Source organism: Mustela erminea, chromosome 5 (assembly GCF_009829155.1).
Source record: "Mustela erminea isolate mMusErm1 chromosome 5, mMusErm1.Pri, whole genome shotgun sequence".
NCBI lineage: Eukaryota > Metazoa > Chordata > Mammalia > Carnivora > Mustelidae > Mustela > Mustela erminea.
The window spans coordinates 137,454,694-137,517,828 of record NC_045618.1 but is presented as its reverse complement, the minus strand read 5'-3'; the positions used below and the strand labels follow the sequence as shown (position 1 = coordinate 137,517,828).

At 50.3% G+C, this 63,135-nt stretch overlaps 2 protein-coding genes across 6 annotated transcripts; both read left to right on the top strand.

The window, feature by feature from the left end:
• Window positions 1-26,064: 26,064 nt before the first annotated feature.
• On the top strand, window positions 26,065-39,300 carry SERPINA12 (serpin family A member 12). The gene is made up of 5 exons (XM_032345158.1): window positions 26,065-26,272; window positions 31,699-32,349; window positions 33,986-34,256; window positions 37,167-37,314; window positions 38,780-39,300. Exons 2-5 carry the CDS (start codon window positions 31,716-31,718, stop codon window positions 38,969-38,971), a joined length of 1,245 nt encoding a protein of 414 aa, XP_032201049.1. The 5' UTR covers window positions 26,065-26,272; window positions 31,699-31,715; the 3' UTR covers window positions 38,972-39,300.
• An 8,063-nt stretch (window positions 39,301-47,363) lies between these two features.
• Window positions 47,364-61,975, top strand: SERPINA9 (serpin family A member 9). 5 transcript variants are annotated; one of them, XM_032341722.1, is made up of 5 exons: window positions 47,364-47,443; window positions 52,152-52,799; window positions 57,992-58,265; window positions 60,191-60,338; window positions 61,708-61,975. In XM_032341722.1, exons 1-5 carry the CDS (start codon window positions 47,392-47,394, stop codon window positions 61,909-61,911), a joined length of 1,326 nt encoding a protein of 441 aa, XP_032197613.1. In that variant the 5' UTR covers window positions 47,364-47,391; the 3' UTR covers window positions 61,912-61,975. The 5 variants fall into 5 exon arrangements, with proteins under 5 accessions (XP_032197613.1, XP_032197612.1, XP_032197616.1 ...); XM_032341721.1 differs by lacking the exon at window positions 47,364-47,443 and adding an exon at window positions 47,507-47,849; XM_032341724.1 differs by lacking the exon at window positions 47,364-47,443 and adding an exon at window positions 48,694-48,837.
• Window positions 61,976-63,135: the final 1,160 nt, after the last annotated feature.

Sequence of the window (63,135 nt, the reverse complement as noted above, 5' to 3'; positions counted from 1 at the left end):
CTCTCCAGGGGGCACAGAGCACATCAGTGGAGGATGATGAGGTCGGGGATCCACGAGGCTGAGGAGGAACTGGGGAGGTAGAGGCAACAGCAGAAGCAGCAGAAGTGGGAGAAGCTGAGTCAGCTCCAAGGTGGGGACATGTCTCCCTCCTCGGAGCGTGGCAGCTGGCCAGTTCCTCCCAAGGCTGTCCCAGTTCTGTGTGGGAGCTGGTGGTGTGGCTGCCAGGCTCCTCCCTCCCTCCCCGATTTCCTTGGGGGCCCTGACAATAAACCTCCTTGTCGGAGGTGTCCGTGTGTCTTTCTTTGCCAGTCACCTACCGTTAAAGTTTTAGAAAGCCATTCCCAGAGCTCCTGCCTTCCAGTGATAGAGCAAGGGTGAAATGATGTGACCGCTGAGAAAGGGGCTTCACTCGAGGCAACCCCCACGTACAGGCCCCAACACCAGCCGATATGGAAAACACAAAATTGTTCTGTGGAATCAGCCCTGCTACCCTCAGAGCTTCATACTGCTGGCACGAGTCCATTTCCCATAAGAGGAGACTGAGGTTTCCAGAAGTCAACTGACTTTCCCCGGTCACCCTGTGAGAAAAGGCCAGAGCCAGCATTCAAGCTCAGTCTAATTCCAGATTCACAGCTTTGCCCCCCTCAACAGTCCCCAGGGAGCCACTGGCTTGTCCACTCAGCACAGGACTGGGGCATCAGGATTCACCATGTAATGCCCGCTGCTGGTGGGTGGCTCGCTTCACCATGAGGGAAACCGACCCTTCTGGCCAGATATAAGCAAGCCTGCTCTTGCTCTATTCCCTTCTGATCCCGCTACTATGAACTATTCCGGACTCATTTTCTGTAAGTTCTGGGCCATTCCCGAAGGTTCTGTGGGTGTGTGTTAGAATGTCTATCTGGGCACCAAGACCCAGGGCCTGTCCCATGAGGCAAGGAGCTCTTCGCTTAGAGCGGAATTGCTCAGCTCGACACTACTGATGCTTGGAACTAGATCATTCTCTGTCGGCAAGCTGGCGGGGGGAGGGGGGCTGTCCCATGCGCTGTAGGACTTTTTAGCAACATCCTGGGTCTCTACTCCCTAGGGGCCAGTAGTGCTCCCTCAGTTGTAACGACTCCCAAATCCCTCCAGATGTTGCCAAATGTTCTCAAGGAGGCAAAACTGTCCCCATTTGGAACAAGCGGATATAGAGAAGCCTGTAGTTTTCCCAGCCAGGACCCCACTAGCTTTGGTTTCTGTCCAAACTTGTGAACCTTCTACAAAGCACATGCCTGAGCCTTTCTCTCTTTGCCCTTCCAGCCATTTCCCCGGGCTGAGCCGAGCTGAGCCTCTGAACTCCACTTTCCGGGGGTGTTTGCCTCCCACATGGAGGGCAGACACCAGGCTTGGAGAAGACAAGGCATGGGGGGCTGTCAGCAGATGGCCCAGAAATGCATCCAGGGCCTTTGACGACTCAGACTTTTTGTGTGTCCTGATGAAACACCAAGAACCAGATCATGTTGGGGCTGAGGGGAGCTTTAGTGCCCTGGTTCTCAATCTGGGGTGAGTTTGCCACCCCCCACCAACATGGGGACCATTTGGCAATGCCTTTGAGGCATTTTGGGTTGTCACAATTGGGGGGTTGCGTACTACTGGCATCTGGTGGGTAGAGACCAGGAAGGCTGCTGAACACCCTGCAGATGCACAGGACAGCACCAGCCACGAGGAATGTCAGCTGTGCCCTCGGGAAGGGGGGGTATCCCTGCTTTCTGATATTATGATGGGTGAACAGAGAGACCGCTTGACTGCAGGGTGGTGTCCTACCATGGTTAGGAGATAGAATGAAAACTCTCTCTGATTCACAAGTCCAGGGGGAGTGCTCTGGGAAAGCTGGCTGAACTGGACTGTGTCAGCCCCTCGGTGCCTGAAGAAAGGCTACAGGAGCATTTTTGGCCCTGCTTGTGGCTGCTTGGAGCTCTGGACTGAGCAGCATGGGACTCAGTAGGCAAGAGCCCTAGGATCGATTAGTCATGTCTGCCATGGGTACAGAACTAAATGATCAGAAAATCAGTCTTTTTGCTGATCCTAGGAGAGATACCAGAATACAGATTGGGAAGGAAAAGATTTTGTTAGAGAGGATTTTTCTTAGAAACCGTAAGTCCTCTGAATTGATTCATGGAAAACAGATAAACATCAAGATGCATGTAGAGGGTCACAGACAACAGTGGAAATGGCACACAGGAAGGCTCCGGGGTTCGTTTCCCTCTCTCTAGCCCTGTTTTTGCAAACCAGTTTGGTATGTTACATTGTTGCAGGATGGAGAACACATCCCCCACCAGAATTACTCTTCTAGGGATTTCTGTCCTTGAGGAAGCGCTGAGCAAACTCTCTGGGCTCTTGCTCAGGTTGGTCTGTCTGGTTTCTCAGGAGCCACCTCCCTTGCTCCCCCCTCCACCTGTGGCATATTGGAAGCCACCCCTTCAATATATTCTGACTTCAGTCTTCACTTCCATTGGGGTTGGCCAAGTGCTGTCACCCATGCTAGCTTCAGGTTGCTTGTCTGCAAAATGGGAGTGATAATACGCCCCTTTGCAGCTCCGTTGGATGTATTTCTTGAGATAAGGGGTCGGGAGGTGTTTCCTACATTTTGAAGAGCAGAACGGCTGCTTGGAGTCCTCCATGAACCAGGCAGCAAACTCTCTGCTGTTTCTTGTTCTTGTAACTAGCACCGAGGTGAGGCTTTTTTTTTGTCTTTGTTCCCTCATCCCCTAGGGCCTTGAGGCTGATAACCCTCTGGAACTTTCAGCCTCAGCCCCTGCTGCTGTCATTTTATCGGCTCTGTTATGTTTTTACCAGATCAAGATGGCCTTGGCTGGATTAACGTTTCCAGGCAATGCAATTTCAACAGTTGACCTGGGTTTTCAAAGCTTTCCGTCTTCCCACCTCAGTCTGATCTGCACCCTCACCACCCCCCACCACTCCTGGAGCATCTGTGGGTCCGATTCCCTGAGCCGGCAGACCCTCCCATGGCAGCTCCCATGGCCCATGGGGGTACTTTCCATTGTGCCTTGATTCAAAGTGGGACCTTTAACCTGAACCACATTCCCGAGGGCATGCGAAGCCCTACATGGGGATGGGCTGACTGATTTCAATGCTTTGGGGAAACTGAGGCACAGAGGAGTTTGTGAGGATTCACAAGTGAAACGGGGTTAGAGTCCATTCCCTCTGCTCTCTCTCTGCCATGGGGTTCCAGGGCAACGCATCGCTGTCCTTTGATGGGATGGGGCTGCAGTGAGGGAGTTGGGGAAGCAGGGGCGGGAGGTGACGGATGAGCGATGGAGCTCATCCGGGAACCAGAGAACAGACGACTGGCCAGCAGGAACAGCGCTGACGAGACTGTCAGGGGCTCAGTGTGGGTCCCTTCGGGGAGCAGGCATCTGAACGGAGGCCTCGGAGGCCAGCCAGTGTCTGGGTCCAGCCTGGGCTTCGGAAAGTGGTGCAGTGTGCAAAGCTTACAGAGCTCAGCTCTGTTTCCAAACAACAGGGGACAGTTTAAATCTCTGGCTGCCTGAGTCTCAGGGTCCTCCTTACATAAGTAGGGGCACTGCTCCCATGGGGTTATGGGAGTAGATTCAATCATGTGCGTATCTTCTTGGCACGTCACGGGCACTCGGTGGAAGTCGCTCTCCTTGTGTCACGCCCATAAGTGGCATTAAAAGAAGAACAGCGTGTAGGATAAGGGAGATGAAGCCCCCATCTTCTGCCTGTTTCCAACCTTGCCTGGAGCCAACGTTCCCATGGAGGGAAGCCCCCTCCTGCATGCACAGACAGGGGACCATGGCTGGAGGATAAGACAGGGGTTATGAGGGCTCTCAAGTGGGAGTCTTGAAGCCTGGATAAAGAGAAGGCAGCACTGACCCTGGACAAGAGAGGATGTAGGCGCTGTGCTGAGGGGCACCATGAAATGTTTGAAGGCCAAACAGCCCTGTAGTCACCCAATACTTAGCAAGCATGTCTCCCTGCCAGCAGCATGTACGCTCTGGGGACACAATGCCAGTCCTATCTCCCAAGGAACTTGCAGACTCTGCAGACTTCTCAGTTTAGGAAGGAGTAGGCTCTGCCATTCCAATGTCCAATGGCCTCTTGTTTCACTTAAGATGCTACCCAGAGTCCTTACAATGCCCCGGAAGGCATAGAATGACCAGGCTTCTACCTACTTTCCTGCTTCGCCTCCTACTGCCCTTTGCTCTACTTCATCCCTCCAGCCTCACTACTCTTCTCTCTGTTCCTCCGAAAATGCTAAGCTTAGTCACACCTCAGGACCTTTGCACAACCATCTTATTCCTCCTGACAGAAGAACCCTTCCAAAGTGGATTTTTCTTGGCATGCAGGTCTCTGCTCAAATGCAATGTCCTTTCTTTTCCTCTCCTTTCTTTTCCTTTACCAGCGGTATCTGGGAAGGTCTCTGGGTCTCAGAGTGAAGACAGTGTGCAGCCAAACCAGCAGCCAGCCAGAGGCTCACATGGGTGGTGGTGGAGCCTGGCCAGTGCGGGAGGGAAGGGCTAGTGATCTGGTTTGACAGAGCCACCGGGGAGAAATGGCAGAAAATTGAGAGATGAGACTAGAACAACAGGTTGGGAAGGCGTGGAAAGGGATGGTCATGGTGCGGGGGAGAAGGGTGCACTAGTTGTGGAGTCCCTGAGGATCCCAGCGGGGCTGTCAGCGTGGGAGGCCAGCCCAGAGCTCCACCCAGAGAGTGGTTAGCACATCACCCCCATCGACACAGTGGAGAACCGAGGCACGTTGGATGGGATTGTGACAGCGTGTGGAGGGGTGCTTACATCTGGGAGCCGGGCAGAAGGGGAAATCTGGGATCTCTGACGTCCTGCAGTAGTCGGTCTGTCTGTGGCAGTAAACACAGTAGCTTCAACCCCCTTTACCACGTCTCGGGCTCTGTAAACTACTTCCTATGGATGGCAAGGATCATGATGCCAGGTAACATAAGCCCCTCCTCCAGGATCGGTGCCATTAGTCCTCCATTCACAGAGGTTCACGGCTCAGTGAAGCATCTGCGCGATAGACTGCGAACATAGCCCCTGTTCCACACCACCCCCACCCCAGGGTGTGCATACCCTCAGCACATAGATTTGCCGTGTCCCCACACCCGATCCTGATTCCAGGATTAACCAACAGATTGAGGCAGAAGAGATGGTGTGCGAGTTCTCAGCCCAGACCTTCCATGTTCCCACTTGGGGTCCCGAGGGAGGACTGCAAGAGGCCCGCTCTGGGCGGCTCGCAGAACACGTGGCGAGTAGCAGCCCCAGGCTGAGCTGCCCGCACCCGTGCCCTCCTCCCATGGTGCCCTCCCCCCTTCTTCCTTCCCCTCCTCCTTCTCCCCACCTCCTTTCCTCCTTCCACTGCTTCCTTGTTCTCTCTTACCAACGACAGGTTTATCCCCCTCTCTGTCCACAGGGCGGAGCAAAGCCACCAAGAGCTCCAGGCTCTTTGTTCCAGAGTGCATCGGACTGAGCAGGAATCAGTTTGGACTCCACATCCCAGGGGAGGGAGGCTGAGGGGACCAGCTTGCCTCTGGGGCTCCCCTGGGACCAGCCAAGTATAAACTGAATTGGGGGACATGCTGTATCATGTAGCAGCTGCCAGGATAATGATAGAGACCCAGAGATGGGGATTGGGAAGTTTCTGGAACAGGGGGTTCTCAGCAGACAGAAACCATAGATGTCAACGGTGGCTATCTAATTATTTTAAAGTTAATGAGGCTGCAGTATTTAATTAAATAACAACATTTCATATCTATGCATAAGTTTTCCACTTATATATATTCTTCCGTTTCTCTGTATAACACCTAGATTTTCTCACAAAAGAAAAGAAAATTATGACCTACACAAGCCTCCCTGTTCGTGTTTGTCTCACAGCCTAAACCCCCAATTTTCTCTTTTCTACGCACTAATATGTGTAATTGATTGTTATGCCAGTAATAAGAAGGTTCTTTTTCTTTCTCGTGTCATTCAGAGGAAGACACCCCATGATAATGACCTGTGGACTTTCCCCAGCCTCCATGAATATGCTGGAAGCCACAGGATGGGGCACACTGAGTGTCGAAGTTGCATAGAATGTCAATGATTTCTCTGTAAAGCCGTTAAAAGAAAAAGTCACGCATCCGCCCACCCAATAAATATCTGTCGGGCATCTACAACCCACCACCAGCATCATTCCAGCCCTGGAGGAATGGCACGGAGATGCCTGTCCTTGCAGACAGTGAGGGGAGGGGACACAGACAGCAAAAGAAGAAATAGGGTAGCAGGTGCCAGGGAGGAAAGTAAAGCAGGAACAGAGGGTGGAAGTAGGGCATTAAGATTTGTTACTGGGTCACCAGGGGACACAGCGCTAAAGCTGGTATTTGGGCAGAAGCTCAAGGAAGGAGGACACGGACCTGGGGTCCTAGGGCTCCACTCGGCCAAGGTCCAGGCTCATCACCAAAGATCTCGCTGTCCAGCTAGTGTTTCTCCAGCATGTTCCATGGCTCCCCAAACTTCCTCAGGGACCAGACAATGAAGGTGCCCTAGCAGGGGCTGTCACCTCCAATTTTCACCCCCGTCCCTTTGAATCAGAGAACACCTCTGCTCTGTGTTTGTGATGTCAGAGGAGTGTATAAATTACGTTGTTAAAAAATAAATGTGCTACAAAATCCAAGAAAGTTGAGGACTATTGACCTGGGTGTCAGAATGGGGACAGGGAGGGGAGTGGCCCCAGGGGAAGGATATTATGCCAGGGTGTGAGTCACACTAAGGTAGAGGCGTGACAGGTGTCCTGGGTTGAAAAAGACACATCAAAGGCTTAACCCCTGGCATCTCAGGATGTGATCTTAATTGGAGATGGGATCTTCACGGAGGTAATCATGTTGAAAAGACATGATTAGAGTGGGTCATAGTGTAACTGGTGTCCTTCCAGTACAGGGGAAATTGGAACACAGAGGCAGACAGGCACAGAGGGGAGCGGACGTGAGCAGACATGGGGGACTCAGCACTGGATGACAGAGGCAGTGGCTGGCATGTCGAAGCCACAAGCCAAGGGACTGCCCCCCCCCCCAAGGACTTCCTGGGGCTGGGAAGCTGGGAAGAGGAACAAAAGAGATCTCTCCAGAGTCTCAGAGGGAGCCTGGCCCCACTGACATCTTGATTTCCGACCTCCAGCTTCCAGAACTGTGGGGGAACCCGTTTCTGTTGTGTGACGGCTCAGTCTGTGGTTCTGTTACAGTGGCCCCAGCACACGGACATACCGGGTGCTGTGTGCTCCAGGAGTCGGGGGGACTTCACTCACGGGGCTGGACAGACAGGCACACTGGATCTGGATCCCGAGAGCGAGGACAGTGCTTCCCGATGGAGAAGGGCGATCTGCCAGGTGAGAGTCTACAGCTGACAGCCTTGCCAAGGGCCTGCCAGAATGTGCCAGAATGTGGCACAGAAGCCCTTTGGCTTCGGGGTGTGGTCAGCCCAGGAGATGGGTGGCATTGGGACCTGGTGATGTGGGAGCAGGAGGGGGCGGTGTGACTGTAGGCTTCTGGGCTGGGTGGCTGGTGGACAGGGCTGGGGATCCCTGGGATCAGGCACAGAAGAGGGACTGGGGATGGGGGAGGCCCCCTGGGCCACCCGGGGCCTGGGAATGTTTGGTGAGCTATCCAGAGGTGTCGGACAAAAAGAACCCGCTTCCCCATGGCTGGCTTCCTCCCCTCCTTCAGCGCTCCACGCCAACATCTTCTTCTAGAGAAGCTTTCCCCCTCTTTGTCTGGGACGGTTACCCCCAGGTTACTCTCTGACTCCCCCCTCGTGCATTCACACGGCATTTGCACGTGCTCATTTCTGGTCTGGGTCCCTGTGCTGTTTGCCGCCAGATTTCAAGTGCCCAGGACAGTGTCTGCGCACAGCCAGGGCTCCATCCAGATCTGCGGACTGGAAGGCCGAACGAGGGAGACCGGGAGAAGGCCTGGTGTGCCGGCTGGTCTCTCTGAAGCAGACACTGAGGGCGAGTTTGGGGTACAAGAGGCTTGGTGGGGATCAGCACCTGGGAATGGAAGTGGGAGGAGACAGGACGGGCAGAGGGGAATGTGGAACAGCAGTGCTGGCCGACGCGGCTTTGGCCAGTTCGCAAACTGGAGAAGGAACACTGACCAATGGGCTTGGCCCCTCTTGGGTTGAAACAGCCGGGCTTTTCAATCTCACCTCACTCAGGCACAGGATACTGCCCGCCTGGGGAGCAGTGGTCCCTGAAGGAGTCAACAGCTGGACGCCGCCTGCTGTCACCTTCCCCCGGGGCTGAAGGCAGTGCATCTCCATGACCCGGACTGGACACGCACATTCATAGGGTGAAGATGGTGCTGAAACCTGGAGGAAATGCTGAGCCCCAGACAGCCTGTGATCTGTGCCCAGAGACCTGCAGGCCAAACACTACAGGGAAAAGGAGGGTGCAGCCTCTTCCAATCAAGGAATCAGGGAGCCTTCCAGGAGGCAGCAAAATTTGACTTGAAGGGCTTATTTGTGGGGAGGCTGGAGTGGAGGAGCTTCCAAGAGAAAGGGCAGGCCTAGAGTGGGGGGTGTGGATGTTCGAGGGGCCGGAATGCTTGTAGAGATGTGGGTGGAGCCACACACCGAGTGGGGGTGTGCTGGATGGTGGGCTGCGGGCTGGGAGATAAGCACTTACCCCGTGGTGGAAGCTGCCTTTGCTTCTCTTTTGGGAAGGGAACCAGTGTGCTGAGGGGCCGCTTGGGGAACGGGACCAGGTCGGTGGGGCAGATGTGTGGGTGGCGGGACAGGTGTGCAGGTGGTGGGCTCAGCCCAGCAGAATGGGACATTATGCAACACTCCAGCACCCAGACCCCTTTGGAAGAAAAGAGACGTTCAAGTACATGTAGGCACAGGGCATTGTTCTAAAAACTGCCAGGAAGGACAGAATAGAAACAGGATCACAAGTGGCCCAAAAAGTGACAGAAAAAAACTGCTTTCGATCACAATCCCCCAGAGGCCGATTGTTTTCATCTTCTGAAAAAGTGCTGATGGCTGTCGCTGTCACCCTCCAGGGTAGCAGATGAGAGCTGCTGACACATTTTATCCCTTCCAACAGAGAGAGAGAGACTGAGAGAGAGAGAGAGTAAGTCGGGAAGGCTGGAGACCCAGCGGCCATGCGTCACACCTCCAAACACTGCCAAACACTGCAGGGAAGAGGAAGGTGCCTGTGCCGAGCCCTGGGGCCCCGCCAGCAGGGGGCACTCCAGCCCCCCAGGGCCGCTGCCCTCTTGGACCCCTGGCTATACCTGCCTGATCTCTCCTCCCTCACTCCTTGTCCCAGGCCCAAGTCTGAAGCCTGAAAGTGTCTCAAGACTTTGGGCACCCTGGACTGACATCTCTGTTCCTTCGCCAGGCTCCAGCAGCATGCAATGGAGGAATTACGCGCCTGTTTTCCTTTTGTTAAATTTCCGGAATGGGGACTTAATTATCTAGATCAGCAGACTGGCAGAGCAGAACTACAGATGACTTCCAGGCATTTCTCTGAAGTCCAGATGTAAGCAGGTGGTGCCACTGTCCCTCCCCTAGGGGGAACCGGATTGCTGGCAACCTGTGGGAATTCTCTGAGCCTAACACAGGGCCAGGCACACAGACACAGTCAGTAAAAACTTGCAAGTGGATGAATGAATGAATGAATGAATGAATGAATGAATGAATGTAGTGGAGGGCAGACCAAGGGAGGGAATTTCATCTTCGCACCCAGAGCCCCGTTTTCTGCCCTTGTCCCATTCCAGGAACCCTCTGCTATTTACCCCGCCTATCCTCAAAGGCCACCCAGCTACCTCTAGGGCCTTATTCCTCCTCAGGAATGGGTGACCAGAACAGGTTGAGCAGAAGACCCTGAAGATTTAAGTGTGTTTTAATGTTAAGATGAAGAAAGGGAAGGGGCACCTGTGTGGCACAGTCAGCTGAGCGTCTGACTCTTGGTTTCAGTTCAGGTTGTTATCTCAGGGTCGTGAGAAAGAGTCCCCCATTGGGCTCTGCACTCAGTGTGGAGTCTGCTGGAGATTCTCTCTCTCTCCCTCTCCACATCTGCCCCACACCTCTCAAATAAATAAATGTTTTTTTTTTTTTTTTTAAAGATGAGGAAAGGAAAAATAACAAGTTTTTCTTTTTAGTCACATGACAATTGTCCTTAAATAATTATTATCATCACCACTGCCTCCTCTACCATCACTGCCATCATCATCATCACCACCACCATCACCATCTCCACTGTCATCAACACCACCATCAACACCGCCATCACCATCTCCACCATCATCACTGCTGCCATCATCATCACCATCACCACCTTTAACATTATCACCACCACCATCACCATCTCTACCATCATCACCATCTCCACCAATCATCAACACCACCATCACCATCTCTACCATCATCACTGCTGCCATCATCATCACCATCACCACCTTTAACATTATCACCACCACCATCACCATCTCTACCATCATCACCATCTCCACCAATCATCAACACCACCATCACCATCTCTACCATCATCACTGCCACCATCATCATCACCATCACCACCTTTAACATTATCACCACCACCATCACCATCTCTACCATCATCACCATCTCCACCAATCATCAACACCACCATCACCATCTCCACCATCATCACTGCTGCCATCATCATCACCATCACCACCTTTAACATTATCACCACCACCATCACCATCTCTACCATCATCACCATCTCCACCAATCATCAACACCACCATCACCATCTCTACCATCATCACCATCTCCACCAATCAACACCACCATCACCACCACCATCACCATCTCCACCATCATCACTTCTGCCATCATCATCACCATCACCACCTCCACCACCTCCACCACCATCGTCGTCACTACCACCATCATCACCACGATCACTATCTCCACCACTACTAAGTCACAACCTGTGTGAAGGTCAGGACTCTGGTGTTCTTATGAACTATTGTATTCTTAATGCCAAGTAGGGATTAAAATCTTGGATCATAGTCACTGAGTGGAAATGAGAGAATGAGGAGGGGAAGGATGAAGGAAGAAAGGGAAGGAGGGAGGATGAAAAAAAGAAAAGAGGAGGGAGAAAGGGAGGCAGAAACAGAGAACAGGTGATGTTTCACAGCCTCAATGTGGATACAGACCTGGATATCAGTAACTTTTCAATGCAGAGAGAAGCGCAGTGTTAAGAGCAAGCCCCAGGGCCACAGACCAGCTCAGGGAAGCTCAGTGCCAGGAATGATGAGCTCTGTTTGAGGAAGGAAGTTCAGAAAATCCTGGAGAAGGTCATATCTAAACTGAATGGTGAAGATGAATCAGCATTTCCAGATGGACAAGAAGCAAGTATGGCAAGCCCAGGGTCCAGAGTATAAAGACAGGAAGGGCTTGTGAGAAGGGAGGAGCCTTATACTCTGGGCCCTGGCAGAGTATAAAGACAGTCCCAGAGTATAAAGACAGAAGAGGCTGAGCTAGTGGGTGGTTGGAGGGCATGGAGAGTGGTAGGTGCTGACATTACAGCAACACTTCATAACTATTGCTATTTTTAAAAACTTGGATTTTCTTTCATAGGCAAATGGGTTTTGATGAAAAAAAGGACATTTGCTCATTCACTGTTTTATTCATTAATTTATCCAGTGGTTATTTATTGGGTGCCTTTTATGTACAAGGTCCAAGGGCTTATAACAAGGAATAAAGCCACAGAACCTATTTAAATGATCTCATTGAGTCTCACCATAAGCCCAGCAGGTCCTGACTGTTTATGCCCTTGGTTATTGTGGATAAAAATAGCTTCCAAGCCCTAGAGTCAGTATTTCCATCATTTTTCTTCATGAGACACTTTATGTGGGGAGCATATAGTCCATTTTCAGCTAATAAAGACTGTAGCCAGAATTTGAAGTTGAGCTGATCTGCCATCAAAACACGATCTTTCCCTTTCAAAGTGTCTCTGCGACAGACAGATGAGCTATAATGCTGATGCTTTTGACATCTCAGCCATTAGATGGGTTAAGAGCATCAAAAATTTTTGAGTGTGATTTTTAAAGTTTCTTAAAGTTTTTATTTAAATTCCAGTTAGTTAACATCCAGTGTAATATTAGCTTCAGGGGTACAAATCGTGATTCAACAGTTCCATACAATATCCCGGGCTCCTTACCACAAACATCCTCCTTAGTCTCCATCCCTTCACTCGCCATCCTCCTCTCCCCCTCTCTCCTAATCATCAGTTTGGTCTCCAGAGTTGAGTCTGTTTCTTGCTTTGCCTCTCTCTCTTTTTCTCCTTTTTAGCTCTTTTGTTTTATTTCTTAAATTTCTTTATTTCTTAAATTTCACATATGAGAGAAAACCTATGGTATTTCTACATAACACAATACTCTCTAGCTCCATCCATAGCATTGCAGATGTTAAAATTTCATTCTTTTCTACAGTTGGGTATATATCCATTGTCTATATACCATTATTCCATTGTATATATACACCCCATCTTCTTTAGCCAGTCATCAGTCGATGGACACTTGGGTTGTGTCCATTATTTGACTATTGTAGATGGATGCACGTATCCCTTTAAATTAATATTTGTGTATTCTTTGGGTAAATACTTAACAGTGTGATTGCTGGATCACAGGGTAGTTCTTTTTTTTTTTTTTAACTTACATTCAATTAGCCAACATATAGTACATCATTAGTTTCAGATGTAACGTTCATTGATTCATCAGTTGCATATAACTCCCAGTGCTCATCACAGCACATCCCCTCCTTAATGCCCATCACCCAGTTACCCCATCCTCACACCCACCTCCCCCTCTGTGACCCTCAGTTTATTTCCCAGAGTCCAGAGTCTCTCATGGTTTGTCTCCCTCTCTGATATTTTTAACTTTTTGAGGAACCTCCATACTGTTCTCCTGAGTAGGTGCACGGGTTTGCACTCCCACCAAAAGTGCAAGAGGGTTCTCCTTTCTCCACATCCTCACCGACACCTGTTGTTTTATGATTTTAGCCATTCTGTCAGGTGTGAGATGATATCTCATTGTAGTATTGATTTGCATTTCCCTGATGACCAGTATTGTTGAACATCTTTTTATGTGTCTGTTAGCCATCTGGATGTCTTCTTTGGAAAAATGTCTATTCGTGCTTCTGCCTACTTTTAATTGGATTATTCATTTTGTGGGTGGTGAGTTTTAGAAGTTCTTTATATATGTTGAATACTAACCCTTTACCAAATATGTCATTTGCAAATATCTTCTCCTGTTCAGTAGGTTACCTTTTGGATTTGTTAATGATTTCCTTCACTATGTAGAAGTTTTCATTTTGATGTAGTCCCACTAGTTTATTTTGCTTTTATTCCCCTTGCTTCAGGAGTTGTATCTAGAAAAAAGTTCTAGGGCTGATGTCAGAGAAACTACTGACTTTGTTTTCTTCAAGGACTTTTATGGTTTTAGGTCTCACATTTTGGTTTTTAATCCATTTTGAGTCTATTTTTGTGTATGGTAAAAGAGAATGGTCCAGTTTCATTCTTTTGCATGGAGCTGTCTAGTTTTCCCAACACCACTTGTTGAAAAGACTGTCTTTTTCACATTGCATATTCTTTCCTGCTTTGTGGAAGATTAATTGGCTATATAACTGTAGGTTCATTTCTGGGTTTTCTTATGTTTTCTGTTGATCTATGTGTCTATTTTTGTGCCAGTACCAGACTGTTTTGATGATTAAAGCTTTGTAGTATAACTTGAAGTCTGGAATTGTGATGCCTCTATCATTGCTTTTCTTTTTCAAGATTGCTTTGGCTATGCAGGGTCTTTTCTGGTTCCACACAAATTTTAGGACTGCTTGTTCTAGTTCTGTGAAGAAATACTGATAGTATTTTGATAAGGATTGCATTAAATGTCTAGATTGGTTTGGGTAGAATAGACATTTTAGCAATATTCGATATTCCAATCTATGAACATGGAATGTCTTTCCATTTCTTTGTGTCATCTTTGTTGTTGTTGTTGTTGTTGCCTTTTAACTTGTTTTTTTTTTTATTTCTTTTCAGCAGAACAATATTCATTGTTTTTGCACCACACCCAGTGGTGCATGCCATCTGTGCCCTCTCTAATACCCACCACCTGGTACCCCAACCTCCCACCCCCTGCCCCTTCAAACCCCTCAGATTGTTTTTCAGAGTCCATAGTCTCTCATGGTTCACCTCCCCTTCCAATTTCCCCCAACTCCCTTCTCCTCTCCATCTCCCCTTTTTCTCCATGCTATTTGTTATGCTCCACAAACAAGTGAAACCATATGATAATTGACTCTCTGCTTGACTTATTTCACTCAGCATAATCTCTCCCAGTCCCGTCCATGTTGCTACAAAAGTTGGGTATTTGTCCTTTCTGATGGAGGCATAATACTCCATAGTGTATATGGACCACATCTTCCTTATCCATTCGTCCGTTGAAGGGCATCTTGGTTCTTTCCACAGTTTGGTGACCATGGCCATTGCTGTTATAAACATTGGGTTACAGATGGCCCTTCTTTTCACAGCATCTGTATCTTTGGGGTAAATACCCAGGAGTGCAATGGCAGGGTCATAGGGAAGTTCTATTTTTAATTTCTTGAGGAATCTCCACACTGTTCTCCAAAGTGGCTGCACCAACTTGCATTCCCACCAACAGTGTAAGAGGGTTCCCCTTTCTCCACATCCTCTCCAACACATGTTGTTTCCTGTCTTGCTAATTTTGGCCATTCTAACTGGTGTAAGGTGGTATCTCAATGTGGTTTTAATTTGAATCTCCTTGATGGCTAGTGATGATGAACATTTTTTCATGTGTCTGATAGCCATTTGTATGTCTTCATTGGAGAAGTGTCTATTCATATCTTCTGCCCATTTTTTAATATGATTGTCTGTTTTGTGTCTGTTGAGTTTGTGACATCTTCAATATCTTATTTGTTTTATGTTTTATAGTTTTAGGTTTCAGAGTACAGGTCATTTGCTTCCTTGGTTGGGTGTATTCCAAGGTATGTTATGGTAGAATTGTAAATAGGATTAATTTTTTAATTTCTCTTTCTGATTCTTTGTTATCAGTGTATAGAAATGCAACAGGTTTCTGTACATGGATTTTGTAATCCTGCAACTTTACTGAATTCATTTATTCATTCTAATAGTTTTTGGTGGAGTCCTTTGGGTTTTCTACATAGAGTATCATGTCATCGGTAAATAGTGAAATTTTTACTTCTTCCTTGCTGATTTGGATCCCTTTTATTTCTACTTGTTGTCTGATTGCTGTGGCTAGGACTTCCAGTACTACATTCAATAAAAGTAGTAAGAGTGGACATCCCTGTCGTGTTCCTTAGTTTTCCCCATTTAGGTTGAGACCATTAGGATATTTTTAACATTAACTTGGATGTACTTGCTGTGTGGACAATTCTTTTAGGCTCCCTTCTTTTTCCCCTGCTTAATGCAATGGCAGTGTTAGTTCTTGCCAGTATGTTTCTATTTCCCTGGAGAGCACCAGAGGCTCTGGGCCAGAGCCACTGAGGCTCAGAACCTACTCATGGGATTTTATTCCCTCCCAGTCCAGTGCTGGAACTGTCTTGGGAGATGTGGGGCATCACAAGCTGGGAGGGGCCCTTGAAAATTAGGGAGGCCGCAGGCACCTGGGAAGACAGTCCTTACCTCCTCCCGGCTGGTGGCATGCTGACGTCTGAGAGCACTGTATCCCATGGGCCCAGTCTGTCAGGCATTTTTCTTAAGTCTGGGAAATCACTCATCCCCAGGAGAAAACAAACAATGCTTCCAGTACTGGGATGGGGAAGGGCCTGAGGAAAAACATGTCAATCTGACTTGTCGAAAAAGAAGACAATCAACTCACACACACATGCTGGGAATCCAAACACACAGAGGCACTGGGGCAGCGGTCATCACATCTCTCCCTGACCCCACAAGGATGGGACTCATGGTGGCCTTGCTTGCTGCCCCAGGGTCTGGTATACAGTCAGTGTTAAATACACGTTTGTGAATGGATGGACTATTAAGTGAAGAAGGATTAACCCAGAGAGCAGGAAATGCCCTCCTGGAGGAAAGGGACCCAGGAAAGCTGTCTTGTTGGCTTTGAGGAGGCAGATGCTGATTTTTGAGACACAAGCCTCCCAAAGATGCACTGAAATCCTCTGCTGTGCTTCCTTCTATGACAGGTGCTGCCTGTGGCACCGGCTGTGTTCCAGACTGCCCCTGGCACTGATGCCCCAGCCCAGTGAGGGGCTGAGCCTCACCAGGACATTTGCATGGAGACTTGTGGAGCTACAGCTGGCCACAGGTCTTTCCTCGCTGGGTCCTTGGCCCCGGGACCCAGATAGCCTGTTAGACCCCAAAGGGCAAGTTCACTGACATGTGGCCAGCACACTGGCTGCCCACCTCTTAATGCTGTTTCTTCCTCAACATTGCTCTATTGTGTTACTTTAACTTGTATGTGTGTGTGTGCAGGTATGTATGTGCACATGCATGCTTGTGTGTGTGCATGCACGGGGGCGTGTGTGTGTGCACGTGTGTGTGTGTGCATGTTTGGGGGCACGCGTGTGTGCGTGTGTGTGCGTATGTGTGTGCGTGCATGCTTGCTTATGTGTGGGTGTGTGTATGTGTATGAACGGGGTACATGTGTGCATGTGTGTATTCTTATGTGTATGTGAACATGCTGGTGGGTGTACATGCATGTGGGTGTATGTGTGTGCATATGTGCATATGCAGGTGGGTGTGCATGCATGCTTATGTGTTGCATGTGTGTGTGCGTGTAGGTGGGCATGTGTGTGTGCATGCTTGTGTGTGTGTGCACATGCAAGTGGGTTTGCATGCATGTGGGCCTATGTGTGTGCGTATGTAAATGTGTGTAAGTGTGCATGCATGCTTGTGAGTATGGGCAATAACAGAGGTGCCACCTATAGCTCCACCTTCCCTGTCCTTTTTATGGACACTACCCCTCTCTGGCTGACAGCAGGAGCGGTCATTTTGTCCTCTGGCCTGCCTCGACGGGGCCCATCATCCAGGCAGGGAGGGACTGGGCCCTGGGATCAGTGAGAGGGACCCAGGAACATTAAGGCAGTGAGTCTTTTTTTTTTTTTTTAAGATTATTTATTTATTTATTTGACAGACAGAGATCACAAGTAGGCAGAGAGGCAGGCAGAGAGAGAGAGGGGAAGCAGGCTCCCTGCTGAGCAGAGAGCCTGATGCAGTTCTCGTAAGACAGTGAGTCTTGGCGGCAGAAGATAAGATGCAAAGCTTGGAAGATATTCGGCATGGTGGGTCCAACAAGTGTGTCCATTTAGCTGAGAAGGGAACCCCAGGTGACGAAGGAGCAGAGAACCCCAGGACAGAGAGAATGACAAGAACAGAAGCCCCTGGGCCAGAGTGAGAATGGAAGAGCTTGGAATGGAAGTCTTTGTGGCAGGAGATGGGCTACGGGGTGGCACGTTGGCAGCCAGAGCGGTCCTCGAGGTCTTGATGCATTGATTCTTCCTCTGTCCTGACACCCAGCCTCACTCTTGTCCACCTGCTCAGCCCCTATGCCCAGGAGCCCCTGAGGCCTTGACTTAAATGACTCAAAGCTCCACCACCTGTCTGTCTCCAGCCACCAGCAGCCACCACCTCAGAAGCCCGCAAGCTCTGCACTTCCCAAAGGCCCCCTTGATGCCTACAGTGGCCCAGAGAACACCCGGGCCCACTAGCAGCCCCCTGCCTGGTCACTCACATGGACCCCAGCCCCATGGTTAGCCACCACGCCCACACTGAATCTTTAGAGCCAGCTTCAGGCTCGCACCCAATCCCCTCCTCCCCCAGTCCTGCCCGGCTTTCGCCTCGCCCCACCCTGCCTGGAGTGCTGAACATTGTCTTCCCACCTCCGCCGACTGTAAACTGACAGGTGACTCACAGCAGCCACGGGCTGGCTCTGTGTGCCTGCCCAGTGGCTCTGGCATCCGGCTCTCCCCACATGCCTTATGCCTCCCGCCCAGCCCAGCATGCCCAAGGCTGCCAGAGTGTGCCAGATAGGACGCAGCTGTGACTGGGGGGTGGGGTGGGTGCGGCGCGGTGGTGTGGACATGTCTGTGGCAATGCTGCACCCTCTGTGGCTCATCTCCATTACTGGTGTCATCATGAAGCAGTCACAATTGCATATCATAATGATAATGCTAATAACAAAATAATAAGACCAGCTCCCATGGAGCGCCTCTGGGCACCTGGCACCATGCGGGGGCTTTGCATGTGGACGTGGAGGGCACGAGCGTGCCCATCTTCCAGGCGAACAAGCTGAGGCACAGAGACATGACGAGATTTGAGGTGGCACTGGGAGCCTGGCCCTGCTCAGGCGCATTTCCTTGCTCGGGCTCTGAGTCCTCTGAGAAGCCACGGCGTGGCTGCTCATCTGGGGGAGGAGACATCCTTTCTGACCCGGGGAAGAGACACAGAGGTGCTGGCGAGCCTGCGCCGGTTGGGAGCCACTGGCCTTGGGAAGCTTGACTGCAGGATGTTGGTGGTTGGGTGGTGTGGGGTGTGAATCCTGGCACCACATGGATCTCAAGCACAGCACTCCGAATTTGCTTTAAGTTTACACCAGAAGGGAATTCTATGAAAGCCCTCAGGCACCTCTTCCTGTCCAGGGTCATGGGTCCTCCCCATGGGTTCCTCTAGCATTCCCTGCTGTTAGGGTGAGGAAACGAATATCCTTCAGGTGAAGTATAACTTGAACAGGGTAGTCCAGCCAGAGGGGGTCGCTGGGGAGCCTGGACCCAGACTTGCTGACTTTGGACCGAATGCTCTGGTCCCCACCGTGCCGGGTCCCTGTTCTGTAAACTGTCTGCCACTCTGAGGACTTTCCTCCCTGCTTCAGATCCCTGGGAGGGGAGACTACTGATTCTTTCATTGCCCCAGTTAAAAGCATCGGGTATCAGTCATTCACACCTTAGTACGAGTAACTTTCAGTCAATATATTCTCTCTCCAAGAGTAATTGTCCTTCATTTTGTCTCGGATGGTAGAGACAGCCCTCTGTAAAAGGTTTGTCTGGTATTCAACAACTCAGATTATACCCTTGGGGTTAAAGGGATCTGCTTACCAGCCCACACGTGATTTTGTTGTTGTTGTTGAAGATTATTCACTTATTTATTTAAAAGAGGGAGAAAGTGCAAGCAGGGGGAGCAGCAGAGGGAGAGAGGGACAAGCAGACTCCTCACTGACTGGGGACCCTGACGTGGGGCTCGATCCCAGGACCCAGAGATCATGACCTAAGCTGAAGGCAGACACTTCACCGACTGAGCCATTCAGGCGCCCCGACACGTGCTTCTCCCCAGCTTGCTTTCTCTCGTTCAGGGAGGAGTGCTAGAAACGTGGATGAACAAGGGAGCCCCCTTCCCCATTTCGGAGCTGCCTCGCGCCTCTGGCCACCTGCAGGGTGAGCCCTGTGCGGCCGGGATCCGGAGCTGTATCTGTCCTCATTCCTGCGCCGGTGCCTTGCAGCCAGTCCTCGGTGGAGATCTGGGGGATGGCATGGACCATTCCTGGAGAACGGATGCACAGTCTTCACTGTTTTCTCACCACTTCCACACCCACAGGGCTCAGGTCCCCCAGTCCCATGGCTCGGGATCTTAGGTGGACAGCCTTTCTGTTTCCCCAAACGTCTAAATGCCCAGAAATGGGTGTTTCTCATCCCTAACTGCACCGTAGCACATAAATCATCTAGTATTTTCCCAAAAAGAGACATCTTTCCCTGTCTTTACACTGGTAAATAGCTCAACTATTTACAGGGCTCCGCCTTCCTTCAGATTCTGTCGTTGCTGTCTGCTCTGTTATTTACGGCTCGTTTTCCCCGGAGTGGGAAGAATTACCGGCCACTGGGCCTCCTGTGGTATTGAACACCCAACGCTCCCTCTCCAGATGCCAGAGGATGGACGCGATGAGCCCTGTGTGACATGGGTAAGCGGAATTAGGTGCTCCTCGTGCTCACTATTACTATTATTATTATTAATTATGCTGTTACTATTAATTATTATTCATGAACCACCCTCACATTGATTACTGCATTTCAGAGGATGGCCACCCACTCGCAGTGGGCAAAGCAGGGGGTTCTATGACCCCATCGAACAGATAGAAACAGGGGCCCAGAGAGGTGAAGTGGGCTGAGTGGGTGGCCCAGCTCCCACGTGACTGACCAGGACTAGAACCCAGGCCTCTCTGACTCCAGGACCTGTGCTCTACATCGACATCATGCCTCCTTGACAGTAGAGTGTTGCTTTTTCTTCGGAGGCTTTGCCTTGACTCGATGTGCATCTCTGATGGTGACAGGGAATGGTGAGCCTGTCCCTCACCAGCATTCTGGGCTGTTCCGTCTACCCTCCTTCCCTTGTCCTAGGCTGGGGCAAGTCCCTGCCCTCTCTCCTCCTGCTGTCCCCAAGCCCGGTGTGATAAGAGTGTGGCAAGAAGGCAGGAGAGGGGGGTGGTCAGGTCAAGTGAGATCACTCTGCTTTTCCCTCTTGCTCACTGCCCCACCACCAAGAAAGCATCTGGAACTTGGAAAGGCTCCGCCTTCCTCCTGGGCCCGGTTTCTAGGCAGGTGCAAAATGAATGAAGCATTTTGCAGAAAAGCCCGCAGAAGCTCTGTGGGAAGAAGTAGATAGGATTCAGCTACGTGCCTGGTACGCATATGCTGAAATTTTCCTTCAGCTTGCTCTGGGGGACCTGGGAGAGGGAGCACTCCCTGAGGCCAGCTGTCACCTGGGCACCTTCCATACGTTCCTGTGGCTTTGTTATGGCCACACTTTCTCCAGCTGCCACCGTGCCGGGGTTGCTGGAGCAAAGGCTCTGACCTCCTTTTAGAAAGACAGGCATCACCGACTCCAGCAAGACTTCCTTCCTCTCCCTGCTGGCTAAGAAGTTTCTCTCCACTGGATATTAGCAACGGTCTGCTCAGGCCTCGGTCACAGAGCTCCCTTGGGGGGCCATCCCCCTCATGGCCTGTGAGCTCCCAAGGGAGGATGTGGGTTCTTTGACCCTGCACGGCACCTGACACCTTGTAGACACTTGATCGGTGTTTCAACCCAAACTCGGGCAGTCAGCCTCAGACAGGAGACTGCTTTGGAAGACGGCAGGAAAGGGGTGAGAGGTGGAGCCAAATGACTGGCTCAGAATTGGAGAACGGGGTGGGGGGGGCAGTGAGGTGTCCTGTGGCTGCCGGGTCACGTGGAAGCAGAAGGGCTACTAGGGCAAATTCTGCAAACGTTTAAGCGAAGGCTTTACACGCGGCTACAGACTGCCCCTGCTTTTTCTCAATCTCTCTCAGACTCGCTCCACGAACGGTATCCACAGTTATCTTTTTCTTTTATATTAAGATACTCTGATGAGGTCGTCCATCTACTTAATAACAATGTGATACTCAACACATGCATGATCTCTAACCTCAGTTTTTAAATCTGCATTATGGGCATTCCGACAGTCATAAACTAGTAAGAATTAAATGTGTGTGTGTGCATATGTGTGTGCCGTGGAACATTGAACTAGGGACCTCTTTTTCTTTTTTCTCTTTTTTTCCTTGCAATTTGCAGCTATCCTTCCAAAAGATTTTTCTGAAACATTCTGTTTCTATACCTTCTGTTGTTCTGCTGTTACACCAGACTCTAGTCCTGGCTAGAATATCATTTCTTTTTAAAGATTTTATTTATTTACTTATTTATTTAGAGTACACGTCAGTGGGGGGGAGGGGCAGAAGGAGAGGGAGAGAGAGAATCTCAAACGGACTCCCCAGCTGAGCATGGAGCCCGAGGTAGGGCTCAAACCCATGGCCTTGACATCATGACCTGAGTTCAAACCAAGAGTGGGATGGCTAACCCACTGAGCCACCCCGGCGCCCCTAGGACATCATTAAGCACAGACTTAAGGTTTGTGTAAGGACCTATTTAGCCAGAGCGACTCCATCTTAGTTAAAAGCCATTTTGTTGTTTGTGCAAGTAAAACTTAAACTGACTCTGCCCCCCTCCCCCCAAGAGGAACTTACTTAAAAGCAAGTCTGGGGAACCAGTAAAATATGGTCAGCCAGTTCCTAATAACAGAGCCCAGAAAACAAGGCCAGGTCAGCCAGTTCTTGATAACAGAGCCCAGGATACAAGGACGAGTCTGGCCAGGTGGAGACATCCAATCAGTAAGAAACACACATACTTTTTCCCTAACCACCAAAGAATGTAAACCCCGCCTTTTGGGCACCAACCTTGAGCACCAATTCTGACCAGAGTAATAGGTTAGGTCAAACAGCTACTATAGGATAAATTGTAATTCAATTGGCCACCTGCGTGTGACCTAACACGACTACAATCTCATTGGCCACCCATGTGTGGCCAGACTTTTGCTCTTAAAGTTAGTCTGTGAGACTGGGAGGGGTCGCTCTCCTCAGAGACGGCCCTGGCCGGTCAGTCTGACTTCTAATGCTTGGCATAGAATAGAGCTTTGCAGAACTTTCACCTTGTTTCAGTCTCATTCCCCTGATCAATCAGTCTAACTTCTAATACTTGGCTTTAAATAAAGCTTTAAATAACTTTCATTTTGTCTCAGTCTCGTTTCGTTTAATAATGGACCTAACAGTTTGTTTAAATGCAACTGACTCAAGGGTAACTGCTAAGAGATTGGCCTCAGGCAACCAGAGATGCAGCGTTCCCCCTGCTCCCCCACTGGACAGGTAGGTAAACTGAGATCCAGAGCCAGGTATGGCTTCCCCAGTCACCTGTGCATGACAGGTCAGCAACGTCTGGACCCTGGAGCACAGACTCAGGCCTGTGGGTTCCAGACCTCCTAGAGCTTGAGGGAGGCCAGGGTGCGGGAACTGAACCCAGCCTCCATCTGGGAAGTGAGGCAGCGGCCAAGTAAGTGTGTGCGCGGGGCAGCTGGTGATCCACAGCTGTGCCAGGCCCCTCCTGTCCCAGGGAAGGAATCTGGGCAGGATGGTTCTGTTCAGAGACCTTACAGAGATCAGGGCCGTGGAACCAGGGCGTGGAATGGAGTGTATCATCCTGATTTCTGAGCGGCGTGCCCTCGCCGTGCTCTGTGAGTTCACCCGGGTGCCAAACACTCAGGTCCTAGCTAGCTGGGCCTCTCTTGGTGGACCTACAGAGCTCCCACAATAGACCTCGCAAAGTGCTAGGTGCTGTGTGGGATGGTGGCAGAAAAGCAGGCCTGGGCTCTTCTAGGCAGGGAGGAAGGGAACTCCCAGGCAGTTTGCTCTCGGGATGAGGACCCAAGAGAGGCCTCCTGGCCAGGCTGGGCCAGTGGGTGGGGGAGGGAGGAGGGGACAGACGCAGGTGTGGCAGGTCCTGAGCCGAAGCCCACCCAGGTTGCAGATGAGGCTGTGGGAACAGGGGGTCTAGAAGAGCCTGCCTGAAAACCTGGGACTGTAGGACCAGGACACGAAGAGGGCTTGCAGCCTGGGAGGAGCAAGAAATGTGTGTGTGCACGTGTGTGTGCATGTAGGTGCACGTGCGTGTGCGTGCACCTGTGTGTCTTAGGGGAAAGAACCAAGGGCCGAGGTTACCATTCAAATAGAAAGATGTTCTGTTCCCTCCTCTGTGCCTGGCCTCACGGCCTGGAACACTGTCTGGGCTAGGTGTGCAGATACTGTGGCCACTGATCTCATTTATGTTCTTCCAGACCTGTGGCTAGAACAAGGGATTAGGAACCAGAAGGTCTGAGTGTTTAGTCTTGGGTCTGCTACTAATCTGGCTAAGTGAACCTCAGTTTTCTCACATGGGGAATGGGTCTAACAGCACCCAACTTACAAAGTCGACGTGAAAAATACGTATCAGCAAATGTATTTTGTAATAATGCATTCTGGAAGCCTTCACTGAGCTTGGCTCTATCTCTGTGCTCGCCCATGTTCCAGCAGACCTGTGATGCGGGAGTCACTGCCTGTCATGGTCACTGCTTGTTCCTAGGTCCCTCACAGGCCTGGCGTCTGGGACAGCCGGAGAGCAAGGGGGCATCTGGAAGCTCCCTGCTCCCCCATCCTCCAGACACACGGCTGTTGCACAAAAACACTCTCGGGCCATGTTCCAGCCACACGCCACTGTCTCTCATCTGTCTGCTCGCTGCAGTGTCCCCAGACCCGACAATCACCTTTACCCTCCTAGCCCTCGATGGACGCCAGGCCCAAATCCATGAGTGTTCCCAGCTAAGGGTGGTCAGGACAGCCCCGAGTCTAGGCTGTGGCCCCTTGATGGGTGCTGAGAAGGGGCTGTGCTCTCCACCAGCACCCACCTCCGTACGGCTCTCCGGCAGCTGATTAGGACCCCTGGCTGGCATGGGCAGCTGGTCACTAAGATTCAGGGCCTGGCCTCCCTTGGGGGTTCCCCTCCACTGTGGCCTCCTGGTCTGAGCTGAGGCCTTCCCAGCATAGTCCCATATTGTTCAGCAACCAACCTGCCTGGCCCCACCCATGGTCCCTCCCTGGCCTCACCCGTGCGTCTCCCATGGGAGTCTGGCCCGGAGCAGAGTGGGTCTGTGGCAGGCCGGTGGGTGTGAGCCACAGACTCACACGGGTGTCGCCCTGTCATTACCAAGAAGGGTTCTTCCCTCCCAAACCAGGGCACAGCCCCAGATTCTAGGTCAGCGTCTGCCGGGCTGCATCTCAGCCTCCATCGCGATGAGACCACAGCCCTCGCCTCCGCCCCTTCTGCCACCACGGCCACATTCCCCACCCCGTACCCCTCAGTGAACAGAGCCCAACAGTGAGCCCTCCCACCTTGGCCAGTCACTCAGGGGATCTGGCCCAGATGCAGGCCTCCCTGGCAGAGGGAAGGTGGCCTCCTGCAGGGGCTCTTGGGCCTGCTACTAGGGGGCGAGGAGCCTAGTAGGGGCTCCTGGCCTCCCGCAGGGGCTCTTCCTAATCTTGGCAACTCAGGACCCCCATGTCTCCACGGCCTGGGGGGCTCTGCTCTGTGAGTGGATCAGGATGTGGTTGACCCAGGCCTAGGGCAGAGCCAGGGTCCCCTCTTTTCCAGAAGGCTTCGCTGGGCCAACTTCACTGTATGGCTTTGGGGATGCGAGTCATGTCTCTTCTAAAAGTCGCATCCCGAAGAAGGAGAAACACTGTCCACCCCTCCTGGTACTGTGGTCACATGGGACCTGTTAGGGAATGTCACCAAGCGGGGAAGGAATATTTGCATGATTTTTCTGCTCATTAGAATTAAAGGATGCCGAACTGCAAGCAGGTGTGGGGGCACCTGGGCAGCTTGGTCGGCTGAGCGTCTGACTCTTGATTTCAGTTCAAGTTGTGATCTCAGGGTTGTGAGAACGAGCCCTGTGTTGGGCTCCATGCTCAGTGTGAAGAGATTCTTCCTCACCCTCTGCCCCTGCTTGCATGATCTCTCTCTCTCTCTCTCTCTCTCTTCCTCTCTCTTAAAAAAATAAAATAAAATAAAATAAAATCCTTAAAAAAAATAAGCAGGTGCATTGGGCTCATCACTCTTCCCTCCTGGGATCAGAGGGTTTGAAGGATAAAAATTCTAGTTTATTTTAAATCTTTTAAAAGTTCATTCTTAGGGAATACCCGTTCCTTAAAGCCAAATTGGAAAACACGGAAGAGTCAGAAGGGGAAAACCAACCATCTTCTCATTACTCCGGTGCAACAAGCAGGCAGAAAGCAATTTGTCATTTTCTTGAAGGATCGCAAACTTTGATGTGAGTGTTGGATTCTTGCTTATCCCCAACAGAAACTATTTCATTGCTTCTCTTCCCCGCCAAAGGACTCTATGCCAGCTGAAGTAATGGAACTGCCTGTCGTAGAGGATGGAAAAATAGCGAAAGAAAGAAATGGGGGAGAATGGGAATGACCCCCAAGAAACCCAGCTGTCAACCTCTTCCCATCAATGACAGCGGCGGTGTTTGGGTTGGCCATTTCATAGTAATCTACCTGTGGAACAGTCCAGGTTCCAGACCCACAGTGATTGGGAAATGCACTCGTTGCAAAAGTTGTAAATAGACTTCATTAGAAAAGCCACAGCCCAGCAGGCGTGGTCTAAATATCACGGGGCTGCCTCCAGGGATGAGGAGAAGCCCCCGAGGAAGCGGTGTGGCCATTTCTCCCAGAGTCCCCATCACCTGCCCACTCAGGCTGGCTAATTTTATTGGCCTTTGGTCTACTTTACCGAGAGGCTATGGAAGTATAAATAATAAAGCAAGAAAAACAGATCCATTTGGCTGCCTCAGTGGATTTCTCCTGAATGTGCTGTGAGTATCCGGTCTTGTCGGTCAGTTGGTTGGTTGGTTTTCTTGTCTAACCCATGCAAAGCTGGGATGACAGCCTGCAGTCCCAGGGTGGGTGTCTTGCAGGAAATTCTGGAGGCTCTCCAAATCAGGGAAACCCCTCTCTTGAAGAGTGTGCTGGGCATTTTGGTGAACCCTGATTCATTTTCACGGATGTTGCCCCCCTAGTGCTTTTCTAAAGGAAAATCCTTGGTGGGAGTGGATTGGGGGTTGTCCCAGGAGAAAAAGGAGGTCCTTCCCATTCAGGTCTGCCCCTGCCCTGGGGCTCAGGCTGTGCTCAGCCTTGTCTATGAGCTGTTTGTTTGTCTTTATCTCTCACCAAGGACAGAAGCTATCGCTACCAACTCTTGATTTGGGGGAAGAAAGGAAGGCGGAGGAGCCAGTCCCACATGCTGTTGTAGAATTGCCCTAATTGAGCTGATTTCCACTCTGATGCATCAAAATGCGCAGCGTGACCTCAGAGAGCTCCCTTGTCTGCTGGGTCTCCCTTTCTCCTTTATGGCATGAGTGGCCCCAAACTTGACAATGGCTCAGCCTTCCCAACCATGCACTCCCTCATCCTGGAATGAGGTCACTGAAGGCAGGAGGAATGGGCCATATAAAGACGTGGAAAGTGCTCGAGGATTTGGAGAAGTCTGTGGGTCTGGCTGGGGACACTGCCTCTCAGGAAAGAGAGCTCCAGATGTGGGCTCCAGGGAAGACTGTGGGCGGGCCCCTCGTGAAGGCTTCAAATATTTTTTAAAAGAATGAAGGCAGAAATCTCCAGGGCAAATGTAGGGATAAGACGATGGTCTCGTGCCCCACCCTCTTAGTTTCCCAGAATGGAGGACGAAGTCTATTGCAATCCCCATTGGGATTTGTTCCCAGGTCTCCTCTCCTGTCCTGCAGGGGAGGGAGGATCTGTCTTACCACGACTTCATTCTAAACCCGTTTCCAGAAAATAACGTCTAATATATCTAGCGCGATCTCCCCTTAAAACAATATCCATCCCTTAAAGTAGGCGGACCCCAGTGCATAGCTGGGATATGTCCACAAGCCCAGGGCTTCGGTGCTGGTCTTTTGGGGGTGCCAAGGTACATCTTTAGGAAGGGGCCCTCGGGCCCTGCAGTCCAAGGGTGGGCACTGAGTTTATGCAAGGGCTGTGCCCTCCGTGGAGAGCTCTGGAAAGGACTGGAGGGAAACCGGGGTCTCAGAGGGCCTGGGGCTTCGCAGGGCAGGGCACCACTGTCCAGCCTGTGCAGGGAGAGACCCCTCACTGAGCGGGGGGCACTGTGTCTGGCAGTCACTCATTAGGGAACCAGCCACTAGGGAAGGGGGCTTGTTCAGGGCACCCTAAGCTTTTTAGTCTTACTGACTTGAGGGCGGACACTGCATAAGTTTTTCCCTGCCCGGCAGGAGCGTGGAGCCCCAAACACCATGCACGGAGTGATTCTGATTTCTGTGTGTGCCCCATTTGCTGCTCTTGTTGCTCCAAACTACCAGGGAGAGTAAGGACGAACGGACTCCTGGCATTCGTGTTGAAAGCGCTATCCTACCCCTCTCCCCACGCCTCAGTCTCTTTGCTCTCCCATTACAAAGCCCACTGGGACGGCGTTGGAGGCGAAAGCAGAGCTCCTTCCTGGGGACCCCTCCGAGGGCAGACGCAGGGCACCTGGGCTGCTCGCTCAGAGGGCTCCTCGCCCGGCTTGGATCTGTCTTCAGGAGGACCATGCTACTTCTTATGTTTGTAAGAGGAAGGAATTGATACCCCAAATGGAAAGGGAATGTGGGAGCAGGAGAGTCAGAGAGGACTGGCAAGGCAGGTGGTAGCTTTACCGCCCCATGTGGCCCCCACCAGGCTCAGGTTCTATCTTGCCCTTTTTCTTCCTGATTGTGTTTATTTATCTTATGAAGGTCACAACCACACACATACACACACATACACACACACTAAACCCCACACACATGTGTGCGTGCGCCCTCCAAACTAAAAACCAACAAAGAATTGCTCAACGTGGGCAGCCTATCAATTTATTGGGAAATAACCAGTTGCTCTGCTATTTTAATGAACAGAATAAAAGTTAGCCTCCTCAGGTATCTGGGGCTGGTACACATCTGACAAGTTTGAATTGAGTTTAGAGCCTGTGATGATGGGTGGAGAGGCCCAGAAATGGGGCCAGTGTGGGCTGCTTGGGAAAAGAAAGGCTAGACCATTGGAACTCGTGGGGCAGATGAAGACACTGAGGCTGGAAAGGCTTAATAGACTTCTTCTGGGCCACCTCACAGACACACAAGCAGGAGAGGACCAATATCCAGACTTTTAATTCCATAATCAGTGCTTGTTCCAAAAACTTGGAGAAGTGGAAAACACTTTTAGGGGCCACTGATGGGGCATCACTATAAAATGTGTGTGTGTGTGTGTGTGTGTGTGTGTGTGTGTGTACGGGCACCAAAAGCTTCCAGCAGCTTCCCTCCTCTGCTCCAAGTTCTGGCCCTCTGCCCAGACCCACACACCACTCCCAGAAGGTTGTCCACAGGGTTTGCGTCTCACCTAACTGGTGGGGAACCTACTGCTGGGAATGTTCTCTCCCCTCCTCGACAGAGGTAGCTAACTTCTCCACTCCCCAGTGTTAGGAATTAGCTCCCGTGCAGGCAGCAATCTACTCTGAATACAAGAAGCTTCTACTTTTCTTTCTTTTTTTTCCAAATTTTTATCTAAAGTCTAGCTAGTTATCATAGAGCGTTGTATTGGTTTCAGGAGTAAGATTCAGTGATTCATCACTTCCGTACAACACCCAGGGCTCATCCCAACAAGTGAAGTTTCTATTTTTAAACCAGGCCGACTCTATAAACAGTCCAGCCTGGTAACCTGTGAGAGCGAACCCTTTCCATTTTTAATTTTCTTCCTTTATCTGAAACATCCTCAGGGACTTCACAAACCTTGTCTTCTATAACCTATCTTCATACAGCCCCCAGAGCTCTTGTCCATCCCCAGCTATAGTTTTTGCTAGAATCTATGTCATTAGCAGTGGAAGGTGCTGAGAGATCACCTGAGCTCAGAGAGGGGGCGTCCTTTTCCGGTGTCACACAGCAGAGAGGTGTGTGGGATCAGATCCCTGCCTGGTAGTCCTGAGATTTTTTTTTTATATGCACGTGTATTTGTTAGGATGATTTTAGTCTCCAGTAGCTGACAGTAATTCACACTAGCACCGCCGGAAGTCTAGGGGCTGGGTGTGCTCTGGGTTCACCTATTCTGTGGCCCCAGATCCAGTTTCTCTGCAAAACCCTGCCTGCTTCCATACCTTTCTGCCCGGGACATCCAGAGAAAGAGAGAAGGCAGCACCCCAATAGGCCAGCAAAGAGCCCCAAAATTCACCTTCCTTGGAACACTGAAGTCATGTGCCCCTCCCTGAACCGCTCTCAGGGCTGAACCTCACTATGACCTAGTAGGACTGGGCCCAGCTCTTGGACCACCCCCTGGGAGCTGGGGCGGGGGCCCTGGCCCTGAGCCATATGGACTGTTTGAGGAAATTGAGGCCCCTAGAGAAGTAAAGTCCATTAAGAAGATGGAAGCAACAGGTAGGATCCATGAGAATTCTCAGACCCTGGGTCAGAGTCTCGGCAGACCCTGTCCGCTGTGCTGAGGGCTGTGTCCACAGGACCTGGCATAAAGGGTTTGAGGGCACAAAGAACTTGGGGATTTGGGGCAAGCCAGGCATGGGTCCCACGCCGGCATTCATTCATTCTCTCATTCAGTCAACTGGAAAGAGCCTCCTCCATGTCGGGCCCCAGGGATTTAGCTGCACGGACCCTGTTCGTGGTGGGCCCATTTCCCCCAGGCTGGCGGGGATGTGAGGGTTAGTTGCTAAAAGCTCACAGCTTCCCTCCCAAATCCAGAAAATTGCTTTTGCTGGGTAGGATCTAATGGACCCCAGAAGTTCTACCCCAGCCCTGGTCTCCTGGGCCGCTGACCATAGCACCTGAGCGCTGTCCAACAGGCCTGCGCCCTGGTCTCACAGGGTCAATGCTGCTCTGTGGCTGATGCTCCAGGGCCCTCTCCTGCAGATCAGGCCAAGACTCCATATTATGTGGAGCCACAACCTTGCTCAGTTCCTTCCCTTTCTGTTCTGCTTCCCTCACTTCCTGAGGAGCTTATCCCATAAAGGCAATGCTAGAATCCTCATTGCGAGCTCTGTTTCTCAGGACCCCAATCTGAGGCAATCACAAGTAGCCTTTACTGTTGAGACTGCACCATTTCCCATGGATTGTAGGTAAACAGAGATGTAACGTACAGGAGAATACATAAGATTGCAAAGGATCAAGCAAAGAAATCTGCTTTCATTTGACACAGAAATTGGTGTAAAAATCATTGACTGTGCCATGTCCAACTAGAGAAATGAACAGGTTTTTTAGAATATCATAATTTTGGCAGCTCTCTATACCCTTAGGGCTAGAAATGAAGGGAAAACAAAAAATGAAACTTTTGTCCCTTCCCCCCCCAAAAAAAAACTCAGTCTTGTTGGGAGAGGCTGAGCTGAGAAGTGGCGGAAGGAGCAGCAATCCTAGAGCCAGAAGATTTGGCTTTTCCTCTCTACAACACTGCCTCTCTTTCTTGGAAAATGTGTAGGGAAAGAGGTTTATTAGAGACCTGGTTTCTCTCTGTACAAAGGGCTTTATTTCTACAAATTAGTCAGGATTCTTTTAGTTGTAAGGAAATAATCCAACTCAAACCAGCCAACCCCAAAAGGCAAATGTATTGATTCTTATGACTTGGAGAAACAGAAATGTGTGAGCTTCAGGTAAAGTTTGATCCAGGAATTCCAAAGATGTCACTAAGTTTGTCTCCCTGTTTCTCTCTTTCTCTCTTTCTCTCTCTTCTGGCCTTCTGTATATGGGAGCCATAACCACATTTGGTTCTAGGACTATATCATTAAGCCATACACTCCAGAGTTAAGAGTCCTGTGCATTCGCAGGGAAAGACTCTGATCTGATTCTGGTCATTCTCATTCCTTAACCAATCAGTGTGGCAGTGGATGGAGTATTCTGGTGGCCTAGCCCCAGTCACATGCCCATGCTGTGGGGTATTCTTACTATGATCCAATGGGGTGGAGGGAGCAGTTGGTCAAAGGAATTGAGATGCTATCACCATAAGCCAGGGGAGAAGAGTACAAAATCAAGAGCTATCTTCTACACTCAGCCCTCTCGATGAAAGGGGGACAGCCATTTCTAATTGCCATGGTGATTGCAAAGCATAAATGCTAAGACGGGTGCCAAAGAATCTAGAAATTGCTATGTATATCACATGCTAGTCACTGTATTGCTGCCTTCATCTGGTCTTCCTTGTAGGTAATATGGGGCACTGGGGTTGTTTTGTTCTTTTCTCTGCTAACCTCAAGTCTACTACTCAACAGGACAATCTCTAAGGAAAATGAACCCCATGCTGGGCCTGAGCCTACTTTTGGCTGGCCTTCTCACTGTGGAAGGTCTTCTGAAGTCCGACTTCACTCCTAAGTATCGTGGACCTGCAAGCCAGATCCAGTCATGGAAGGGAAGGAGGGCAGCCCAGGAGCTCACAAAGCGAAACACAGACTTCAGTTGCAACCTTTATAGGAAGCTGGCCTCCAATAGCCCCAACAAGAACATCTTCTTCTCCCCCTTGAGCATTTCTGCAGCCTTCTCCATGCTGTCTTTGGGTGCCCAGGACTCCACCCTGGATGAGATCAAGAGGGGCTTCAGCTTCAGGAATATGCCAGAGAGAGACCTTCATGAGGGCTTTCATTACCTCATCTACAGGATGAACCAGGGGAGCAAGGACCTCGAACTGGACCTTAAAAACACCTTGTTCATTGACCAGAAGCTGCAGCCACAGAAGCAGTTTTTGACAGAGGCCAAGAACCTGTACAATGCAGACACTGTCCCCACCAACTTCCAGAACTTGGGAGACAGTCGGAAGCAGATCAATGATTATGTCAGTCAGAAAACCCAGGGGAAAATCAATAACCTGATCAAGAATATAGCCCCTGGCACTGTGATGCTTCTTACAAATTGTATTTTCTTTCGAGGTAAGGCTTGGGGCATATTGGTATAGAAAGGGAAGAATTTCTAGTAGACTTGGATTAAAGATCTGGTTGGCCATAGGCTTGTTCTGTGACCTTGAATTCATATGTAATTAATCTTTCAGAACCCTACCTGTCCCATGTAAAATGAGTGCCTTTATATATAACTCATAGGACAGTTGTTGGTAATCAAAGTAAAAATGCATGAGAAATGAATTTGGGGAAGTCCCCATTATTCTTCATATGTGCATTTTCATATTACTGATTATCCTAACACAGCACTGGTTGTAGAGGTTGGAGTGACATTCTTTTCCCATTTCTTAAATGAGGAAATTGTAACATGGAGAGACTTAGAGTAACAAAACCAGGACTAGAACTCGCTTCTCTTGACCCATAGGCTGTGCACTTTATGTTACTCCAAGTAGATACCTAGGATGGTGATGGTGTAGATGGTGATGATGATGTTCACTTTGGTGGATGCATTGGTCTTGTCACATTCCATAGATTCCCCAAGTCTGAGGGTGTGAGACTAAAAAAGGAAATGGAAAAGTATTCCCAAATCCAAGCTTTATCCCTCCCCCCACCCCCTTGCCCGACCACACTCTCCTGCCCCATGCACACACAAAGGTTGGCCAGCATGGGTTAGAATCAGAGGCCAACAGCCCTCAGGTCAGGCAAGATCACTGCTGGGCTGTCAGGGACATGGTCCTGAATATGGAAGTCGAGTTTTCCCCAAATCCAGCGAGACTGATGACATAGAAGAAAAGAGCAGAGGGAGGAGAACCTGGAAATTTCCAAAGTCGCTGCATCACCTAGATTGTAAAAGCAATGGCAACAGTGGTGCTGTTGATGACTGGCATCCACTCAACACTCACTGTACAAGATCACTGAGCTGTGCTGCCTTTCCCACTCAGCCACAAAGCATATGAAGTACCCATCAAAATCTTCTTTCTTCAGGCAAGGGCACTGAAGACCAGAGAGGTTAAGACACCCATCTAAAGTCATCCTAGAACAGTGAAACCAGAGTTGAGTTCAGGGACTTGGCTCTCAAGTCCCCCTACTGGGGTCTCTGAGGTTGGCAGGTGTGAAAAGACCCAGGTCAGAGTTTATGTCCAATGGCATCAAAGAGTTCTCAGGGTCAAAAAGTAAGAGTCTAAACACCCAGCTTTGAGTGTTTGCTGTTCTTTAGCGGGTTCCCAAGGGCAGCCTATTCCTTTGGTTTTCTCATTCTTACATGAGAGCAGCTACTCCAGGACTAACTTTAGAATAGAGTGTTTTTCACTCACACCAGACCCAGATAACTCGCACTAAGTATTACCCAGCCCCTTCTGCTGGAACCCAGTCCACAGGCTCACTCAGCCTCAGGAGCAGCTGGGCTTCAGGCAGTCCACGGGTCCCCTCTCAGTTTAGCAATCCTGGTTGTGGGTTCTTTGGGAGCTGACAACCAAACCCATGGCCATCTTACCAGGAGTTTCCAGGGCACGGTACAAAGAGCAAGGATTCCTGGAGACCTGCCCTCACATCCCAGAGTATCCAAATGCCCTCCTTGGATTCATGTGGACAGAGACCAGTGGTTAGCTGGGCCCAGTCAGCTCTTCCCTTTCAGGACACTTATGCCACTTTGTCCTTCTTCACTCCTAAGCCAGGTGGCAGCAGGAATTTGATCCAAAAGCAACTAAAGAGGAAGACTTCATTCTGGATGGAAATGAGCGAGTGAAAGTGCCCATGATGTTTCATGGGGGCATGTATGAGACAGGCTACGATAGACAGCTGTCCTGCACCATCCTGGAAATGCCCTACCAGGGCACCATCACTGCCACCTTCATCCTTCCTGATGAGGGCAAAATGAAGAATGTGGAGGCGGCCTTGAAGAGGGACACTCTTGACAGATGGAAGAAATTAGTCACACGGAGGTACGAGGGTGTCTGGCATAGGCAACTTCTTCCTTCTTCCTGCCTTCCCTTATACTCTTTGCTTCTTCTGGCCCAGATTTATTGAGCTCTGACCCCATCACCATGTCCTATTCTGGGCTCTGTAATGAACTTGCATTTTGGTAGGAGGTAGACCAGAAAACAAGTCACAGGCATATAAGTGAAGCCCTTGTTGTTAGAGGGAGACACATGTGTCACGAAAGTGGAGTGGACAGACCAGAACCACGGAGCTCAGTGGTGGTGGCAGAGGGAGCTCCAGGAGCAGGTGGCATCAGAGCTCAGTCTTCAGGGTTGAACAGTGGTGTGTGTTGATCGAAGAGGAGCGACGGGATCCCAGACAGAGAGGAACCACAAGGACAAACACGGGCTGTCAGAGGGAGTTGTTTATTGTACACGGAATCATGTTTCAACTCTAATGTCAAAACAAAACCAGCAAAGCATGTCCCAAATAAGTTATACAAGTAATAGTTGAAGGACGAAAGTGAATCAATATTTTAAGTGAAACAGATTTAAGATGAGCCAACAAAATTCTTCTCAGGCACTTGCTTACCATTCGATTGTCTTGAGAAGGGTCCCGGCTGGGGACTTGGCAGTGTCAACTTGGGTAGGAGCAGTGTCAGGGTGACCTCCTCCCTCCTCTGCACTCTCTCTCTCTTCCACCTCGCCCTCACCCCTGTTCTCCACCCAACAAGTCTTTACTGAGAGCCTCCACCCTGGCTGACACACTGTCGGGAGCCGGGGAGGGTTATAGGGGAGGTAGATCGGATGCTAGGATGGAGCTGGCTGCCATGGGTACTCTGCCGTACAAAACACACCCTCAGAGGAACAGCAGAACACATCTCGGATATCTCAACTGACCCAAAAGCTCCATAAAAGAGAAATTCCATTTCTGAATGCTTCAGATAAAGTCGCTGTGCTGGGGGAGTGGGGAGAAGCAGCAGGCTAAGTGGGAGGTCATCATCCCCTGATCCTCCCCGCTTCAAACCCAGTCTGGTAGCTCGGCCCCGAGGGCTGCAGAGGGGCTTGGCACAGGCAACGTGAAGCCCCACTTGCTAGTCCCAGAGCTGCACCCTATGAGAAATTGGCAAGAATAACTTGGACATGAGGATGCTGAGTCCCCCGGTCCAACTCTAGGAACTCAAGTCATCGTAATTTGAATACTAAAGGAAATATGACCTTATGGAGCCCACATGACATGAAGCCAGGACTTCTGGGTCAACTGGGAGTGGAGGCTCTTCCTTCACCTCCCATAACCCTCATTCCCCAAGATACTTCTGTGAACTCGGAAACTGTAGGGCAAAGGCTGGAAACCGCCAGTCTCCTTGGCAGCTCGTTTCACGGAGAAGAAACGACCCAGCTTGCCTGATGCCTTTGCCTCCTTCAGAGCTTATCAAATCTTCCCTGTGCTCCAGCATTGCTGATTCCCCAAAGCTGATCTGTGTTTTCCGCCACTGGTCGCACTGTCTGCTTATACACAGACGCCCAGTTTATGCACCAATGATTATGGGTTGCTTTTCATCGTACGGACCTTCTTGTCTGTCTTCCCTGCTAGAGCACGCACCCAAGGGCACAGGTTTCGCCTCTTCTGTTCACACATGCTTCTAAGCATCTGATTTGTACAGAGGAGGCACTTAATTTGTTGAGCGAATGAATGAGTGGAAAGTTAAGTCTGGGTGTCATTGGGCCCATGGTCGGTATTTAAAGCCACGACACTGCACGAGTTTCCTCTGGTGGGAGGAAAGACAGAAGAGAAGAGGACAGAACGGTGAGGCTTGGACCGTCACAGACAGTACAGGTACACGAGGAGATGGTTCTGAAAAGGGCGAGCGAAGGCATGGCCGGTGAAGGCGGGGAGGCCGGACTTGGGTTGGAAAGCTTCAAGGTGGAAAAAGGGGGATCCTTTCTCGGAGAGCTGTCTCTTGGGTCAAGTGAGCAGAGCTCAGCCGTGACCCTGGAAAGTGGAAGGTTGAGGGCAAAGACCCAAGTGGGGTGGGCTTTGGCAGTCGTGGGAGGAAGCGGAGATCGCTGGCAGAGACAACTCCTTTCTGCTATGAAAGGAAGAAGAGGAATGGGCTGGAAGCTGGAGAGTTGGCTCGGGGCCTGCGGAGATGTGTTTGCTCCTGTTTTGTTGGGCATCAGTTAACAGAGAACCTGGTCTGTTCCTGAAAGTGATCAGGCAGACACTGTTTGTGATGGATGGTGCAGAACAGAAAGGAATGCAGGCAGGGGCGAGGTCCTGGGTAGGCAAGAAGAAACAGGGCTCAGGGCTGGGGGACAGGAACGTAGGGCCCACCGGTGTCCCAGGACTGCTGATCCCAGCCCCCAGGCAGGGAGGCCCATCGGGTCTCACCCACAGAAGATACGGAGCCACTAACTCAAGGATGGAAGGAGAAACACCTGCTGGTCAGGGACTCCTGAGTGCCCAAGTGGTTTGGGGAGATGAGATCTTTTGCTCCAGATCACAGAGTTCATGAGAGTCAGAATGAATTTGAGCTCAGTTTTCTTGGCTTCAGCTCCTAGGCCCTTGGTGTCTCCAGCATCCAGCCTGCTGGGTCAGGGCAGGCTCAGGGCTTGGCCAAGGCCAGGACTGTCAGGGGAATGACATCTCTATGTCTGCAGCCACAGGGGCCCCGAAACAGTGGGGACTTGAGGGCGTTTCTGTGGGTGATGTTTTTCAGATGCGGATGCTAGGAAGAAGGGACACAGTTCAGAGAGCATAGGTGCTCTCGAGCCAGAGTTCCCGGGACAGAGTCCCTCCTTGTTGTGGGGACAAAGAGAGGGTCTGAGACCTCCAGGGCTGGGAAGACCAATGTCCCATTCATCACCTCCCCTGCAGCCTGACCAGGAGACCAAGGAGACCCGGCCTCTCACCTGTCCCGCCCCTTTCCCCAGGGTCGTAGATGTGTCCCTGCCCAGGTTCTCCATCACGGGTAACTATGACCTGAAGAAGACGCTCTCCCACCTGGGTATCACCAAAATCTTTGAGGAGCATGGGGACCTCACCCGGATCGCCCCTCATCGGAGCCTGAAAGTGGGTGAGGTAAGCCTGCCCAACCTGGATGCCCCCCCCCACACACACACACACGGAGCCTTCGCACAAGCCTGGGCCGGAGCCACTGTCCCAGCAGCTGAACCAGCCGGGTCTCGTTCCCCCGGTCAGGCCAGGGACTGATCCAGCTCTGTCCCTAACCAACCTTGTCATCCTGGGACAATCATGTTGCTTCCCCAAGCCTCGTGTTTCCAGTCTTTAAAGTTGGAAATATCAAGTTCCTAGTTCTATTTTAGAGGTCAGTTCTGGGCAACAAACCAGTGATCAAGGCCTAGCACATTTATCAGGCTGAGAGCCAGTGTAGGTCTGACCCAGGGCCTCCAAAAGGCCTCACGGCCTGGTTAGGAGTAAGCTGAAAACATGTGCATGGCCAAGAGTCGGACAAGCCATGGGCCCTGTGGTTCCCAGCAAGGCAGAGCACCTGCTACAGGCAGAGAGGACTGTGGAGGGTAGGGTCCCCAGGCTGAGCAGATATAATACAAGACACCCCGTTAACTTCACATTTCAGGTAAGTGACCAATTTCTTTAGTCCAAAATATTGCCTAGAACAGACTTACACTGAAGATACTCATCGTTTATCTGAAATTTAACGGTCCATCCCCACTTCATCCGCAGCCCTACTTTAGGTTAAAAGGGCATTGCGGGTGGGGAGATTGCAAGGAGCAGAGACAGGTGTGGGGAGTATCTTCCAGCCGCGCGAGCAGCACAGCCGGAGCGAAGAGGCAAGAGGAAGACAGAATTTTCCTCCTTTTCACTTAGACCTTCCACAGGTCGTCAGAGCCAACTCCCCCTTTCCCGCGGGCCTTGACCCAGTCCCATGGCTCATCTCGATTCCGCAGTTAGGTGAGCGCATGGCTGTGATTCCGTGTGTTGACGGCGGCTGGCTGCCCACTAGTAAAATTGCTAGGATTTTGTAGAATGGAATGAAATGTGTTAGTATGAGCAGAAAAGCAGGGTGGATCTCCACGTCCCAGATGTGGGTGCCCTGGGGTGGATCTGGGGTCTCAATCATACCTGATGCCCACCGCTCCGCCCCCCCCAAATTTGGTCCCTTCCTTGTCATCCCCCAGGAAGCTAAGAGGACTGTGCGCAGGACTGGGGGCTTCTTGGTGGGGACATCATCCTGTCCCTTCCATCTAGCTAACTTTCTGCAGACCCTTTCTGCCATTATACCTCTCAGCACTTCCCTGTCATTCACAGAAGGAGAGCGACCCCCACTCCATCCCCCCTGCTGCAGGCGATGCTCCCCCAGCCTCATGGCTCCCCGCACACTGCCTCTGCTTGTCCTGCATCCTTCTGGCAATGCAGCAGAAGATCCAGGAGCCTGGGATGGCCAGCACCAGCCGGGTTACCACTCTGCTGGGCCACCCTGGCTGAGGCCTTCCCTCTCGGGGTCTCTCACTGTGCGTGGCCCAGAGTGGCTTAGTGACCCTGACCTCGATCCTGATTTCTGCAGGCGGTGCACGAGGCGGTGCTGAAGATGGACGAGAAAGGCACAGAGGGGGCGGCCGGCTCCGGAGCCCAGACGCTGCCCATGGAGACGCCGGTCTCCGTCAAGCTCAACAGACCCTTTCTGGTGTGTATTAGGGATAGCATCGTGTCCACCATCATCTTCTTGGGAAAGATTGTTAACCCTACTGGGCAATAAGGGGGTGTTTCAGCTCGCTGCAGGCCCCAGAGGCAGCCTGGGGCTGGAAAATGTTTCACCTGCCTGAAATCGGGATCCTAGGACCTCCTAATCTCACCCCACACCTTCATGAACTCCCAAGACCACCATCTGAACAGGCAGTGCTCCTGGTTCTGGGGTTCCTGTGCACCCCAGCCCCCACCCCTGCCCTCCCTCAGCCCCCTCCCTGCCTGGTCCAGTTTCGATGGGCTTAGATGCCCCAGCCCCACCCACTTGGCTGGCTGTGATCTTCTCTTCCCGGAGAGGAGGAGGGGGGTTTTGTGATTTAATAAACACTCCCTCAGTTCTGCTGGCTGTTGGTGGATAATTTGGGGAAGCTGTGAGACAGGGCAAGTACCTGGGCTTTAGAGGGAGAGAGACCTAGGTTCAAATCTTAGTAACAAAGTGTCTTTGGGAAAGACACGGAGTTCCTCCGAGCCTGTTTCCTGTAATGAGGACAGGGATACTTCCCTCTGGGGCTCTGCAGAAACTAGCACTGCTAGTTCCGCTTGGTGAGCCCTTAGCTTTGGGTCTTTAGTATGTGAGCTACAAAGTCATGTCCCCCACAGGGTCCCCTGGGAGTTCAGGGTTTAGCGAGGCATCCAGTTGGAGGGCAAAGCAGCGGTGGGGCTGGTCTGCCATTAGAGGGATGGAGCCTGGAGTAGCAGAAGCTAGGATTCATTACCTGATTCTAGAGCCCCCCAGGACAAGTCTGGGGTTCGGACCTCTTAGCAAGCTCAGCTGAAGAGTGAACCGGGTCCCTGCCCCTGCCCTGGAAAGCGAGTCCCTGCAGGGTCCACCCATGACCACTAGGGGGCACCTAGATAATGACGGCGGGACCCCTTTGCCCTTTCCTTTGCTTCCCGCTGTGAATCCTGCTGTCCCAGTGTTTGAGAGGAGGGGTCCTGACTGGCGTGGCACTACTAAGCCTGAGTCGGCACCAGCTGTCACCCTGGGTGTGTCCAGCAACTCACAGCTCACTGTGCCTTTTGTGCTCCGGTCACAGCTCCCCGGTGTGTGGCCAGAATGGACATCCATGTGACCAATCTACACGCAGGGCAATGAGGTGACTGTCCTAGGGCCTCACAGTTAGACACACGCTGCAAACACTCCTCTGCTGGGTTCAGGCAGGGAAGGTTCCACATGGACTCGGAGGCCCCGCTGGTCCTTCCCGAGCTCCTCTCCCAGAGACGAGAGGCCCCCCAGGCCCTTTTGACATGTGTGTCTTGGGCATATGGCTGGTCCTGGAGACCCAGCCCGCCGCGGAGGCTGGCAGAGAAGGCTAGTTACAGTGCGGTAAGGACTCAGAAGGGGGAGCACACGAGTAAGCACCCCTCTTTGAGAGGGGGGCTGGGACACTGCACCAGCCTTGGGGAGCCGGGATGGGGGTGGGCAGACACCTGACACACAGAAATGTTCAGTGGTCAGCTCAGGTGTGTAGCATTATCCACGGGTGACATGGGACAGTCAGCCACCGAGTAGTTGGGGGACTTGGACATGTCATTCGACTCCTCTGAACCACATTTATTGAAAGGGGGTAGTCATACCTACGTCATGGGGCTAAGGAACCTAAGGGCTCCACAGTGTTGCATAGATGCCACGCCTGGCATGCAGCAGGTGATCCACGGAGAGCTGCTGCTACGGTCTTCTGCCATCCTCACTCACATCTCGAAGACGACCAGCTCTTTTCTAAAAAATAGTGATCCGGGCACTTGCCTGTGCTGTCCGCCCGACTGGGGATGCCCTCATCCTGCCTGATGAGCTCCTGCTCATCCTTTAATACCCCATCAACTATGACATCTTTGTAAGATCTCCCCTACCTTTCCGGCATCTTCCAAGCAGCCCTTTAATAAAGTACTCACCTCCATGGCTCCTGGGTCCGAATTTCCCTCCCACCCCTACGTCGGCTGCGATCGATTCTGCGTTAAACAATCATTTATGGGGCAGCAATCGTGCACTGGCTGCTGTTTCAAACAGACCTTGCTTCTGCCTTCATGACATTAAAATCTTTAATATCTAGTGGGAGAAACAGCTCTGAGTCACGTCGGCACTCACAGCTGTTTCTCCCACTAGATATTAAAGATTTTAATGTCTATGAAGGCAGAAGCGAGGTCTGTTTGGATCAATCTGGCATTTCTGTTCACAAGCTCCAGGGAGCATGATGAGAGATAGCCCTGGGGGCCTTTGAGGGTACGGAATGGGGGTCTGACCCATGCTGGGGGCTTCAATAAGGCTGAGAGAGCTCTGACTGCTGGGAGCTTATATGCTCTTGAACTGGCACTACGAATTAAACCTGCACGCCGGTATGTTTGTCCCAGCATATCTCACAATCTAAAAAATGCTGGCTGGTCTTTCACAAGCTCTAGTGCTTGACTGATCTTCCCTTTAACTGACTTTATTCTAAAAATGACCACTGCACAATTTTAAATATTTTGTATGTGATTTCCTACCTTTACAGCCATATATTCATTCTGCATTTCAGAAATAAATTCTAGCCTAGGAGAGGAAAAAAAACAAAAGAGGGGAAGAACTTGGAGTAGTAGCAGAGAGAGACTCCAACATGTGCAAAGGTCCTGGGGTGGGAAATTGGCAGGGACGAGAAACTAAAATGAGATCAATGTGAACAGCAGAACAAAAAAGTTCAGGAGGAGGTGGGCAAGGAGGTTGGAGAGTTGGGCTGGGGTGTCGGGGGCCACTGGGAGAGTGCTGGCCTTGAACCAAAGAACTATGGTGAGCTGCCACTGGTATTTCATTGGAGGATGACTCAGACACACTTGTGCATGGTAAGTGTCCCTCTTGCTGCAGACAGGGGGTCCCCCAGCCCCACTTCCCAGGCCGGGCTGCAGAGAGCATGCTCAGTGTGTGTTTGCTGAAAAGAAAAACTACCACAGAGGTCACCCTGGCTCCAGACATGGCCAGCCCCCTCCCGGCTTCTGCCAAGCACAGGCTCTGCATCGCCACCTCCCTGTACCTGCTCACATCACGTCCACCCTACCCTGCCCAGCTGCTTTCCCCGCTCCCCATTCTCTGCCGTGCTCGCCGGCTTCTTTCGGAGTGGTAGTCCCGCTTCCAGAAAGATTGATTCCTACCTCTTCTAAGAAGCCTTCACAGGCCCCCTGTTGTGGACTGACTGACCTCACCAAAGAGTAAATGAGTACGTGGATTTTGCCTTTGAAATAAGCAACCCTTCCTATCGACCTCCCACAGGACTCGCACTGCATAGGTTTTCCCACCTGCCGGTTGGTGGGACCATTCCCCTCTACTGATGAGAAAACTGAGGCTCAGGAAAGACCACATAATTTGCCCAAGTTCCCACGGCTGGAGAGCCGCAGATCTGAGACTAAATGCAAGTGCTCTGAGCATTTTAGCTTTCGTTTGTCCATCCACCCATCTAGCAAATACTGGCTGAGTGTCCACTCTGGGTCTCTGTGGGGTTGAAATCCACAAAGCTCCTTGCTCTTTGCAGAAGTTCCCAGCCAGTAGACAGAGGCATCCAATACAGCACAGCGTTAACAAATGCAAAAGGACATTAAGCAATGCAGGTAAGGGTGGATGGAGGTGTTGGTGGCAGTCAGACTGGCCTCACTGAGAAGGTGACACTCACTGCTGAGACAGTAGATTTTGTGATTCTGCTCTCCACCACCTCTGTTGTGTGATCAGCTTCTGGAGCCTTCTGGCCCCGGAGATGCACACCACGAGTGTACTTAATGATAGGAGGATTAGCCGCAGCCAGCGTCAGAACCCCAGGGCAGAACCCCTTGGATATGATCCAGCTTGACCTTCCACATAATGCAGGAAGCCTTGGTGCAGCTCCCGAGCAGGGGCTTTCCAAACGCATGCGGGATGTCAGGAAGCTTGTTTCCCATCCGCCCAGACTAAGTCATTCATGTGAGCACACTCTGGAGGCGACAAGCTGGTGCGCTGATGAGGATAATGACAGGAAGCCCTAGTTCCTGACCCTGCTTTGCCCAGATGCTGACTATGTGATTTGGGCAAACACCTTCTTCCAGGGCCTTCGCTGCCCACCTGTGCGGTGATGGGATTGCCCTGGTTGATCTCCAAAAGCCCTTGATCTTAGACCACACTTTGATGTTTGTCTTGAAAATGATAGTATCTGCTGCAAAGTTTCATCTACCTGTTCCTTTTCCATGCATTCATTTGGCCAACAAAGACTTATTAAGCATCTCCTGTGCACCCGGCAGGGGGCCAGGTGAGAGTTTAGGGACCCATGGCCAGCTTCCTCCCGTTCAGGCCCAGGTGGGTCAGGGCAGTGCTCAGGCATGACAGTAGGAGTGTGAGGCCAGGGCTCCCTTCTCGGTGGGAAACACGCACTCTATGTCTGCAATTCCCCAAATTTCTTTCATTCCCAAACCACTGTTGATATTGTGGCTTTTGTGTCCTTAGGCACTCAAGAGGGATCTTTAAATCAATTTCTATTGAAACAAATTTGTTCAAACAGAAAAGTTAATATCACAACCATCAATAAAAAACCAGAAAACAGGCCACGGGTAGGAAATAACTAAAAATACACACAACTCAAACGACCTGGTGATTCAGCTCCACCCAGACCTGAGCCTGAAGCCTGTTCCGTTTGGTTAAAGAGGGAAGAAGGCAGGCCAGACAGTGGCCACCAAGACCTTTGTTGGCTCAAGGTTCATACTCAGGATGCCATGTGGTCTGGGGTGGTCATCTTTCATTCCAGGGACTTTGTTGGGGGCCTCAAGTGGTGGGAGGCTGGCAGGAGGCCCTGGAGTCCAGACAGGCTCAAGTTCAAATCTGAGCTCCGCCATGTGTTGGGTTTGCGATGTGAGGCAAGCCTCTTCGTTGTGCCTAATCCTGAGTTGTCCTCTCTGTGAATCGGGGACCATCCTGTTCATCTCATCGACTACTCACAGGGGATTACATGACATGATGCGTGTGAACCTGCAGAGCACTTGCTGGGCACCAGAGCACATCAGTGATGCCCGGTGTAAAGGCATCCAGAGCGGGGAGGAAGGCACCTGAGGGGGCTTCTCTGAAAACTGCGTGCCCTCCCAGCACAGGTAACCTTTGGTCTGTGGTTTCTCTCGGTGCGACGTGAACAAAGGAATCTCAGATTCCAAGACTGGGCTGGGAAAGGGTCCCTCCGGGATGAAGATCCATTCTGGAGCAGGAAGCCCACGTCCCATAATGTTGAAATAGTGACCTCTTTGCCAAAACCAACAGAAAACAAAGGATCACCCGGACAAAATTCCTCAGGGCCGGAGGGTCTGTCTGGATCTACCCGCTTCCCCATCTCCACCCTCAGCTTGGCTCAGATCCTAGAAGTCACGTGGCCCCTGTGGGCAGGCTAAGGAATGAGCAGTGTTGCAGCAAAACAATGCAGGGTGCCCTCCCCCCCTCCCCGAGACAGGTGCTCACATCCACACTGGGCATTGTGGGGTCTCTCTCGGGGAGCTTCTGGACAACAGCTTCTGGTTAAGACGATGTGGCAAGTCCAGCCGGGATGTATCCAATGTGCTCCACAATTAGAGCAAGAATAGGTGAAATTGAAAAAATGTATATTAAATATATTAATTAAACATTAAATATTTTATATAATACATATATTATATATCAATTACATTATTGTTTATTAATCAGTCATAATAATATAGTGTATTAACCATATAATTATCTTATAGCATATTTATTAATATTAATTAATTATATATAATATGTAATTATGTATTATATATTATAATAAATGTTATATATTGATTATATTAGCTAGCATATAATATTGGTTAATTATATTAATATATTTAACTAATATCAATAACATATTCTATATTAATTAACACATTAATTAATATATTATATCAACCGTATATCATATTAATATATAATTATGTTGATTATATATTAATATATTAATACATAATAATATTTACATATATTAAAAGAGAAAAGTATAAAGATGTAGCCAGATTTAAAGAGCGGCGTGAAGATCTGTATAAACCAGAAATGGGGCAGAAGCATAGAGATGCGTTAGGCAGGCAGAACTTGTAGCCAGGAAGAGAAGAGTCCCGAGGAGCCCAGGCACGGCGGGAGAAGGTCTGTGGAGGAGGATGGAGACTTGGGCTTGAAAGACTTCCATCTTGATGGGACCTTGGATGCACCCAGAGGACCCACTTCTGGTCGCTGCGGTGGCAGGGTCCGTCTTCGGAATTGGAAAGAAACAGGTCTTTGCTTTCGCCATGGCCTGAGGCACTCGGAGCTGGGGAATCATCTCGGGGAGCTGCTCTCTGGGGCCCCGGGCAGAAGTTGTGCAAAGAAGAAACCCCCAGCTTCCCTCGTTGTTAAGTCGGCTCGCCGTTCTCCGGAAAGTCTGACTCAGTGGCTCTAGGTGGGGCCTGGGAATGTGCATTTTAATGAGAACACAGGTTCTCCTGATAATTAGCCACGCTTGGGAAACTCCGCACTTCAGGAGGCCAACCTGTTTCACCGACTGGAGGCCTTTTGACAAAAATGCCCGGGTGTGGGCCAGTCGAGCTGAGCTGGGCCCTTGGGGCTCCCTGCCTGCCTCCCACTGCCTTCCCACCTCCTCCCCCATCTTCGTCTTCCCTTTATTGTTCCTCGGTCCCCATCTCTCACGGAGGAGAGTCCCTGCCCCGGAGGAAACCACACAAGGTGCAGCCTGGGCACTGGGGGAGACGGACACGTGACGAGGTAGATCCTTGTGGTTTGCTCCAGGTGTTTGCGAAGGGAGGGCCCGACCTTCCGTGGGATCTGGAAGACTCTGCGGCGTGGGAGGCCCGGAGCTGGAGTGGGCAGGGTGGAAAGCAGCTGCTGGTCAGGAGGGGAGGGAGGGAGAGCCGTCTACACAGACTGAGAATTAAGGTCTCAGGGTACAGCCCGGGGGGAAGAAATGTCAGGGCTGAATCACTTTATTGTATCGTAGTTTACACAGAGTAAGTATTTCTGGCCATTACTTCTTCCCGACTTTGTCTCTCCCACCGTTCCGTGCCCAGGACTCCAGCTACCCGTCTGTGAGACCATCGGCTTTCCGTTCGCGGATCCCGGGGCTTCTGTCATTTCTCCCGTCTGTTCGCTTACGTTGGGCACAGCTGTCCTGTTGCTGTCTTTTTAAGCTTCCCGATCTTTCCTTCTACCACGTAAATTTACCCTTACAGTTGTTCTGGTCTGGATTCTACTGTGGTGACACTGAATTCTACTGTGGTGACACCTAGCATATTCACAGAACTTTTTTTTAATCCTGTCAAGGATTTTATCCCCTCTTCCTGATAAAGTGTCCTATTTCAGATACAATGTTGTTAACGTGTCTAGGACAGTGTAGCCTTAATGTCAAGATGTGCCTCTTATGGGTCTCTCCTGAATACCTTAGATGTTCCTGGAGTTCCCCTAGCTCAGCCGGGTCAGAGCCTCCCTCCCTCCCAGCTACGTGAACTCTGGGCGTTCCGCCTACATCTTTATGGCAGTTCGGGGTTTTCCTGTTGCATCAGGACCATCCTTGTGGAATGCCTCATTATGCATGCAGAGCTGAGCACTTAGCTTTTGCACCAAAGCGAACCCTCACTTTCCTGCCTGAGCTTTCCCAAACTCTGATCCCTGTCCCCTGGGCTCAGCCAGCACACCAGCCTTGGCTTGGGTTTCCCAGCCCGGAGCCAGAAAGTGTCTTTGGACTGAACAGCAGGACAATCACAGGGCTCCCCTGATCTGTCTGCCTTCTCTGCCTACCATTCAATGCCTGAATTATTTCACATAATTTTTTTTCAGAGTCTCAATTGTTTCATGTATTTTGTCCAGTTTTCTGTTTACAACTGTCCATAAGTCCAACGGCCAAAAGTGTAAGTCAACTCACGTGTTATGTGTATACACACGCCTGTGTAACTAGCGCCAGAATGAAGACCCAGAAAGGTCTTTCTTGCTCATTTCCCGCCAGTATCACCCCTCAGAGGTAAATTGCCCATTTAATTGATTTCAATTCACTCCTTCATCAAACACTTCAAGGGAGCCCTTTGTACTGGCCAAACAGAGGTGCATGGGGAGAACAGAGAAGCGAGTTCCCTGATTCATTTCATTTTCCGTCAAGCAAATAACTGTGAAATTATGACCTTGATAAGTATTTTGCTAAGAGGTTAATGGTACTATAAAAACATTTAAAGGGGGGATTTTTCCTGACCTGAGCACTCAAAGAGAGCTTCTTTAAGGGCGTGACATGGCAGAGGACCTAAGCAGTGGAAAGGAATTAATTCGGGGGGAAAGTCTGGTGGGGGAGGGGAGTGGGGCACAACAAAGGTCACCCAGGAGCCTCGTAAAAATGGGCAAAATAGCTGCACACAGCAGTCCAGAGCATGGCTTTGAGGTCTGTAACGAAGTTAGAAGGGCTGGCGGAGCCCCACCAGTGCTGGTTGGATGAGATGCCGGTACCCTCTCTGGGAAATGGGAGGCTACTGGAAGAGTTGAAAATAGGTAAGTGATGTGTTGGTGTGGGGAATGAGGAAGAAGGAGGTACAAGAGTGAGTCCTGGGCTCAAATACCTAAATGAGGGCTGTGCCGCGGAGGGAGATATTGAAAGAAGGTCTCCGCCATGACTTTGATGGGAAGACGGTGCTTGGGCAAGAGTCTGAGATCAGTCTGGATGTTACTGAGCTTCAGCTCATTTGTGACATTGGGAGGAAATATCAAGGACATGGTTAGACATATGGAGTTCAGAGGAAAGGCCTGGCCTGGGAATTAGAAATAATAAGTGATGGGTATCTTGATAATGAAGCCCAGGGCATGATAAGACCTGCTGGAGGCGGAGGAGAGCACCAAGGAGAGGGCGCCAGGCTGGACGGGACGCGCCAAGACCGGGCACAGGAGAGGACGCACAGAGGTACTAAGGGGGAGGGAGGGAGGGAGACGGGGTCGGGGGGAGAGGAGAAAGGCAGGAGATCATAGCGTCACAGAGCCACAGGGAGGGACTGGAGAAGCCCAGTGTGGCGTCCAGGGTCAGCTGCTTCTGGGGAGGCAGCGAAGATGAACCTGGCCACAGTCACAGGCTGCCCCTCCTCTGTGGACCTGAAAGCCAGACTGGAGTGGGCCAGGGGTAAGCAGAAGTGACACCCTGAGGACCGTGAATACACAGCTGGTAAAGATGTGAGCCCGGAGGCAGAGGATGGAGACAGGGGGCCACGGGGGTTTCCATGGTGTTGTTGGGAGTGATTTGTTTATCCTAGCGGGCAAGCCTTGGCCATGTTTAAAAGCCAATGGCAAAGATGAAGCTGGTGGGTGCCTGGGTGGCTCAGTGGGTTAAGCCTCTGCCTTCGGCTCAGGTCATGATCTCAGGGTCCTGGGATCGAGTCCCGCATCAGGCTCTCTGCTCGGCAGGGAGCCTGCTTCTCTCTCTCTCTCATTCTCTCTCTCTCTCTCTCTGCCTATTTGTGATCTCTGTCAAATAAATAAATAAAAATCTTTAAAAAAAATACAAAAGATGAAGCTGAAAATCTTTCGTCTTTCATCAAAAGATGAAAACAGAAGCGACAGATGTGAGAGTCCTGGGTGGGCATAAGAGATGCTCTCCTCAGTTCTGGGAGGAGTGCTGGGGAGAGGGGGATACGTTCCTTCTCCGATGGTCTTTCGTGGGAGGTGGGAGGCGAGGCCGTCTGAGGTGTGTGTGCACGCACAGATGACCTGGTGGCAGGCTGAGGAGTCCGACTTCGGGAAATGGAAGACTGAGCTGTTCCCTGCAGTGAATGGGAGAGTGAGGTCGTCGGTGCTCTGCTGCCGGGCACATCAAGACCGGTGACTGGGAAGTCACCGCAGACCAGACTGCCTTGCTGAGCCACCTTCCCTCCAGCACTTGGCAGAGAAGGAGCAGACAGGTGGGTTACTCTAGGTTTGGGGCTTTGCCAGAAGTGTGCGTCACCAGGCGCGTAGGGTTTTTGAATGGAATGAAGCCCTTTGGTGCTCACGCTAGACAAGGATGCAAATGAAGACAGGGCAGGGTGGGTGGGAGGAGGGCCACGCAACCTTTCCAGGAACCCGAAACAGCTGCGTGCCTGAGGATGAAGCCGGGAAGGTAAGTCAGAGCCCAGCCGAGAAGGACCTCGAAGGACAGGTGCTTGGCCGTTCCTCCGGAGGTCAGTCAGGAGCCACTGAGGAAGCTGAGTAGGTGAGTGACAGTGAGCTTTGCATCTAGAAAGTTCCCCCTGTCTGTGGCACGTGAGTGTCCCAGCCAGGAGCCCAGTGTAGAACAGAGCAGGGGAGGCAGGATGAAAGGTGGGGGGGAGGCAGCGGCACCCCCGGTCCAGAGGGGCCCAGACAGGGGCAGGTGCAGAGAGGACAGAGTGTCCCTCTTATCAAGAAGGGCAAAGCCCACTGGCAGGACTCACCCCCTACCCCCAGCGCAGTCTTGTCACAGCACAGAGGCCGTGGGGGGCCTCCGTGGGAGAGAGAGAGGGCGGCCACGAGAGGAGAGGAGTTGGGCGTGGGAAAATGACAAGTGCAGAAGGAGGTTGGATTTTAAGAGCCGAGCGAGAAAGCTTTCATCAGAGCTTTTCCTGAAGAGCACAAGCATCTGCCCCTTGAGCTCCATGGCCGTAGAGCCCTCCGAGACCACATCCCCAAGGCCCAGAGAGAAGCTGCAGCTCGCCTAAGGTCACATGAAGGCCACGGCAGCGAGGCGCCAGGATACTCACTAACGTACTGAGGGGCTACTGGTCCAGGCTGGTCTCCTTGCTCAGCCCAGGACGTGGGGCATGGAGTCGGATGTCCTCTGGCAAGGCCATGTCTGCTGATGGGGTGTGGCTCCTCTGGGAGGCACAGCTGGTGTTAGCAGGTGCCCCGACAGCCCCACTCCTACCCCCACCGGCCCCGAGAGGGATACAGGCCCCCGCCTCTCCATGGTATCTCATCGCGGGGCCCGGCGGCGGCTCCCTTCCCCTCCAGAACGGCTGGTGTTCTCTTCCCCAACTCCACCCTTCCCGCAGTCAGGAATACCGCGGGACAAGCCTGTCCCTTCCCTCTGCTTCCAAGCGAGGAACGCAAGATCACAACAGCCATGAGGGAAAAGAAGCAGCTTTGACTTCATGCCATCTGCGGGCCTGGCACCGTGCTGGGTGTCACACAAACTGTGTCCCTTCTTCATCGGGGCCACCCCTTTCACAGATGGAGCGGGGTGTGGGGGCCGGGGAGGACACAACGCAGAGGTGGTCACACGAGGCTGCCATTCTTTACCAGGATCCTGGCTGTGTAGGAGAGCAGGGGTCTTGCTGAGGCTCTGATTCCTAACTGCCCGTTGAGCTCAGGCCTCATGCTAATGACAGTCCCACCGAGAAAAATTTAAAGGTCTGATTGGCTTTACTGAGCAATCCATGACTTGGGCAGCAAACAGAGGGCACTCCAAGGAGGTGCACGAAGTGGCGAGTTTTCACAGAAGGAGTGTTGGGCAAGGCCATTATTGGCCAACTAAAGAGACTTTTCCAGGCCAGGGGTTTTGCCCTAGAGGGAAAGGCAGGGGGTCTTCCCACGAGGATGACCTCATCTCCCTTGGGGGGACAGGCCCCATGTGGCCGACTCCCTGGCCTGATGGAAAGATTCCTGACTGACTGGTTAAGACCACATTTCTGGGGGAGGCAGAACCTGCGGCTGGATGAGGTTTTCAGCCTGGTTGGAACTCGGCGGGAGTGGCAGCAGGGTGGGCCCGTGGTTTCCTCTTTCACACGACCCACGCTAACACAGCAGGCCCCCTGCCCACCAGAGCCGTCCCACAGACCCCGTGTTCTCACACGGCGTCCCGAGCACCCGCAGCCTGTCACAGAATTCATCAAACAGGAGGAACTCGGGGTTTTCGTCCCAAGTGCCTCCTTCTTTCAGTCCCTTCCACCCTGGTTGAACACCCTTCCACACAGGCCAGGGCACAAAGCGTCTCCTGCCGCCCCTACATGGGGCCGTGTGCCCGAGGCGAGTGGAGCAGGGAAGGACTCGGGGGCTCCCAGAACAGCCCTTGGACATTCCTTTTGGACAGGAGCACGCCTCAGCATTCCCTCTGTGGGTCTTGTGGGCAGAATCAAGTCTGTACCTCCTGCCAGTGGCCCCGTCTCTGCAGCCCGCCTCACGTGCCCCTGCTTATAAGACAAAAATTGCCCGATTAGATAAACGGCCATGGGGATGACTTTGCAGTTTCGCCAAGGAATTACTCACTTGGCAAAAAAGATTCTTTGTGTAGTTCCTTCTGCTCTTCATCACATCTGGTGTGATCAAGTATTACTCGATTTACATAAATTGCGTTTCGACCAAAAGGTTGTTGGGAGCATGGCTAGGTCCTTAGGACTGTCCCTACAGGGACCAGTGACCTCATCACGCTTGATCCTCTGAATACCTAGATATGGTACAGACCATCCCCCCAGAGCCAAAAAAGAAAACCGAAGTCCAGAGAAGCTAAAACTTGCCCATCGTGAGCCTCAGAGTGAGATGTAGTCCAGCCCTGCTCCGTTCCAGAATGACCGGCATTTCCACCTGCCTCCAGCTCGCCTAGTCCAAAATGCTCCTGGTGCATCAGTCTAGCTGGACGGGGCGTGCAGGGGCCAGGCACTCACAGCTAGAGCTAGCCCACCGGCAACAAGACACCTGTCCTCAAGGCCCCTGAGGACAACGGTCCCAGGCCAGCCTGCTGAAGGACAGTGACACCGCCAGCAAATGCCTGTGGCTGGGAGTGGGCAGCCACGGCAAGGAAATGATCAGTTCAACACAAAAGGGACCAAGAATATCTCGAGGGATCTCTGAGGGATAAGAGGATGCCTTTCGGTGGCTGCTAAGATTGGGACTTTGCAGCCTGGTTCTACTGTCTTCCTTTCTGAACGGGAAGCCTACCAAACAGAAACAGCAAAGAGCGTGGGAGCTGAGATTCGGGATTTAAGACCTGACTTTGAATCCCAGACAGAACACAAACTAGTTGGGTGGCCTGAGGTCAGTGACACAACGTCTCTGAGGCCTGTTTGCTTGTTTGTAAGCTAAAGACAACGATACTACCTGCCTCCCGTTCATGAGAGCCAATGAGATTACAGAGTGAACTGCCCTGTTCACCGTCCAGCCTGTCCCCATTCTGTCTTGAAAGGGGAGGGGTGTTGCAAGGTCTCGGATTCGGCGGCCAGACGCTCCGCTCACCTTCCCTCGATGGTTCTTTCTTCTCTTGCAGACTTAGCTCGTTTCAAAATGGCATCGGCCTTTTATGGAGTTTTCCTCGTTATCAGCATCTGCGCTGTAATCCGCTGTGTGCCCCCACCCGGGACCCCGGGCAAGGGATCCCTCTGCCCGTCCTCCTCAAGGAGCACGGCTGCCTCCTGGCTGTCCTCCAGCAACACCAACTTTGCCTTCCGCCTGTACCGGAGGCTGGTTTTGAAGACTCCGGACCAGAACGTCTTCTTCTCCCCACTGAGTGTCTCCGCTTCCCTGGCCATGCTATCCCTTGGGGCCCGCTCAGCCACCAAGACCCAGATCCTCCAGAGCCTGGGGTTCAACCTCACGCACGTGCCAGAGCCCGCCATCCACCAAGCCTTCCAGCACCTGCTCCAGTTGCTCAGAGCCCCCAGCGCAGACCTGGACCTGAGGATGGGGAGTGTCCTCTTCCTCAAAAAGGAGCTGCAGCTGCAGGCAAATTTCTTGGACAACATCAAGAGGCTGTATGAGTCCAAAACCTTTTCTATGGATTTCTCAAGCACCTCCACTGCCCGGGAGAAGATCAACAGCTATGTGGAGAAGGAGACCAAAGGGAAGGTGGTGGACTTAATCCAAGGCCTTGAACCTCTGACGGTCATGGTCCTGGTGAACCACATTTTCTTTAAAGGTAAGGCTCTGAGGGCTTGATTTTTATTTTAATCTTGTTTCCCCTTCACTCTCCAGTTGAATAAGCAAGCTAAACAAACCCTAGACAGCACAGTCAGGGAGTGGGAAGTCTGGATTCGGACCAGTCTTGTAACAAGCTGGCTGCATGACTGTGGCCACATCCTAGTCCCTCTCTCTGCTTCAGTTGATTGATGACGGGGCCTCGTTCAGCCCTGACCTTGGATAGTCTGGTTATGTGTCCCGAGGGGCTGACATTGGGCTCAGTGGGCAGCCCACGGGGAAAATCTTCTGGAAATGAGCTTGTAAGGACCTCGTCTCTTGCTACCACCAGTGTCCTTGGTGCCTCCAGAAGGTTTCGAGGAGGGGTGCAGAGTTCTCTGACAACCCCGCTTCAGAGGGAAATCCACAGGCCAGAGCACTTCTAGAGGTGCGCAAGGGCAGACAGGCCTGGATGATTGCCATTGACACCCCCCTCGGCGCATCAGTCTAGAACGTTACAGTTTGCAAACACACTGCTGCAGCGGAGCGGACATGGGCTTTGAAGTCAGACAGCCCTGGGTCTGAATGCTCCATCTTCCCCTTACTTGCTTCATGATTCTGGCTGCCTTACTTTAAAGATCTCTCCTGTATTGAGAGCCTGATGTGTGCGAGCCTCTGCGCTACCGGGATGGATGATGACAGAGCCAACTCCGGCAGAATCGTCAGGGACACTGCTGTACCACCCCCCCCTTTCTCTCTCCTTCCCTACCTTTCTCCCCCTGCCATTCAACCCTCCCCCACTTATCTTTCCCTCTATCTGCCTCTTCAGCTTCCCACCCATGTATCCATCCATTGTGTAAGGAGGGAAGGGAAGGAAAAGGAATTAACATGCCGTGAGCCCCTTCTAATTTTCCTGTGCTTTATATATGCTGTTCCATTTAATTTAATCGTATTTTTTTTATTGAAATATAATCCACATACCACAAAATCTGCCAAGTTAAATTGTACAATTCAGTGGGTTTGGGTTTTGGTGCATCCACAAGGCTGTACAAGTACCTCCACTACGTAATTCCAGAACATTCTCATCACCTCCAAAAGAGACTCTCTATCCCTGAGACTCGCTTCATTTCTGCTCTTCCTTCACCAGAAACAAGCAATCTACTTTCTGTCTTCGTAGATTTATCTTTTCTGGACATTTTCTATAAATAGAATCATATAATACATGGAGGGTTTTGTGTGGACGTACTTTTCAATTCCTTCTACCAAGGAGCTTGCTTGCAGGATTGTACGGCAAGAGTGCTGGTTTGGGAAGAAACCACCAGACTGTCCTTCAAAGTGCCTCTACCATCTTGCATTCCCACCAGCAGTGGGGGAGTCCCTGTGGCTTCCCATCCTCTCCTGCATTTGGTGTTGTCAGTGTTCCAGACATGGGCCGTGTAAACGGGTGCGTTGTGGTTGTGGTTGTTTCAATTTGCATTTCCCTGATGACATAGGATATGGAGCTTCTTTTCATGTTTATCTGCCATCTGCCTATCTTCTTTGGTGATCTATTTGTTCAGGTTTTTGGCCCACTTTTTAAAATCCTGTTACTTGTTTTCTTATCTAAGTTTTAAGAGTTCTTTGAACATTTTGGATAACAGTCTTATCAGGTGCATATTTTCTCCTAGGAGGTCGTCTGGCTTTTCATTCTGTTGACATTGTCTTTCACGGAGTAGAAGTTTTAAATTTTAATGAAGTTCAGCTTATCACTGATTCCTCTCAGGGATCATGCCTTTGGTGTTCTAAAAATTGTTGCCCTACCCAAAGTCATCTAGTTTTTCTCCTATATTATCTTCTAAGTGTTTTACAGTTCTGTGTTTTACCTTCAGGTCTGTGATCCATTTTGAGTTAGTTTCAATGAAAGATAAAAAGTATGTGTCTAGATTCCTTTGTTTTTCTTTGCATATAAATGCTGTTGTCTCAACACCATTTGTGGAAAAAACTCTTTTCACTCCAATCCTTTGTGCCTTTACTCTTTTGTCAAAGATCAGTTGACTGCATTTACATGGGTCTATTTGTAAGCTCTCTGTTCCATTGATCTGCCCGTCTGTTCTTCACCAATACCAGACTGTCTTGAGCACCATAACTTTAGAGTAAATCTTGAAGCTGGTTATTGTCAGTCCTCCAACATTGTTCTTCTCCTTCAATACTGTGTTGACTACTCTGGGTCTTTTGTTTTTTTATATAAACTTTAGTATTAGTTTGTTAATATCTATAATAGAATCTGCTAAGGTTTGGATTGAGATTGCATTGAATCTATAGATCAAATTGGGAAGAACTGACGTTGTAACAATATTGAGTCTGGCTGTTCACGAACAAGGAATATCTTTCCATTCATTTAGTGCTTTGATTTCATTCATCAGAGTTTTATAATTTTCTTCAATAGATCTTATACATATTTTGCTACATGTATAAGTTGTTTTTGGATGCAAATGTAAATGGTATTGTGTTTTTAATGTCAAATTCCATTCGTTCATTGATGGCATATGGAAAAGCATCGACTTTTGCATATTAACCTTGTATCTTGCAACCTTGCTTTAATCACTTACGAGTTCCAGGAGTTCTTTTGTTTGTCAGCTCTTGGATTTTCTACATAGATGATCATATCATCTGTGAACAAAGACAGTTTTATGTCTGCCTTCCCAATCTGTATACTTTTTGTTTCTTTTTTTTATCTTATTGCATTAGCTAGAACTTCCAGTAAAATACCGAAAAGGTGTGGCAAGAGGGGACATCCTTGTATTATATCTGAACTTAGTGGAAAAGCTTTGCATTTCTCACCATTAAGTCTGACGTTAGCTATAGGCTTTTTGTAGATATTTTAAAACAAATTGAGGAGGTTCTCTTTTACTTCTAGTTTACTGAGAATTTTTACTATGAATGGGTGTTAGATTTTGTCAAATGCTTTTGCTTCATTTATTGATAATGATTACTTTTTCTTGCTTAGCTTCTTGATGATGGATTACATTAACTTATTTTCAAATGTCGAAGGCTTACAAACCTGGGATAAACCCCATTTGATTGTGGTGTTTAATTATTTTTATACATTATCAAATTTGATTGCTAATATTTTTGTGGAGCATTTTTGCTTCTATGTTCATGACAGATATGGGTCTGTAGTTTTCCTTTCTTGCTATGTCTTTGTCTGATTTGGGTATTAAAATAATGCTGGCTTCATGGAACAAGTTAGGAAGTATTTTCTCTGTTTCTATCCTCTGAAAAACATTGTAAGAATTGGTATAATTTCTTCCTTAAATGTTTGGTAGACTTCACCAGTGAATCCATCTGTTTTGGAATCCTGTTTTGGAAAGTTATTAATTATTGTCAATTTCTTTAATAGATATAGGCCTATTCATATGTCTATTTCTTCTTATGCATTAACAAATTGGAGTATCTCATCTAGGTTATCAAGTTGGTGGGCATAGAGTTGTTTGTAGTATTCCTTTCTTTTCCTTTTAATGTCCACAAGATCTATGGCATTGTTTCTTCTCTTATTTTTGATATTAGTAGATTGTATGGTCTATACTTTCTTTTTATGTCTCACATTTTTTTTTGTAAGAGCTAGATTTTTAAAATTATGTAGTGCAACAACTCTGAAAATCAGATTCTCGCCCTTTCAAGGACTGATTGTTTTTTCTTGTTGCAATAGTTGTTGTTTGTTTAGTGATTTTTCTGAAATAATTGAAGTTTATACTTTGTGATGTGTGGCCACCAAAGGGTCTTCTTGTTTAGTTAAGTGGTTAACTATGTTTGGGCAGAGATTCCATATGTGTCTAAAACAAATAAATCTCTTAGTCTTTGCTGAGAGCTTTTGTGTACATAGCGGAGTGTGCCATCAACACTCACCCAGCCAGTTTATAAATCTGACTCAGTCTTCACTTTCTGTTTATGCAAATCCTCAAAGTCAGCCATAAGTAGGAACTTAGAGCCTTCTCACATTTTTTCTCAAATATACATCCAGCTATATACATGCATGCAGCCTCATAATGCCCAGGATATAGTGGAACTATCCAAGTGTCCTAAGGACATCTTATTCTTCAGCTTCTCCTTTCAGAACTTTTGATCACTCTGTGGTTCGTCCCATCTGTTATCCTCACCAGGACAACAATGAAACTAAAACACTTGCCTGTAATTGTTTCTAACAAAAATTTCCAACCCCCTGAGAAGAAGGCTTTAGCACTGAGTGAGCAGCAGTCAACCTTGGAAATGGGGGTCTTCCAGATAACTACAGAGGTCAAGCGATAAAAATGAGTCTTTGAAAGTTATTCTGTCAATGATTTGGGGAGTATAGGGTGCTATTTTTCAAGGCTACTGCTGAGCTGGAGAGCAGAGGGTGGAACTGGCACAGGTTAAAATAACCATAAAGCTGACTGTTCTTGAGATTCAGCCATTTTTCTTGAATTAACTCTCCCCAGGTAGCCGTAAGCCTTTGGTTAATTTCCAGAGTTCCAAAAAAGCTGATTCTGAATATCTTTGCCAATTTTTATTATTGTCCTAATGGAAGGGGAAATATACAGAGGTCTTTACTCTGTCATATTTGCAGATGCCACCCTGCTCCCAACCCATCCTGTTAACCTTTTTGATTAATCTGTTGTTTTTCCCAACTTTACCTACTGCCTCCAGAAGCTGCAAAGTTTATCATCATCTGTGACTGTTTTTGACTAATTTCCTCCAAGGAATAATCTTTTTTGCCTTGGTTGAACTCCAAATCAGATCAAACACAGGCAATTTTGCAAGTGTTGCCTTCCAGGGAAGCACAAGATGGGTCAAATAACAGTTCTCTGGGAATGAGTCTTTGAATGGGTTCCAGCCCTATTTTTTCCCCTTCAGTGGCTGCCAGCCTGCTGGATTTCACCGCAAATGCAGGCTATTATTTTTCAATGCTATTATTGAAGAGCTAGTACAAGAGGAATGGAACTAGGGCAAGTTAAAACACCACAAAGCTCAATTTCTTACCAAGATTTAGCTGCTTCCATTTAATAAACTGTCCCATAATCTGCTTAAAGAGTTTGTTTAATTTCCAGAATTCTAAAGAAGTTTATTCTGACCATCGTGGCCAGTTTTTTCATGGCTTTTATGAAGGAGTTTTCAGAGATCCTTACTTCATCATTTCTGTTGTCCTCCACTTACTATCTGTACTTAGCTGTAAAGACCTCTCTTCTCCTTCCATGCCAGCCAAGTGGGAAAAGCCCTTTAACCCTGGCTCTACAAGGAAGAGCTCCCCATTCCTGGTGGGCAAGAAGACCACTGTGAAGGTCCCAATGATGCACCAGGTGGAAGAGTTTGCCTTTGGAGTGGACCCAAAAGTGGACTGCTCCGTGCTGCGGATGGACTACGGTAGACACACCACAGCCTTCTTTGTCCTCCCTGGCCAGGGCAAGATGAGGCAGCTGGAACAGGCCTTGTCAGCCAGGACACTGAGGAATTGGGGTCACTTACTCCAGAAAAGGTGGGAATCTGTGTCAGTCTCCTGGGGCCTGAGGCAAGTGGTGGGGTACCTCCAAGGACAGGGGATAGACCATGATAGCAGCCGTTGAATGCCAGCTGAGCCCCAGCTGCCTGTTGGAAAGGGAACTTGGGGCTGTGGTCTCACTTGAACTTCACAATCACCTGACAGACGAAGAATGCTATCATCCCCATCCATAGACAAGGAAGTAGAGGCTCTAGGAGGGGAGATGAATTGCCCAAGGCCATGTAGCTAATATGACCCCACAACACTATTATGCCCTTGTAGTGATTCCATCCCAGGAGAACTCACTCTACCAGCCAATATGATATTAAATTCCATGGAATGATTCCATAAAAACAAACCAGCAAAAAAAAAAAAAAAAAAAGGCACTAATGGTCACCTAGAAAATGAGGGTAATACTGCTACTCAACCCAGAAGTTGTTGAAAAGATAAAACAAGTTACTATTTAAAAAGTGCTTAGAACAGTGCCAGAAAGATCATATGTGATCGATAATGTTAGCTAATAGTAAGATTTTTATTAGTTCTGTATCTATTATGGAGACCATCAAAAGACTATTAACCATAAGATAAAAAGGAAAGTCAAAGTCTTATGTACAGTCTCTTAGCGATATTTTCTTGGCCTCATTGGCACCATTCCCGGGTGCCCAAGATCCAGGGGGAGACAAGACAGGACAGGGTTAACCGTAACTCAAGAAGACTAAGTTCAGTGCCCCAGGGGAAGCCCAGGCAGTGTGCTGAGGAGCTTCTGAGCAAAAAGAGATAGTTTTAGCTGGGATCCATGGCGGGCTTCAAGGAGATGGTGACGTGAGTCAGGAGCATAGGTAGGACATGAAGGTACAGATAGGATTGGGAAGGGCACTCCCAGTAAAGGAAACAGTGCTGGCAAAGAGGCATAGCTGGGAACCAAGGAACACTATAGGATGCTTCAGAGATTTGTGCTCTGACTGCCATCACAGCTGGACAGAGGAGGCAGCATGGAGGCAGGGGCAGGGGGCAGTGTGTGAAGAGCAACAGATGGACCAGGGAGGAGATGGCCGGGCCAGCACAGAGGACCGTAACCAGGAAGAGAGAGCTGTCCATTGTGCTAGATGCCCATCAATGAAGATGTAAGTGTCCACCCAGCACTTCTGTGCTTTCATTTCTGTGACTTACCAAGTACATGACCTTGGGAAAAGCAATAAAATAATCTTAACATCTTTAAAATGGAAACGAAGCTCATGAAAGTGCCTGGGACAGTGCCTGACACACAGTAAATGCTCAGAAAATGTGGGCTTTTCATTCTTGGTTCAGGGAGACCATTGCAGAGGAAGGAAAAAAATTATGCTGCACTCCAGGGCTGTGCTGTCCAATTACTAGCCCCATGCAGTTATTTAAATTTAAATGAATAAAAATTGGTAAAACTACGGGTTTTTCTTCATCATTGGCACTAGCCACATTTAAAGGGCTTGATAACCCCGTGTGGCCAGTTGCCGACATCCTGGTCAGCACAGACAGAATCTTTCCAACCTTGCAGAAAGTTCTACTGGACTCTGCTGCTCTCAGTGTTTGGCAAGGTTTGTCTCAGGAAGGGCTAAGGGAGATGGTGGACACAATGTCCGTCACTGCCTGGTGCCCCCCACTGGTCATTGCCACAGGAACCCTTGCTGGGCCCCTGTCTATGATCTGTCTTTTACCTTATTACTCTCCCCACACTCTTCTTACTTCTCTATGAAGCCAGACCTGCTCATCCAGGGGGCTTGCCTCCAGAGCAACCTGGGTTGGATGTCTGGGATGTGTTGACTACTTTAAACAGCAACCAGCAAAAGCTAGAAGAAAGAACAAAGTCTCCCAAAATGCCTCTGAGAAGCAGAGCTAGAGACCAAAGAGCTTGTGACCTCACATTGTCCTTTTCCCCATCTCTACAGGTGGATAGAGGTGTTCATTCCAAAATTCTCCATTTCTGCCTCCTATGACCTAGAAACCATTCTCCCAAAGATGGGCATCCGGGATGCCTTTGATAAAAATGCTGATTTTTCCGGAATTACAAAGAGAGACTTCCTGCAGCTTTCCAAAGTAAGTTAACCCATGAGAACATTTGCCTGAGCTGGAAGGGACTATGGTGACTGGCTAATTGAGCCCTCACATCTCATTGATAAGGAAACATAGACCCTGAGAGGCAAAGTGACCTCTCTAGGGCAGAAGTAGGGCTGAATTTCAAGGTTTCCACGCCTGTGGCTTTATGGCCATCATCCTTCTGATACACAGGCAACTTTCATCCCTCTTCCAATTAACTTCCCTAAGATCCAGCTACCGTTCCTTGAAAATTAGGCCTGTCCTAGGAAGGCAATACTTCTATCTCGAGACCTGCTACAGATGAGCAAATGCCTACCTGGCATTCGGCCTTACCTCCCTGAATCCTGGGACCTCATACGAAGTCACATCAGCTGCCCCGGGGCCATTTCTACCCTGTAGAAGTGCTGTATTTGGCTTGCAATGTTAAAAAGAAAAAGACAGAGCCTATTTCTACCATGTAGTCTACTGTACCTCAAAGGAGAGATTTCTGATTGTCTTGAAAGAAATCACTGAGTCCGATTCCCACATTGCAACAGTGAACCCAAACCTCTATGTAGAATCCATCAGCCAGACCTGAGCCGTGAGCACCCCTCTTAGGGGGAGGGAACTCTCCAGGGGCCCTCTGTGCCTGTCCCCCCTGCTCTTCCAAAACGTCTTGTTCTTGTCTGCATAGGAGTTTCTGATCCCTGACCGAAAAATGTATCTTGATGATAGACTATAATGGTCAGAACTGGTCCTGGGTCACTGAAGGGGGCTTTGTCATTGGTGTCCAGGGAAAGAATACAAAGGTCCCAATGGCATATGTTGAGTGTAATGGTCATTTTCCCATCATGTACTTATGTGCACATACGAACAGCAGCAGCTGTAATTGCCTGAAGTTCTCAGGTCCCCTGAGGCTTGGGAGGGCATGAGCCCCTGGTGAAGTCTCTTCCCTAGAAGACCCAGAAGGGGCCTACTATGTAATGACACCACCCTGCATCTCCTGGGCAACCTTGTAGCAATACAGTGGCACCCGTACTTTGCCTGATCTCCTTTAATTCACCCATGACCTTGTGGGAAATACACCGGGACGATGACCCTTTCAGAGATTTGGAAAATGACGTCAGCAGCCCCTAAGTAACCTCCACGCCAATAAAGTGGCAGAACTGGGACGCAACCCTAAGTTTTCTGGTGTGCACTTGCAACCACTGGACTCGTAAAGATCCAGTTCACCATCTCAGCGGCAGGTGCACACCCCATGCCCGGCATCGAGAGCAGTGAGCTGAAGGTCTCTGGAGGACGCATCACCATCCCCAAGGCAGAACCCTGAGGCTCAGTGAAGTAGCTCTGCCTCTGTGGGGGCCGCTGACATCTGTTTTTCCCTTGGCAGGCCGCCCACAAGGCTGTGCTGGACGTCAGCGAGGAGGGCACAGAAGCCGCCGCGGCCACGGCCACCAAGCTCATAGTCCGCTCGAAGGACGGCCCCTCTCACACCGTCGTCCGCTTCAATCGGCCCTTCCTGCTGCTGCTGATCAACAGAGCCACAGAGGCCATTCTCTTCCTTGGGAAAGTTGAAAATCCCACGAAATTCTAGGTGGAAACCTCCTGCTGACGGAGTCCACATTGAAAACTCCCAGGAAATAAACCGTGTTGTGATGATCTCAGTATGACTTGAAGATGTGTCTCCTTCTGCTCTGAGGGTCTGCCTGACCCCAGCAGAGCTGCATCTGCTCCTGGGACGCCCCTCTGAGGGCTCACTCAGTGAAAGTCAGCAGAGATATGGGTCCCAACCCCCAGTCACAAAGCCCGTGCGTCCGCCCGTCGCTTCTCTTCTCTACAAATGCTCCCGAGTAACTAGCCTCATGGACGTTTCTGGTGGGCATATTCCTGTTCCTCGAAGCCCCCAGGAACGGTAATTTGCAGGGCAGTCACAGCATGGCAGAGTTATAGGAAAGAAGTCAATAAACCTAAAATGAGGATTTGGCCAACAACAATGTTCCCACATGCCTTGAAGGCCCAAATCTGATTGTGGTAATGGGCTAACTCCCAGTGGCCCAGCTGTCACGATATGACATCTCAGGAGCTGACTGAATTCATTCATCCTTTCCTTTTCTTTCCTTTTCTCTTCTGAAGATTTTATTCATTTATTTGCCGAGAGAGAGAGAGAAAACAGGGGGTCAGTGAGGGAAAGGGAGAAGCAGGGTCCCCACTGAGTAGGGAACCCAACGCTGGGTTCCATCCCAGGACCCTGGGACCATGACCTGAGCCGAAGGCAGGTGCTTAGCCGACTGAGCCACCCAGGCACCCCTCATTCATCAATTTCAACAAGAACTCACTGAGCACCTCCTTTGTGCCTAGAGTGAGTGAGTCAGACAGACAAGGTCCCTGCCCCACCCCGGGCCTAAACGGGGATGATGGACCCCATGACAACCACACGAACTTATAAGTAAATTAATGACGAAAGCTGTGAAGACATAGAGGAGGGTGCTTGCGAGTAGGGCGTGAGACAGAAGAGGGGCCCTGAGAGTGCAAAGCCCGAGTTAGCAACGAGCAGTCAGGCAGGGACAGAAAGAGGTCCGTGGGGCTGGCATGGTATAACCAAGGCCAGAGAAGTCCATGGAGGTCAGCATCATTGGTGGGTTTGGTAGGGGCTCCACAAAACCGGGTGAGTGCCTCAGACTGGAAGATGGAAGGGCTAGCGTCTGGGTCGTGACGACCTCTCTGGGGCGGGGGGTGCCATGGCTCTCCGGCCAGGCTTCATCAGAGCTGGCTGCCATCCTGGCTCTGATGTTGTCACGCACACACACACAGCCCTCTG

Excerpts from the sequence above, each read along its gene's own strand:
- SERPINA12 (XM_032345158.1), top strand. The coding sequence starts at position 31,716 with ATGAACCCCATGCTGGGCCTGAGCCTACTTTTGGCTGGCCTTCTCACT. Across the intron at positions 32,350-33,985 it reads AAATTGTATTTTCTTTCGAG|CCAGGTGGCAGCAGGAATTT; the intron begins GTAAGGCTTGGG and ends TTCACTCCTAAG. Across the intron at positions 34,257-37,166 it reads AAGAAATTAGTCACACGGAG|GGTCGTAGATGTGTCCCTGC; the intron begins GTACGAGGGTGT and ends CCCTTTCCCCAG.
- SERPINA9 (XM_032341721.1), top strand. The coding sequence starts at position 47,753 with ATGATAAGACCTGCTGGAGGCGGAGGAGAGCACCAAGGAGAGGGCGCC. Across the intron at positions 47,850-52,151 it reads ACAGGAGAGGACGCACAGAG|ACTTAGCTCGTTTCAAAATG; the intron begins GTACTAAGGGGG and ends CTTCTCTTGCAG. Across the intron at positions 60,339-61,707 it reads ACTTCCTGCAGCTTTCCAAA|GCCGCCCACAAGGCTGTGCT; the intron begins GTAAGTTAACCC and ends TTCCCTTGGCAG.